This window comes from Lycium ferocissimum, chromosome 5 (assembly GCF_029784015.1).
Source record: "Lycium ferocissimum isolate CSIRO_LF1 chromosome 5, AGI_CSIRO_Lferr_CH_V1, whole genome shotgun sequence".
Taxonomy (NCBI): Eukaryota; Viridiplantae; Streptophyta; class Magnoliopsida; order Solanales; family Solanaceae; genus Lycium; species Lycium ferocissimum.
This window is the reverse complement of record NC_081346.1, coordinates 6820346-6881540: the sequence shown is the minus strand read 5'-3', so window position 1 is coordinate 6881540 and position 61195 is coordinate 6820346. Positions and strand designations below refer to the sequence as shown.

Here is a 61195-nt window from a genome sequence, read left to right as displayed (position 1 = left end):
GAGCATTATATTCATCAACCATGGCGGCTTTCAATTGTGGTCATTTAGAGCGTGTGATTTCGCGGAGAGGCGAGATGGGAGAGATAGGAAGTATTTAAGTTGAAAGGTTGTTTGGGTTTGAAAATCCGCGTTGGCCTCTGTAACCATGCGGGAGGGCTGGCAGGCGCGATGACCGTGGGGGGTGGTAGGGCTTTCGGCGAACACGGAGTGGGGCGGTGGGGGGAGGGACGGTGGGCGCGTGTCCCCGGTGGCCCCGCGATCACGGGCGGGGAAAACGATGGGGGAGGGGGCTGTGGGCCGTGTCCGGTGCGGGAGCGGTGGAAGGGTGGGCCAGGAACGACAGGGAGGAGCGGTGGAGATAGAAAATGCAAGGTATATGGGGAAATGCCATGGTCGGGTTAATTCATAGGACGTTGGGGAGGGGGAGTGCAATTTGGAGAAGGGAAATTGAGTTTCGTCAAAGGGACATGCGGAAGTGAGATAATGATTTTGTTGGTGGACAAATCCTAACACTTATATCCTCATGATTCAACGGATAGCCCTAAAAAACACACGGGGTGGATCTTGCTTGTAACTTATGAATAGACGTAGATGGGAAAAGTGGATGCATAGACACCCAAAACCCGGAGATGAGAATAGGAGGGGGTTCGTTGATAGAGAACTTGGGTTGGTGATTTATGCTTTAAGGACTTTAGTGGGAAGTATATTGAGGAGGTAGGTGGCCATTTTGGAGAGCATGATGCCAAAAGGGGGGGGACGGAGGAGTGGACAAGAAGAGTGCGCACTATGTTGTTAATGGATTTAATTTTTCGTTCCGCTTTGCCATTTTGAGGGGATGTATGGGGGCAAGAAAACCGAAAATTTATACCATTGGAGGCGCAAAAAGATTGAAATTGCCCATTTGCGAATTCCGCCCATTGTCACATTGAATGTTTTTAATGTCTCTTCAATTGAGTCCGTATTAATGCCTTAAAAGATAGAAAGATAGAATACACTTGGGACTTGTTAGAGATAGGAAAAGTCCAAAGAAAATTACTATAATCATTAAGAAAGAAAACATAATAGCGGTGCCCGTTAGAACTTAAAACGAGGAGATGTCCATAAATCGCTATGAATAATGTCAAACGGCATAGTAGTAAACGACAACGAATCGAGAAAATGGCAATTTAACATGTTTCCCCAAGGATAAGAGGTGCGAAAAAAGTACGGCCCTATTACATTCAATTAAGGCATTACTACGAAGAGAACTAAGGATAGCTTTTCCGGATGGCCAGGCGGGAATGCCACAAGCTAGGTGATGCGGCAAGGAAGGTGGATGGTGGAGTGGACCATGCAGTGGCATTGAGAGGATCCAATTCCCCGGTCTCTCACATCTCGTTAGGCGGCTCCCGATGGGTAAATCTTCGCGAAAACAAGAGGATCAAACTCGACGAAACATTATTATCCTTAGTGAATTTACGTACGGAAACAAGGTTTTTGATGAGTTTTGGAGCATCAAGACATTTCGGAGACGTAATTGAGCATTAGGTGGGGGAAGGGATGTATGACCATAGCCTCGAGTGGAATAGTGCTACCATTACCAACAATGATTTGTAATTATTGCTCAAATTAAAATAAGACGTGAGAGTACACGAGTTGGCGATGTGAGAAGTCGCCCGTGTCCATGTACAAGTGTCATCAGGTTGATGCAAGGATAGAGTATGCATTTCATTGCGCCCGCGTCTGTCGGAGTGTACCCCGAGTTGGGAGGAACGTGCATGGAATAGGCCTGAGGCCGAGGACGAGGACCCGCGCCAAGAATGCCCAGGCCGCGACGTGGCGGGTCGGCTAGCGCCTTGTCTCGTCGGGTACGGGCGAGCGATGTGGCCTTTAGGCGGGGGCGGCCGGCCCGGTAGTAGCCCCTGGCCGTGGGCTGTCCGTCGGCCACCGGCCACCACCGGGCGATCCCCTGCCCGCGGCCTTGCTTCCCGGTTGGCGTTGTTGTTGTTATTTTTGCCTTTGTTCCCGGTTAGAATTTCACCACGATTATTATCACGCCGGTTAGCGGAATTATTGTGACCGCCGGTGGTGGAGAGGAGTATCATTATCAACAAAAGAGAGCCGCGGGGGTTGGAATCGCGGGCACGTTCCCTTAAACGCATCCGCAAGCTTCGAGTGCGGAGCACTTCGAGAAAAGAAGGCAAGACATCTTTGTTGAATGGTGGTGACAAAGTGTGCATACGTCTCCGTAAGCCGGCCGAGAAGTCGCAAGACCGACGTTGATCGGACAGCGACCCGACGTTGGCAAGCTGATCCGCGAGAGACTTGAGCCTATTGTAATAGGCCATAGCGAGCCGAAGTCGGCCATTTTTTGTGGTGGTGAATTCGGTTTCAAGGTACGCGCCCGTGAGTGTTTGTTATCTTGGAAAAGTTGAGCAACGCGATTCCAGCCTTCTCGGCAACATCATCGTACGAGAATAGGGTAAGAATATCATGGGAGACGGTGGCGTATATCCATTGAAGGACCACCGCATCTAGGCGTTTCCGGAGCGGAAGGTTAGCGCCTTTGTTGCGTCATACGCGGTGAGTTCAGCGGTGTCAGTGGGTGGTATGATGTGCTCGAGTACGGAGTGAACGCGGGCTAGGACTTTGAATAGGGTTGCCCATTCGTGATAATGGCCGGTTTCCATGTCTAGAGTGATTGGGATTAAGGATTTCACATTCGTGACGGTTAAACGGAATGGAAATTTTGTTGTCAGCCATGGGAGGGAGAAGAGGAAGGAGGAAAGGGGACGGCTAGGGTTAGGGTTGAAAGAGAAAGAGAGGTGGACGGCTAGGGTTTTGGAAGGAAACCTAGTCTGATACCATGTAGGAAATCAATCCGTGCCTTGTATTGATGTATCAAGGTTATTATATACAAAGTAGGTATCCCTAATTAGAATGATACTAGCCTAAATTACAGGACCTGATTACAATACATAAGGAAGGGAATATTTACAATATTTATACTATTACATAGTCTATCAGAAATATATCATTATTTTTTAGACAGACTAAAAATGAAAGTGTATCACATAAATTGAGGTAGAGGAAGTACAAGTCATGGGGCTAAATCTTTTTACTCCGAACTGCTCAGCTAGTCCTCAATTAGGCTCTTCGTAAAGTTGAACGAGAAATGTTTTACTTGCTCCCTCATCCTAATTAATAACAATGAAAATATAGTAACATGTCTTGATGATCATCAAAAAACAGATGCTTATTTCCAAAATAGTTTATACTTGTCTCTACACTCAATTGATTTAATTTTGCCAAAGTCACGTGCATATTATTGTGAACATTCCCATTTCGAACCTAAAAAAAAGCATGATCCAATTTTAAAAAACCTGAGAAATTAGGTTGCGACACAATTTTGTATTGGGCTAAAACAACTCAAAACATATTCTTAATATGATGTGGTATTGTTAGCTTTCGATCAAATCCACATAGTGTTGTCAAAATGTCTCGCATCATTAAGAGTATTTTTCATCTTATAAATATCTTACTTTTCTATTCAGCTATCAATGTGAAACTTTGTTTACGGAACCCAACATTTTGCATCCAATCGAAACCGAGCGGTGCTGGTAAAGATTTTGTCTTTCACTTTATTCTAGACGTAGCAAAATATTAATCCATGAAAACTTTATTGCTCAACCCTTCAAGTTTGACCTGTTCCTTTATTAATTTAACACATTTTGGTTTGTCCAAATTTGTCTTATGTAAAACTTGGGTTAATTTAAGTTAAATATTTAGCTCAAATTAATGCATGAGAAACATTATCAAAATATTTAAATGAACTTTTATTTTGTGTTTGATATGTAATATATTTTTATAAGAAAGAAAAATTATAATTAGTTGTGTATCGAAAATTAAACAAATTATAAAAAATAAAAAAATAAAAAACCTTAGTAACAATTAGGTGAATTAAACTATGACTATTGTTTAATTCATTTTAATTCAATTCAACGAATCAGTAACCTGTCCATTTAAAACCCCTCCTTCTTTTTAAGAGGAAAAGTCCTCTCTTCTGAAAACCAAAAAAAAAAATTAAAAAAAATGCAATAACATACTTAAGTGTAATCTCATAAGTGGAGTATGAAGAGGGTAGGATGTATATACATCTTAACCCTATCTTTGTGAAGTAGAGAATTTATTTAGGATAGACCCTTGCTCACTTCACTAAGACAATATATATAAACAACGGAAAAGGGCTAAATATACCCCTGTACTATGAGAAAAGGGTCAAAAATACCCCTCGTTATACTTTGGGGCCAAATATACCCCTGCCGTTATACTTTGGGGCTAAATATACCCCTCATCTGTTAAAGTTGTCCAATGTGGATGTCCGATCCTATGTGGCTACCACACATTTGATGAGGTGGATGCCACATGGCATGCCACCTCAACGCCCCTAACCCATTTTACCCTTCCCTCTATTTGTTCTTCCACCGCTAAAATTTCCTTCCCCTCCACCACCATTGCTACCTTTACTCACCACAAAATCTAATGTTGCTCCGGTAATCCAATTGTCGTTGTTCCTATATGCATTGGATAAAGAAACTCCCTCAGTTAGTGCAAGTGATGATATTGCCTGATGCCTATGCTGCTGCTATACTGGAATTTAATTCCCCGTTCGTTCCTCTTTACATTCCGCAAGATGAGGATTAATGCCCTCTTTTCTTTGAAGATTTTTATATTGTCCATGGTCATACAGCTTTGTGGAGATCGTTCACGATGATTGATACAACTTAAGTTTTACAATTTTCTTGGCCAATTATATGTTTTAATTTTATCTATCGTTGCATTTCAGTTTTCATTTATACTCACCGCCATCGTAAAGATTCTTTGCAAGTGAAAATTTGTTAATTCATTTTCTGTTGATTGTAAATATGATGCTATTCAGGTTGAATTTTCGAATTAGAGAGGGTCATTGTGGCGGTAATGGTGGGGGAGGGGAAGGAAATTTTAGCGGTGGAAGAACAAATAGAGGGGAGGGGTAAAATGGGTTAGGGTGGTTGAGGTGGCATGCCACGTGGCATCCACCTCAACAAATGTGTGGCAGCCACGTAGGATCGGACGTCCACCTTGGACAACTTTAATGGATGAGGGTATATTTAGCCCCTAAGTATAACGGCAGGGGTATATTTGGCCCCAAAGTATAACGAGGGGTATATTTGACCCTTTTCTCATAGTACAGGGGTATATTTGGCCCTTTTCCGGATAAACAAATATGTTATGGATTTTAAACTAGCAATTTCATATAAAAGTATTGATAAATTGATTGAATAACGGACACCGTAGTTGATCTGAAATAATGCTAAGAAAGTAAGATATAGCAGAGAATGTTAATGGGGAAAAAAAAAACACAGGGAGTATCTATATATTTGCAAATTGTATTAACATACTCAAACACTATCATCTGCTCCATTATTAGTTGTAGGCAACATGTATAATTGTCACGCTCCGAACCATGACCTGGGCGAAACACGGCACTCGGTGCCTTCGTGTATGTACAGAGCGAACCACATGGCTTCTTTGAATCATCATAAGGCATAACATGAGCGGAATATAACGTGAATGCATGATGAGCCTTTATAAAACGTAGTAAGTCATAATACTTAATAAAAATACTTGTTTAAACATGAGTGCGGAAATAACATGAATGAGCCAAAATGGCTATACGACTCGAATGTCGACATAACATAGCCGACTTCTCTATTCTATGAAACCTCTATCATGAGTTTGACTGGAAAACATACTTACTGGGACAAGGCCCCCAGCATACTTTAGATGTATAACTAATCATAAAACAAAAGTTGACTAAACCCCGAATGAGATGGGGCTCACCAATAAGCTGATACGAATCTTTGTCCTGCGAGTAGATGTGTCGTCGAGTATATCGGTACTGCGTCGTGAAATGCGGAGCCCGGCAATAAAAGGAGACGTGGACACTTTGAATGTCTTGGTATGTAAGGCAACTGAATGAAATAACGTGGGACATGAAATAATAATGATAGGAACTGAAACCTGGTCATGAACATGAATACATACATACATACATATATATATATATATATATAACATGGTAAAAATATCATAAGTAGGGAGAGCAATAACTTATAACCGATCCATGGTCTGGTGCTTGCGTCCCGCCAGCAGAACACTCAGTCCTTGCCGGGGAACATGAGATTTAATAAAGTATGAAAGGGTCCAGTCATTATGAGAGATCGTCGGGACATAGGTGGAGCGATCCTCGTCCTACGGTGGCTACGTAATTTCGGGCTATCGAAGCCTTCGGTAATTAAAGCAACTCCCAAAATCATGAACATGTAAAATAAGTGGCACTTGCTGCCCATGGTTTTCATGAAACATAACTTGCCTGCACATGGTTTTCATGAATCATAACTTGCTTGTACATGGATATCATAAACTATAGCTTGCTTGCATGAACTTGTAAAACATGTATAGTATTTTCTTGAAAATAACATAATATATCATAAGCTAGCATGCATAAACCCATGGAATGAGATATATGAGTTTTCATGGATTACGGACGGATTCTCAATAATCATAAAGAAATATTAAGAACTCAATGATGGAATTATAACAATTCATACATAGTATAATCATGGACATGGACCTAGGGTTATCATGAGCATGGTATAGAAACCCTAGTTTTCGTAAAGAATCATAATTTATGGATTATGAGGCGTGGGGAAGAACAATGATATTCCCACACGTAGATAGTAACTCTACATACCTGGTAATGCTCCAAACTTGAATCAAAGACTTTAACTTTGAAGAAGATTTCCAAAATCTTGAATTCTTGAACCTTGAGATGGGTTTTCTTGAAAACCCTAAGTTAGGAATGATGATTTCTTGTTTAGATTACAAGGATATATATTAGAATTAACTTGGAATGATTAGAGTAGACTTACCTTGGTGTTCTTGATGATGGGAGAGAATAGAAGGTCGTTCTAGGGCTTGAGGATGTGAAGAATGAAGTGAAAAAGCCTTAAAACGAAGTTTTATAATTGTTGTCGGACCCATTTTACGCCCTATTTTACGTCCAATAAAAGTTTCACGGACTGTATGTCTCACCGTAAATCAATTACAGTGATTTTGGGCTTTCTGGGCCAATTTTACGGTCTGAATATACGGCCCGTATAATTTTCACGGCCCGTATATTCCACCGTATATCGGCAGAACACTGTTTTAGTAAAACGGGCATAACTTTTTGTACAGATGTCTGTTTGACCTCCATAATATACCGTTGGAAAGGTATTTCAAAGATCTACAACTTTCAAGAAGGAAATTTTCCCAAATTCCTTACAGATTTTTCCGTATACTCATTTTAATTGAGACGTGGTGTAAACTCACTTAAAAACACGCTCCGTAGGGTAGCTTCCGACTTTATTTTGCTCAAGGACTCCTCCCATGTCTTGGTTGGGTTTCAAACACCATTTATACACTACTCAAATTGGGTTCATTATACCCCCGTTTTACGAATCAAATCTTAGCCCAAATGCACGAGGTGTTACAATAATACTCCCCAAAAGGACCAAATCTCGAGTCCATGTAAATTAAGTGGGGATGGGCAAAACCAGCAGTTCCAAAACCATGAGCAAACTCTTCCGAAGACCTCATGATATTCTGTGGACCCAATAACAATATATACAATTGTTCGCAATAAATTTTGCTAGCAAAAAATAAATAACTGCAATCATAAAACAAATATGAGAAAAAATTATTTTTTTGATTATTTTGTGAGTACAACTCCAGATATATCCCTTGATTGTAATCTCTATGTTGTTCGCCTTGATTCGAGGGCCTATGTAGCATCTTTCTCGAATGAAGGATGGACTTCTGTTGATGTGTTGAATCTTGGAAGAACTTTGAGCAGCAATTTGGATTGTTCTTGAGGGAAGACGTCTCTCAAACTCTCCTTCTTGTTGAAGACCTTTGGAGATGTCATTGCTCTCCTTTGCCTCAATTTAAGATGCTATGCAACTTTCAAGATCTCAAGGTCTCTTCAAAATCGATATGTGACCCCTTTATATAGGTGTGAGCTAGAGCTTGGGAGTATTTTGGTCTCCAAGTAATTATAGCGGGCCTTGGGCTTGAAGATCATATATTGGACTTCTCTTGTCAATTTGATGGACCAACCCAAATGTAACTTGGATTTCATTCAAGTCATGTATTTTTTACTTAAATAATTAATCCGGCTTTATTAACCAAAATTCGACTTGGTCAACGTGTCAATAACTTAGAATTTAATTCAAATTTTGTATGGATTAATTCAATTAAAATTTTGATGTCTACAAATAACAAATATATCCACAATATCCATGTATGAGAAGTGAAATTCAAACACTGCTATACATGCCTCATGCACTGTATAATTTATGTAATGGACCTCTTGAGCTGTCGTACCCATAACTTTTCCGCCATACTTGTTCTTCATTTAAAATATCTTCCTTTGTCCTAAGGAATCAAAGCTACCACACAAGTTTTATGCTTGTGCTATATATCACCTATGGATAAATAGATAACAGATGCATGTATCTGGACTTCTTTTGACATATGCCCCTAACTTGATTGTCTTTGCGGATGTTAAATGAGTGGATAGTGTCAAATTTATCCCTGTCCAAGGTATATTCCGATCAAATATGGATTAAGTAGCAGGTCATAGGTCAATCTGTTGAACTCAAGACCACTTCTCAAATCATTACTTGTAACCATTCACCCAAAAATTTCATGAACTCTTTTAGCTAGTTAAAAACTACTTAACATAGATAATTTCAACACATTGGGGGGTTGAATCCATCTGTTGGCTTGCATCTTTTTAGCTGAAAATACTTTGTCATTTTAGGACTAAGCCGTTACGAGTTATGACATACTCGTTGTTCAACCCGTCAAAATCTGGATTCTTAAGTGAAATTTGGGCTAATTTTGACTCATACAAGAATATGTCAACTAATGATGTAAGATTTTGACTACATTTTGGTCTTGTTATTATTCATCAAATTATAAGGACGACACTAAGCTCAAAGCACACGTTAGCAGTAATTAATTGATCGGGGAACCAAGAAATTAATGTCTTGATTCAGCGTCAGTCGAATCCCCTATTTATGCCCTTCTTCGTACCGTCAGACCTCTCTATAACAACATCCGCATATAACAGCACCTTCCCATAACAACTAAGTTTTTCCGAATCTGATTTTTTATGTTATATTTTACTTTTCTATAACAATATTTTACCTATAACAATAACAACCAACTTTGTAATAATACGCTCTTTGTAAAATTACCCACGATATGAAATCTATCTCTTTTTTTTTGGTAATATAATAATTATCATCTTTATAAAAATAGAATATTTGTGATTACCAATAATAAGTGTAGAGCGTTTGACCAAATATTTAATTTGATACTTTAATAAACTATATTTATGACAGAATATTATATATGAATACATATTTGTAATCTAACAATATCATTGTCTTCTATTTTTATTTGGACTGAGATGGAAGATTCAACGGTTCAACTCTTAGATTCCCTTCAAGGGGAAGCAATTGGATACCCGTTTGTTGAAAGTCTGGACGCAAATCTTCGTCAATTCAAGCGTTATATCACCATTAAGAGATTAAAATCTACGAAATAAGCTACAACTATAAATTTCTTCCATCAATCTTGAAAGGATCTAATTTTCATTTAAAATGTGTGTCTGAGAGCTTAAAACTTTGTACATTCAGTTATGAATTTATTGAAATTATATTAACTTTCTTTCACGTTTAGTTAGTTAAGTATGCATATCTTTGAGATTTAAAAATTAAATAATTTTGTTATTTTTAATAACATTAAAAATTAGATTTTATATATTTTTTTGCCTATAACAGCTAACTATTATTTATTTAAATATTAAATGTTGGTATAGGTGTATAACAACCATTCTATATAACAATCAAAAAAATTTGGACCCAACGATGTTTTTGTATAGAGATTTGATTGTACATGTATTTGAACGTTAAAATAGTATTTGCCGGTCACTTTTAGTTCTTTCTTGAAAAAATAACTATTATTGTTGAGTTTCAAATTATCCTGTAATTTTATCAGTAAGATTTGAGAATTCATAACAATAACTATTTTCAAAAACCATTGCAAAAAGTGGTTATTTGTGAATTTTACCCCATATCAACATAAGGGATTGGAAAGTCCGTTAGCACAAAACACAAGAATTATCAAGTTAATTATTTGGATAATCCTTGTCCTAGTTGACTTCACCATTTAGAAGATTTAAACTCATGAAGTTCGTTATCATATAAAGCCTTCATCAATTTGTTTAATTAATTAATTTGCTCATCCTAAAATTATGGCCACTAGGGGGTGTACAAAGTAAACCGACAAACCGCACCAAACCGATAAATCGAGTCAAACCGAGAAAAAAACCCGACTAGTGGTTTGGTTTGACTTGGTTTGGTGTTCAAACAAAAAACCCGATTATAATTGGTTTGGTTTGGTTTTAACTAAAAAAAGTCAAACCGAACCAAACCAACCCGACATTACATGTATTCAATTTTTAAAATATTTTATAGATAAAAATATTTATTTGTAATGTAATTTATAAATATTTCTTAAATTTTTTCGTAGTTCTTTAACTATTATCATATTATTCAAACTTGAACTTAGAATTTTGAATGTCAATAAGTTTTGTATCCTATGGATGTTTGTAACTCTAATAAAGTCCAAACCAAAACCAACTCAACACTAATGTTAACAAAATAAATTCAATTTACCGCTAGGAATGACAATAATGTTGGATATCTATTCTTTAGTTTTGCATAATTTATTTAGAGAGTGAAAAAACATAACTTAAGTTGATTTCTTTGTCATGTAATTAATACTTATTAGCCGTACTCATTTTAGCATGACTTAGTATTTTTAGGCTATGGTCATTTTCTTTATGGCTTGTTAATTAGCAATATTTATTTTGACCGATTTTATTAGCTTTTGTTGAATGTTTTAATACAATGTCATCACTCTTCTCACATTTTGTGTTATTTTCTTAAGAAACACCTTAATTATATAGTTGCATCTTACTAGGACTAAAGAAATATTTGAAGTAAAAGTTATATGTTTTTGTATCAAGACTATTTCGAAAAAAAACCCGAAAAACCTGAGAAAACCGAATAATCCGAGAAAACCCAACCCAAGGTTGAAAAACCTGAATTTTATTGGTTTAGTTTGGTGTATAAATTTAAAAACCCGACGCAATTGGTTTGGTTTGGTGTTTAAAAAATTCGAACCAACCCGGTCTATGTACACCCCTAATGGCCACATTCAGTTTTAATGGAATACAAATTTACCACGTTTATCAGTTCACGCCATTTTAATGCACACCACACAAATACATTCCTTGTTTTTTTCTTCTTATTTTCCCTCCGTGTTGCTTCTTGAAGCTACCTCTTTTGTTTTCTTGTCTGTGAATTATTTGAATCGGAAAATAAACGAGTTATAAAATACATCCATGGTCAAAGGGAATGAGAGGTAATAACAATTTGAGTTTGAATGGTGTATTTCCTATTGTCCATTCTTTTTCCCCATGATCTCAAAAGAGTTGTTGCCACTCCTTGTAAGGTCGTTTGATGTATTAATGACAATATTACCTAAATTAAAGCATACCAACAAGAGAATTAAATAGTCATAAAAGACAATTCTTGAAACGTTAAATTTGTGTGAAAGAATTTGAGTTAAAACAGTACTTCATGATGCATGTAAAGCCTCATAAATTGATAAGGGGTTACATTTATTTGAAAACATTTAGTAAACGGAACATTAACGAGCAAAATTCTTAAAATATAACGGCAGTTTCTCATAAATGAGTCTATTTTCTAGCCAATATATCATCACGACTCAAAATCGCTTAGTCGTGCAGGTACCTACCATTTCCATCTTGGTAGGCGAACCCTTCCCTCACCCGACGTACAAACTATAAATGCGGAAGAACAATGTAAATAATAATAAATCTCAATATCAATTAAAAGAGAATAAGTGCGGAATACATCTTCTACCCAAGGCATCTGGTCTAAGTCAGCACGCAGCTACTAATAAACACTTAGGTCTGAATATATAACAAGAACTATCTGAATGTTGCCATACAAGGCTCATAACATCGAAAGGAATACTGTCTGAAAATAGATGACAAGTATATGAAGAATGGAAACTCGGGCTGCAGATCTGGCAGTAGCTCACCCTAAGTCTCCAACAACACCGTCTCGGGATACTCTCGAGCATCAGAAATAGAACCTACCACACACTCTACACCCCGAAAAGAAGTGTAGCAAGGTAGCATCAGTACAAACAACACCTACTGAGTAGGCATCATAGGCCGACAAGAGTTAGCTAACATATATAAAGGAAGAGATTGAAGAATAGACATGCTCACATTCAAGTATAGACACAACACAGTCCAAGAATGAGAACTCAAGTACAGAAGGATCAAATAGCCTAATCATAGCCTATAGTGAAGCACCTAAACGCAAGTCGGCCAAATTTCCCACGATTCCTCAGAATAACCACAAACACCAGTACAACCAACAATAGATTTTCGTAACCTCAAGTCATAGCCTAGGAGAAAGCCTCTAATCCTCGAGTCCATCAATCCCCAAGTATGTATTAATCAGGCACACGATAACTCAAGTCAATAATCAACCAAGGAAATCAATGCAGAAACGCACCATGCAATATAATAAGACCAACAACAAAATCAGAGATGTGGATGCATGTAATATGAATGCACATGCGATGCGATGCAATGCAATGATACGTATATGAATCGGGCGGATTACCTCCACGGCTCGACAGTCATGACCTATGGGGGACCCGCGAAGTCCATGTACCTCGCGACACACGTACCGATTCAATATATATATATATATATATATATATATATATATATATATATATATATATATATATATAGTTACGGAATGTGCAGCCCGGTCCAATATATGTATGTATATATTGCGGCGCGCAACCCGATCCAAGTATATGAATGTGAATGCATGAATGATATTAATGACAATGAGAATATATCAATACCAATAGTGCCACACATGGACACATATCACAATATCACGAATAAATCATAATAAGGCAATAAGCCACAATCAAACAACAATACCAAGCCCAGCTCATATCAGAGTATCATGAAAAATGAGAATGAGTACACTACATAATATCAATGAATAATGACAACATATCAAATCAATCGTGCCACACATAGACACATCTCTCGATATCAGTAATAAGTCAAGTTCTTTCCTTTATCCAAGATAATACCCAATAAATGAGGGATAACAATTTCACAATCATGATAAGATGACTAAGTATCAAGTCTAATATCACACACGTGGCAACAAGCCAATAGATCACATAAGGCGACAAGCCCACAATCAAATAACAGTACCAACTTAGGTAATCCATCCCAACTTCATACCCGAAGGCATAACATGCTTTCTCCGACAATCACTAACTCTACATATGCTTTGCTAACCAAAGTCTAACCATAAGGTAAGTCGTAACCTACCTGGCAGCCGAGCAGGAACCACGAACAATCAAACCTTCGCCTTGCCTTTCCGGAGAGCCTCCAAGTACTCAAAGTCTATCCATCATCGATTCTAAGTTAGAAATAAGAAACAACGATACCCATATTGCTAAACTTCGCTCAAATCTAAATCAACTACGGCAAAGGGAAAAAATGGGTCTGCAAGGGTAAAATGGATATTTCAAGGGTGAAATTAGTAACCCAACGTTCTAGAAGTTCAATTCTACACTTCAATTGCTAAATTAACTCAATAATAGATCAATTTCACCATTCAAGTCAAAACCCCCAATTTGGGTATAAACCTTAACTTTCAATCTTTCAACTCATCAACACAAATGGAATATTCAAGCCTATTAGACACAAATTCATTCAATTCCATGCTTAGATTATTCAAATCCTCCAACAAATCTCATTTAGAAAGACTAAAACTCAAATAATGAAAGGAACATCAAAACCCATCTTCCTTCTTAAGTTCTATAGATTTTCCATCAAGGATTCATGCTTAAGGAAAGTAAATGAATGAAATCTAAGTTAGAGAACTTACCCTCAAGAGAAATCTGGTTGAAACCTCCTCAAATCGCCTCAAAGATGCTTGGAAACAATAAATGAAGGGATAGGAAATGAAGGGTTTTAACTAGGCAATAAATAGGATTCTGGTCTACGTCATCCGCTGCAGCGATCAGGCTTTTGACCAAGGCAGGAAAGAGAGATTAGATTGACTTCCTAGATCATGGAACCAGCTAGGACCGGAATGACTATCGACCAAGCTTAAGTTAGCTCCTTAAGTTCGTGCTCTCCCCGAGATTCACTCACTTTCAGACAAACTCGGAAGAGGGCGTAGCTTTGATTGCTCAAGTTGCCCTCTCATGGTTGAATGTGAAAAAGAATTGCTTTTGTTTAGTAACAGTCTTATAAGGATGATGTTTCCCCTGTGCCTTATCAATAATACGAGTCCGCTATAGCAGGCTCGCACCAGCGGTTAGCCAACGACCACAGCGGACTACCAACCGCTGTGGCGACTCACCACAATTCCCTCCCCTTTTCCATACGACTGTGTCCTCGCGTGGAACATACGCGCATCTACGGCCGCCACAACGGACAACACCCAATTTCCTAGTTTTTCACTAGCTCAATCCCGAAATCTGACAATCACTCGAGACCTCACAGATATAAACCAGACATGCATTCACACATAAAAACACGCTACGGACTCACTCGCGCTCTCAAAATTTCCAACGGAGGTCTGTTTGACCGGGTTAACACTCAATGGCCAAAGATCAACTTTTCAACCAATAACCCAAAACGCTCCCGAGTGCCTCGGGAACCGAACTAAACATCCCACCAAGTCATAATCGACCATCCGCACCTCTCGAAATAGACAGATTTTCGAAAAAGGTCTGTTTACCCAAAAGTCAACTATTGGTCAAATGTTTTTCACTTTAAGGCTCTATTTCGCATAAGACGTCATAAATCTCGCCCGATCACCTCGGGAATCGTACCAATCATCCCCATGGTTCAAAATCATACTAACAAGGCTCGGGGAAGGGTTAACGAGCTGTTCCACATTAGTTGTTCTATTTTATTTTTTGACACTCAAGTTGACTAATCTTCGGAGCTAAATTGGATTAGAATAATTGAATGTTTTAAGATTATAATTTAAATATTTAAAAACTACACGGAAAGGAGTATAAGTTGCAATTCTTCTCATATTAATATAATAAAAAAAATATCTCAAAATATTGGTCAGTATTTAAAAAGTTTGACTTCTAAAAAAAGAAAATGGACAAATAATACGGGACAAAGGAGTAAGATGTAGCAAGATTGTCAATGGGAAAAAATAAAACAACAGGCAGGGGTATCTATTACAGTGCAAAATCGTATTACTAAAACATATACATATACAAACATTATCATTTACACTATATTTATTAGTTGTAGGCACTAGGCAACATATATAATACTCCCCAAAAGGACCAAATCTGGAGTCCAAGTAATTATGTAGAAGAATCAGACAACTCGGGATGGGCAAACCAGCAGTTCCAAAACCATGGGCCAACTCCTTCGAAGACCTCGTGATTCACTGTGGACCCAATATTAATCCAAATATCCACAAAATACCATGTATGAGAAGTAAAAATCCAAACAAGGGATCACCTATTGTGCATGCCTCATGCAGCGGCGTATCCAGCATGTAAAATGGGGGTTCAATTGAAACACACACTTTTGACGCCGAGCACAAATTTATGTGCAAAAAATTATTAAAATTGTAATAAATAGTAGATATAAATCCATAACTTTAAAAATATAATTAGTCTAATGCTAAAAATCTTAGGATTGAACCTATAGAGTTTAAATCCTGGATCCGCCTCTGGCCTTATGCACTCTATAATTTATGTAAATGTAATGGACCTCTTATTTGTGTCCTCCCATAACTTTTCCGCCATACATGTTCTTCATACAAAATATCTTTGTTTGTTCCAAAGAACCAAACCTACGTACCACACAAGTTTTATGCTTGTGCTATCACCTTTGGATAAATAGATAATGGTTGTGGTACGTGAAACTGGACTTCTTTTGACATATGCCCCTAACGTGATTGTCTATTTTGCGGATGATAAATGTGCGGATTGTGTCAAATTTATCCCTATCCAACGTATATTTGGATCAAATATGGATTAAGTAGCAGGTCATAGGTCAATTTGTTTAACTCAAGACCACTTGTCAAATAATTACTTGTAACCATTTATCCAATTTTTTCATTAACTTTTTTTGCTAGTTAAAAATAAAAAGTAACTAATAGACTATTTCAACCCATTAGAGGGGCGGGGGGTTTAGAATCGATCGTTGGCTTGCATCTTTATAGCTGAAAATACTCTCTTTAGAAATAACCCGTTACGAGTTATGACATATTCATTGTTCAACCAGTCAAAATTTGGATTCTTAAGAGCAATTTTGGCTAATATTGACTCATACAAGAATTTGTCAACTATAAATGTAAAATTTTGACTACATTTTGGTCTTCTTATTATTCATTAAATTATAAAGACGATAATAAGCTCAAAACACACATTAGCAATAATTAATTGACTTGGGAACCAAGAAATTAACGCCTTGATTCAGCGTCAGTCAGGAATCTCATATTTTATGCACTTCTTCATACATGTATTTGAATGACAAAATAATGTTTACCGGTCACTTTTTAGTTCTTTCTTAGAAAAATAGCTAATATTATGGAGTTTCAAATTATCCTGCAATTTTTATCTGTAAGATTTGAAACTCCATAACGATGACTATTTTCAAAAACCATAGCAAAAAGTGGCTATTTGTGAATTTTACCCCATCTCAACATCTGGGATTGGAATCCATAAGCACAAAACACAAGAACTCTACCAAGTTAATTTTTTGGATAATCCTTGTCCTAGTTGACTTCACCATTAAAGGATTTAAACTCATGAAGTTCCTTATCACATAAAGCCTTTATCAATTTGTTGAATTAATTAATTTGCTCATCCTAAAATTACGTCCACACTCAGGTTTAGTGGAATACAAATTTACCACGTTCATCAGTCATGCCATTTTAATGCATACCACACATATACATTCCTTGTTTAATTTTTCTTCTTATTTTCCCTCTGTATTGCTTCTTGAAGCTACCTCTTTTGTTTTCTTGTCTGTGCATTATTTGAATCGGCAAAAAAAACGAGTTGCAAAATATATCCACGAGGGAATGAGAGATTATTAAATTTTAGTTTTGAATGGTGTATTTTCTAATGTCTATTTCTTTCCATGATCTCAAAAATGCTGTTGCCGCTCCTTGTGAGTTCTTTTGATTTATCAAAGATAATATTAGCTAAATTGAAGCATACTAATAAGAGAATTAAATAGTCATAAAAGATAATTCATGAAACGTTAAAATTTTGTGAAAGAATGTGAGATAAAACGTTACTCCATGATGCATGTAAAGCCTCATAAATTTAATAAGGGGTTACATTAATTTGAAACTACTTAGTAAAAGGAGCATTAAAAAACAAAATTCTCAAAATATAACGGCAGTTTCTCATAAATGAGTCTATTGTCTAGACAATATATAAAAGTGTGTGAAATTTTATACGATGGTGAAAAAAACAAACATAAGCATTCTGAAGTTGGTTTATACCGTGACACTTTTTATTTCTTTTATTATCGCAATAGGTTTGTAACTCTTTCTCACTATCTCTCTAATTCTCATAGATCATGGATAAAATAACTAACGATCCAGTATAATTTTCATTTCCCTTATGTTTTTCTAACTTTTATGAACAGAAAACTAATAATTTCCTACTATTTATTGAATTTTGTATACAAGGGATAAAGGATTTATCCATTGTTTTAGTTCTCTAATCTATATCTATATATAATTAAAAAGAGGATAGTTTGCAATAGCATTGTGACAAGTGGCAGCGTAACAGAATGCCATGTGTTACAATTAGTTTAGAAAATAGTTAATTAGTTATTAAGTAGTTATTAGTTAGTATTATTTAATAATTAATTATTTAATGTGGATTTAAAAAAAAAATAACGTGGATTTTAAAAAAAAATAATAGGGACAAAAACATTCCAGATGGTGTGGATACAACTTCCACATTTCAATTTTAAAAATTGGCAATTAATTTTCTATTAAATTCTAATGGGAAAAGGAAAAGGAAAAGGGGGAAATCAGAAAGAAAAAAAAAAAGCCTACTCCCAAAGTAACCCACACTACTCCACGTTCCCATTTCTCATCTCCTGCACAAAATACCTTTCTCCATGAACCCTAAAATTAGGGATACCACGATCTTTAGTGTTTTCACAATGGAGCAGTTTACAAAGGGCAATAAATCACGATGCAGCGGTTTGTCAACACTCATAATTCTTGACAGGAATCTTGAGTGTTTGCACTAACAGGTTCTAACGTAAGTAATCCAAGATTGGAAAAGGAAAAAGAAAAAGGTAACAAAAAAATTCATACTTTCAATTGTGAATTTTTCGATTGCAAGAAGCTTCCAGAAAGCCTAATTTCCTTTACATTATAACAATATGTATTCTCATTTTCTTTTGTTAAAATTGTCTTCGTTTTCAAATAAAATTGTTCAAAATTTCAAATCTTTGAATTGATCAAATAGTTTGTTTGTGGGGTTGTACTTAAAAGTTATAAAAGTAATAAATCAACCATAGTTCCTATTCCAGTTTTCCATTCACGTTTAAAAAATTCAGGAGACTAGCTAGCTGTCTGCAATTCAAAAGATTAGAAGGTCGTTGTATACTTCCCATTCAAATGTTTTATTGTTTTCATTTTTTTCTCAGGAATAGTATTAGTATTCTCTGTGAGTTTTTCTATTCATTTGCTACAACTAATTGATTCTGGTTAGGCTTTCTATACATGTTTCAGTTGTGTTGTATTCGCTCAAAATAACAGTATCGTTTTTTTTCCTCTTTTCCCCTTTTCCTGCACTCTATAGTAGCATTCCGTATGTACTGATTCCATATTCACTGTGCCTTACACAATGTGTGCAATCTTTAACTACAATTATGTTATCAAAGCTTTTGATCCCGTCAACTCCATCAAATTCAAAATAATATTTGAAGTCGACCTTACTAGCATCCGGAGTTGAAAGTGTCTTCAAAGATTAACAATAACCAATTTTTCTTCAATTGTTGAAGGTGCAGAGAACCAGTTTTGAAGAGCTCCAAAGAGGTGGTAAAAGGCATGTTTGAATCGAAGAAAACAAAGAGGAAGAGAAGTGCAAAAAGACCAATAGTGGTAAGTAACAATGTTAATTATGTGATAGATTCTTAGATTCTTGTGGTTACTCTATTCATAGCATCATGATTTCCCTCCTCGGCAGTGGAGCAATGTAGAATACACAGTGAATCAAGCAACGTTAAATTTGAATTGTTAATGTTGCACTTCAAAATAATGTGATTTCCCTGGGAATTATGGGACATACTAAAAGTAGAGATCTACAAAAAAACTTAAAGAAGTTTCTCTTTCAATTTTGAATGGCTAATTTATTATTGGGCAGCCTGAGCTTAAAACTGAACCATGAGAGGACTCTTGAAATTAGTTTTCTCACTCAATGGACATGTAAGTATCTACATATGCTATGAAATGTGCATTACTTAATTTAGCCGTGCAACTAAGATGACATAATTAGGGTACTGCTAATTCTGTTGGATTGGTAGTGTATAAAGTTTAATAAATTTCTTTGATGACGTGGGATCGGGGTGCAACAAAAATGATCAAAAAGTTAGCAAATGTTTTAAAGGATGTTGTATTTGAGGTATACTACAAACTCTTTAGCAAAATAAGACCACCGACGTGTAAAATGTTATCATTAGCTCACTTATAGGACTGAAGGCATGTTTAAAGAATAGTCAATCGTCATGATCTAATCGATGTTTCGTACTTTTAGTGTCTTATTTAAGTATTTGTTGTAATATTTGTGTAGTTGGCCGTGGGGAGTGCTTTGGAGACGGCGTGCGTACATCGATTGGTGATGGGCAAATACATATACTTGGGGTTTACACAAGTGTTTCAATCGCTCCTCGTTGGGATACTACGCACGATATTAGTGCGGCGTGAAGAAATCATCAGGCCATTCTTTTCACAAACATCAAGGACTTACAACGAGCCATTGCTGACCTTACTTGGCTTCTCGAAATAACCATGCTTCGTACGTTGTTCGACTGTAATATCGGTGTTGCTTTTATTCTATTTTTACTATTTCTATTGTTGAAAGTGCCTTCGTCGTTTTGTATTTCTTATTGTGATGCTTGTGGAAAATATTTTTGCGGTTGTTGCTATTGGAGGTGGATGGCAAGGTTTAGTGGCTTATATCAAATTGGGATCTTACTATGTTTCGGTATTCCTCTAGGATATACTCTTGCTTATATGGCTAACTGGGAGTCGTGGTAAATAAATTCTCGTTACGAAAGTTACATATGTATTAAGTATATCAAAGTGTAATCTCGATGCATTTGTAAGCATCTTTTATGGGAAACTACGATGTTGACTAGGAAACACTTTGTCACTTTGTACTTTTGCATCTCATAACTTTTTTCAACCAAAAAGAATTATGAGAGAAATTTAATTTATTCCAATTTTGGATTTTATCTTGCAGGGTCTATGGGGAGGAAAGATCCACAAGCTGACAAGTTGGTAGTAAGAAAATTGGTTTATTGCGGCGATTCACGTCTTTTGGAATTTCATATCTCAAAATGATGGCTTCTCATTTCTCTCTCTCCTTCATAGGTACGACCGTCTCTATTCTTGTTCATGTCTAATAAAGGTCCTTACAGTTTATTGCTTTTCTGAGACTCTTACTGGTATTTTTTTTTTCTATGCTTTAGTAGTGACAATGGCCGTAGTTGTTGTTTTTGTTATTATATATGTATTTAATTTGCTAATTGTTATTCATGATCTAAATCTTGGGTGATCTATGGAAAGATCATTAGGCTAAATCATGTCATGTTTACCTGCAAATATTAACCAGTTATGGCTAAATCATGTCATGTTTACCTTAATTTGCATTATATTTTTCATCGTATAGAATTCATATTGTAGTACATTTTAACAACTTGGTCTTCGAATGCGAGAGGTAGTGCATTGCGCTACGTAATCCAAAATTCTCGATCTTTGGGTGAAGAAATCTTATATTTGTTAAACCTTTTTGCTTGAGATTTGTTTATTTTCTTATGTTTCTTTCTGTAGTTTTTATAATAAAGAAAACTATGTGGAAGAACACTATTTTCTGCGGTTATAAGGGACCTTGCTCTTCACTTCAGAATATGTGGAACTGAGAGCATCATTTTTAAGGCATCTAAGTATATTTGATGTAATTGCCATAGGTCCTATACAAGCCCAAAGACGAAACGTTACTGTAAGGCACCATGAAGCATCTCGGCGGCCTATGGACGTAAATGTAAAAAAGACGATTGTGCGCCTCTTTATTTACTCGCAAAGCTTTAGACTTTCTCTTTTTTTCTTCAAATGATGAGGCTATAATTTAGATGAAATTTTATTGAACACGGATGAAATAACATAAATACAGTTGGATGACCTCTCAGATGAAGGGAATATTAGAGGTGAAAACTTCAAAATTTATGAGTTCTATTGGCATAATCTCTCTAAATTAAATGAAAGCATCAGGGAGTTAAAAAGTTCCCACTGACTTTGAGTACTTTATATATGAATCCACCTTTATCTTTTTGATACTCACAACTTCACAGGCACGGGGAGGTCAACTCAGTACTATACGAGAAAACTGAAAAATAATAAGATGGATCATGAAGAACATAAGCGCTAATTAAAAAGTTTAATCTTTTCCTCCAATCTGTTTGTGTTTACAAAGAAGCATGTTGTGCCTGATGAAGTCTTGAAAGAGGCAGCAGATTTGGTAATGGATTTGATAAGAAGTTGTCAATTTTTAATTTGTTATCATGTTTCCTTTACGTGTTGCATTGGTTTCAAGAGAGTTGTCATGATGTTCTTTTGTGTATGTATGTGTGTGTGATGATTACAGGGAATCATAACCTTCGAAAATTTTACGGGAATATGAGATGTACGGAGGAAGGGTATCACTTCTACTATCGAAGAAGCTTGGCCAATTTTGAGTTGAACAAACTAAGAGGAGAAGGTCTTGGTTACTTAAAAATACAATTTTGATGTAATTTTTTGTTGCTAAACTTACAATCTCCTGTTTCAACTACTATTTGTCAAAGGAATTTAAAGATCAGTGTGGTGCAATTTTGGCAACTTTACGATGGATAATTCAATATATTTATTTCTTACAAGACCTTTATATTATTTTATTCATGAAAATTAGCTAACCATCATTTGAAATAAGACTGATCCAGAAAAATGAGAGTATAAAATTTGTACAGTATGTCACACATGGTTCATATACATTCATTTCTATTATCTCTCTCCGCTCTTTTTGTTCAAAACAATCTGCGCATCGCGCGGGTACGTATACTAGTGTTCACTAATGTAAATCATCCTTCCTCGGCGCCTCCTTTTCAGCAGTTTGTCATATAAAATGAGTAATTAATTTGTAAATTTATGAGGAAAAAACAACCATAGTAGTAAGATATTAGAGTTAAAAGTTAAATTACCAATATATATCATATCTAATCAGCACTAAGTAATAAATAAGTGTATAATCATGCAATTGATTCTTAATACCCAACTTTATTACTTTTGACCGCAGAAAGCGCGAGTAAATCCACTGATTTTAAAATAAAAATGATCAAAAGTAACGGACTTGAGTATTTAGAATCAAATACTCTCTTTGTCTTAATTTATGTGTCATCTCTTTTGTTTGTTTTTTTTTTTTTTTTGAGAGGCGTTGCGACTTTGGGTATTGTAGGAGTATAAAGGTGAAGGAGGTTAAGGGTGTTGTTCACAGGATGCACAGGGGAAGAGCTACCAGTCCTGACGAGATCCCTAGGGAGTTTTGAAAGAGTGCGGACAGGGCAGGTTTGGAGTGGTTGACTGGATTGTTTAATGTTATTTTTAAGACGGCGAAGATGCCTGAGGAATGGAGGTAGAGTATGATGGTTCCTTTGTATAAGAACAAAGGTGATATTCAAAGTTGCAACAACTATAGAGGATCGAAATTTGCTAAGCCACGCGCTATGAAAGTGTGGGAAAGGGTAGTGGAGATGAGGGTGAGAAGAGGCGTGTCCATTTCAGAGAACCAGTTCGGATTCATGTCGGGGCGCTCGACTACAGAAGCCATCCATCTTGTGAGGAGACTGGTGGAGCAGTATAGGAAAGGAAGAAGGACCTGCACATGGTTTTCATCGACCTAGAAAAGGCTTACGACAAAGTGTCGAGAGAGTTTTATGCGGAGATGCTTTGGAGGCCGAGAGGTGTACATGTAGCGTACATTAGGCGATCGGGGACATGTATGAGGGAGCCAAGACCGGGATAAGGACGGTGGGAGGAGACTCGGAGCACTTTCCAGTGGAGATGGGGTTGCACCAGGGATCAGCTTTTAGCCCATTTCTATTTGCTCTAGTGATGGATTGTCTGACGCAGCGAATTCAAGGTGAAGTGCCATGGTGTATGTTATTTGCGGATGACATAGTCTTGATCGACGAGACACGCAGCGGAGTGAACGCTAAGCTAGAGGTTTGGAGACAAACTCTGGAGTCTAAATGGTTTAAGTTGGGTAGGACCAAGACAGAGTACATGGAGTGCAAGTTCAATGACGTAACACATGAGCCTGGCGTGGAAGTGAGGCTTGGTACCCAGGCCATCCCAAAGAAAAGAAGTTTTCAAATATCTTGGGTCTATTATACAAGAAAATGGGGATATTGACGATGATGTCTAACATCGTATTGGCGCATGGTGGATGAAATGGAGGCTTGCTTCAGGAGTGATGTGTGATAAGAAGGTGCCACCAAAACTTCAAGGCAGGTTCTACAAAGTAGTTGTGAGACCGACCTTGTTGTACGGGGCAGAGTATTGGGCAGTTAAGAGCTCTCACATCCAAAAGACGAATGTTGCGGAAATGAGAATGTTGTGATGGATGTGTGGGCACACCAGGCGAGATGGGATTAGGAATGAAGATATCCGGGATAAGGTTGGAGTAGCGTCGATTGGAGGACGAGATGAGGAAAACGGGCCGATATGGTTTGGGCGTGTGAGGGGAGGAGAGACACGAGATGCCCCCGTGCGGAGGTGTGAGAGGTTAGCTATGGATGGTTTCGAAGGGTAGGGGTAAGTAGAAAAGTATTGGGGAGAGGCTTCGAGACGGGACATGGCGCGAGTTCGGCCTTACCGAGAACATGACCAGATAGGAGGTTTTTGGAGGACTCGGTTAGGATAGAAGGTAGTAGGTAGTCGTTGTTTCGATCCATAGTCTATTGTCCTTGTTTTCGCTACTATAAGTTGTTTTGTACTTCGATTATCTTATTTATCCGTGGTAGCCATCGCTCCCTTTTTTCGCATTACTCTATTTTGACTTATTCGCTTTCGTTAGTTTCATTTGCATTTTTCTTTCGAACCGGCTTGTGCTTATCCAACCTTTCTCGTTGTGTTTCTTTTGAGTAGGGTCCTTCGGAAACGCCCCTCCTATCTTCCGAGATAGGGGTATGGTCTGCGTACACTTTACCCTCCGCAGACCCCACATTGTGGGATTTCACTGGGTATGTTGTTGTCATTGTTGTTGTTGTTGTTGTTGTATCTCTTTCATTTTTTTGAGATTCAAATTACGTAAATTTTTACTAGCATTTCATAATATAATTTTCATTATATTGGTATAAAAAAAAATTCAACTTATAATACTTTTCAGATAGATTTTTAAAATCTAAATTTTACTTTTAAAATATTAAGTTGATCAAATTTAATTAACTTATAAAGCTTAATCAAATTTAGTCACATAAGTTAGACGGAGGGAGTAGTATTATATAATAAGTACTAGTTTCACAAGGCCCGTGCTAAGCCCGGGCCCAAACTCATAATATAAAATAGATATTTTAATTTAAAAATGATTTATATTACACCTTTTTACTGTATAATAATTAAAATTTCAGATAAGAGTATTTTCAATATATAAAAACAAAACATATTTTCAATATATAAAAACAAAACATTCTGTTCACTCCTTTAACATTTTAACTTTTATTTTTAATGAAATTATTTACTTCAAATTAGATGCGAAGCCAATACTAAGTTTATGGATCCTGAATTCTAACTTTTTTAAGTTACTTTTTCTAAATTAATAATATATACATACTGAATGAACTCTTAAGACAAATAAAGAGTTTGAACCAAAACACTACCGAACCCGATAAACATGTAACCGACACTTAATTTTGCCATGCTTCAAACTCATTTTGTGTTTAGCTTGAACTCATTTAAGATTTAATGATTTATTCTATTTTCATCCGTATTAGACACTCATATTTCATTTTCTAGAATCATCTAACGCAACAATTTGTTTTCAGAAACTCTAAATTTATACTACAATATATAACCTTAATTTTGAGTTTTTACACAGATTAACCTAATTAATGATCTCACAAAAATATCAATAAATAATAATAAAAATACATTAATAAATTAAAAGATTGTAAAATTATACAAATCTTTATAAGCACATATAAGCTCACTAAAGAAGTAAAATATTGGAGGTTTAATAAAAGATATAGTATGACCTGATAAATGCTCCAGTTGTAAAAGAAAATTTGGCTCTAAAATTGCATAAATTTTATCATAATGTATAAGCACAAATAATATATTCCCTCCATCCCAAAACATTTGTCACGTTTTCGAAAGACAATTTGACTAATCTTTAGAACTAAATTGGATTAGATTAATTAAATATTTTAAAATTAAATATTTTAAATATTTAAAAACTATATGAAAAATTCTGTAAATTGCAATTCTCCTATTAATATAGTGAAATTTTTGGGAAAATATTGATTACTCCCACTGTCCCAATTTAAATGTCTTACTTTCCATTCCGATCTGTCCCAAAAAGAGTGCCTCTTTCTATATATAGTAAGTTTTCCAATTTCAAAATTCTACATGGCAAGTTTCAGACCACAAGATTTAAAGGACTACACACATCTTAAATTTAAGACTAAAAGATTAAAATGTCTCTTTATTTCTTAAACTCCGGGTCCAGTCAAACTAAGATACTTAAATTGAAACTGAAGGAGTAATATTTATTTAGTTTAACCCTCTAGAAGTGAAATTTGACAAATATTTTGAGATAAAGGACTAAAAATAATTTAATAAGGAGAAAAAAGAGATTTATAAAATATTACTAGGATATTAATAAAAATTATAGGCCCATGTGAAATTGCTTTCAGAAAGAGAAATTTGTAACCTTAAAAAAAAAAAAAAAAAAAAAAAAAATTGTAAGCAAAAAGTAATAGCAACTACGCTTGTGTATTATTTACCCAACAACTACCCTGTGTATTACTCAGAAAGAAAAGAAAAAAAAAAAAAAAAAAAAACTACCCCTGTGGGTCCCTTTGAGCTGTGAGGACTACGAATTTTGTGGAGTAGTATGAGTAGTGCATTTTTTTTTTTTATGGAATTATGAGCACCCACATAATACGAAATTGTCGGCACATGATTTCAGTTGTAGATACTGAATTGGTGGGGTCTTATCCAAAATATACCGACCTGGCAGTGGACACAGTCATCTACGCGGTGAAAATGCAAATGGCTAATTGCCAAATAATGCTAAAACCGATAATATAGCAATTAACCAGCTCATCCAGATGCCCATTTTTTGGATTATTTTTTCCACCTAAAAACAATCATCTAAATCCAATTATTCAAAATTTCAAAACATGACAAAAAAACAAAATAGAAAATGCCGATGCAAATACACGCAAGCAAGACAATAAATAATCCTTAATCCTCTCGATTAACCCAAATCAGATCAGACAGATAGCAGCCTGCATTATCAATTATTACTCCCTCAGTTCACTTTTATTTATCCAGTATTTCAAAAATAAATTTTCACTTTTACTTATCACTTTTAGTGTATCAAGATAAGATAATTTATTTTTTTATATTTTATTCATAATATTAATTACTCACTTCAAATTATTTTTGAAATCTAATAAAAATATGCATCAATTAATATGAATATATTGATAAATTATGTATTTTATTTATTATTTCTTAAATAGCATGAAAAGATCAACGTGGAAGTAAAAGTGAACGGAAGAAGTATATGATTATAATATTTTTTGGTTCTTTTTCACCTAAAAACAAGGAGAAAAGGTCAAAATTATCCATCGAAAAAAGGTTAAAAATATCTTCCGTTATAAATTTAAGTAAAAAATATCTTTTTCGTTATTAAAGTTTTTAAATATATTCTTATATTAACGGAAACCCCCAAACCTCCAAAATAATTCGATTTCATTTTAAACCCGCTCCATTTAAACCCGGCTCAACTACATAAGAAGCCCATATGTGACTAACTTGTTCCCGAGTCCTACATTTGGAGCCGCTAGACACAGGAGCGAATAACCCATATGAGTTTTTTATTTAGTTGGATCGGATTTAAATAGAGCAGGTTTAAAAATAAAATTGGGTTATTTTGAAAATTTTCGCTAAGGTAAGGATATATTTGAAAATTTTACTGACAAGTGGGAAAATTTTAATGACAGGTGGGGTATATTTGATTCAAATTTGTAATGAAAGATATTTTAGCCATTTTTTCAGAATAGAGAGGTATTTTTGACCCGTTTCCCTGAAAATAATCATCTAAATCCAATTATTCAAAATTTCAAAACATGACAAAAAAAAAAAAAAAAAAAGAATGCCGACGCAAATACACGCAAGCAAGACAATAAATAATCCTTAATCCTCTCGATTAACCCAAATCAGATCAGACACATAGTAGCCTGCATTATCAATTACAGTACTTATATCCAAAACCAGAAATTTAGGATTTGTTAAGGAAAAATAAAGTGAAAAGAAAAAAATGAAATTTGTTTATGGATAAAGCTCACAGTTTTATCTGAGTCATTGACCCCACCTAATCCTTCTTTTTGGCCTTTTTCAGTTTTTTAACCTTTAATAATTCCTTTTCCCCACCATTCTTTTCTTCTTCACTTCTTTTTTAAAGTTTCACAGAGAACACAAAAGCCACAATATATTTTGGCCTTTTTTCTTTCCCAACCACCAATACAAATACTGGTCCAAAAGAAGACATTTTTTGGTTCAAATCCTTCCTTTTACTATTGAAAAACTTAAGTATTTTGTTCTTGCATTCTTGTTTTATTTGAAGAAATTAGTTCTTGATCCAAAAGGGTAGGTGGGAATTTGTTGTTGGATGCTATATCCTTGATTAGTCCTTGCAATTTTGGGAGGAAAAAAAAAATGGCTTGTTCATTGAAAACTGGTTTATCTCTTTTTGGGTCATGTGAGGGCATTTTAGACACTACAAACAAAGGTTCTTCGATTGGTGCTTTGCAAGTTACAGCTTTAACACCCAAAGAATTTCTAGGCAAATCTTTGGATGTATCAAATCAGATTGGTATGAACCACTGGAATGTTAAACCTCCAAGACCTATTTCCATTAATGTATGTAAAGCTTTTTTTAACTTTCTTTTTTGTGTTTTTTTAAGCCTTTTTGGGTTCAAAGACTGAATCTTTTTGTTGTGTTATTGATTTTAGGCACAAGCATCAATATGTATAAGCAAAGCTCAAAGATGGTGGGAAAAGACCCTTAAACCCAACATGGTAGAAATCCATTCTGCAAAAGAATTAAAGGATTCATTGTTAAATGCTGGGGACAGATTGGTCATTATTGACTTTTATTCACCTGGCTGTGGAGGTTGTAGGGCTTTACATCCCAAGGTATGTTTAATTTTTACCTAGAATGGATTGTAATTTTTTTTTTTTCTCCATTTTGTTTGTGTTTTAAAATCTGACCCTTTTTTTTCTCAATATTTTGCAGATATGTCAACTGGCTGATTCAAACCCTGATGCAATTTTTCTAAAAGTAAACTATGAAGAACTCAAAGCCATGTGCCATGCTCTAAGGATACATGTCTTACCTTTTTTCAGATTTTATAGGGGTGCAGAAGGCAAAGTTTGTAGCTTTAGCTGTACTAATGCAACTGTAAGTTTTAAGAATTTTAGTTTCCTTTAGTCAAAAAAAATTAGTACTAATGTTTAGTTTCTCATGGCAATTTTTTTTTTAATTGTTTTGCAGATCAAGAAATTTAAAGATGCATTAGGAAGGTATGGGACAGATAGGTGTAGTCTTGGTCCAGCAAAAGGTCTTGATGAATCTGAGTTATTAGCTTTGGCCTCAATTGGTCAATTATCAAGAAATGAATTATCAATGGATTATCCAGTGAAGAATGGATTTGAAGAATTTGTGCTATCAGGGTTGGATCTGTCTGATAATAATTTAGGGCTAAAAGAAAGCACTGAGTTGTTGATGGCCTAACATGAAGGATCTGAGTAAAAGATTTTAGCAAATTTTTTTTGGAGCAAATTTGCTTTGAGATTTGTAATTTGTAAATATTTAGATGGGTTTTCCGTAAGCAGGGCTGGGTGTTTTTTTGGATAAGCCCTGACATATTTGGTCAATCTTGTCATTGGATTAAAAATAGTGATTATGGTGTGCAGATTAATTGCATTGTGCCTGACATATTTGGTCAATCTTGTCATTGGATTAAAAATAGTGATTATGGTGTGCAGATTAATTGCATTGTGCCTATCTTTTCGATTACTGTTCCATTCGATATCCTTTGTAGAATGCAATTTAAAAATCTTCTTGTCTTGTTAATAGGTGATTCAAGCAATTCAATTAAATCTTTTAACCAATTTCAAAACTTGTAGCTTGAATAGCAAATCTTATGAAAAATAAACTACGAAAAGGAGAACATCCACGTAGACATTATTCAAAAAAGTTAAAACCAAATATCTAAAGCCAAAGCTTCTGGATAGAGAATTGGAAAGGCTATTATAATAGACTAGTAACAAGTTTGAATTCAGAAACCATCAGCGCTGGTCCATGATAGCGTTGAACATAAATTTGTTGATAGTTAAGTGTCACAAATGTCATTGTTAGCCTTAATAAAATACGTTGGTGTTTGATTACATGTTTGAAAGCTTTGAGAAGACAAATTTGTTGCTCTTTCATCGTTTGACAAAGTCTAGATACCATGTGTTCAACGCTGGCAAGAGCATACAACTCTAAGAATTTAATTTTCTCCAAGTCACTTAGGATTAATTTTAGTTTCAACTTACTCACTCCGTTCCCCGGTAATTTTTAATGGTTTGGCACACCAATTACAATTGTTGTTTAAAGTATTAACTACATAATACGTGGGTTATTTTACTGAAAGACCCTTTAATATATGCTTAGAAAATTGTAAAGAAATTTTAAAAGACTTCTTAGAAATCTGTTCTAACACTCATTAAACAAAAGTATTTTTGAATAAAAATTGATATCTTTTTGTCTCCTACAAAAATTACTTATTATGGAACAAATTAAAAAATCTAGAAAAAGTTAAAAGGAAATGGGATGAGTAATGCTTGTGCCCTTCTGGACTTGTTGCTATATGTGGACTTGGAATCAATATAATTGTTGGAGACTTAAAACCCAAAATTGAGTTCTCCATAACTTTTTCTCAATGTCCTCAATCTTTTATTTGTAAACAATTTTACTAAAGGCGACCTCTTCCCCTTTCGTCTCGTTTTCAAACATGTAGTTCTCCATAACTTTTGCTGAATATCACGTTTTAATATTTTTTTGAAGAATAATGTAATTGTGGTCCTACCAAATTGGGGCGTAACCCATGACATAACACTAGAGCGGGCACAGTTAGAAATAGGGAGTTCTTTCACATTTTTTTCTGTCCATCTTCTTCTCACTGATTCTATGCCAATTCAGGATTTAAAGTTTATCCTTTTTGGCCACTCCTTGCTTGCTGGATATTCCACAACCCATTTATGTCAGGTTCGTTGTTTATTATATGTACATATTTAGTGGATTCCTCAATAGTCAATACATATATAGAATTTGAGTCGAAACTAATAGTTTCTACATATATAATTTGAAGTAAAACTAATAGTTTCTATTGAATCTGTACCTTATACTATGTATCCACCTCTAATTCTACTTGGGAATTTAGACTTGCCCAAACATCTTAACATTATGAAAGCTTGCTTCTTCTATTTGAGCGTTCATGGAGTCAACTAAATTCCTGTGTATATTGAATTTGATTTCCACTGTAATAGTCTAACAAAACATAGTTTTTTTTTTTTTTTTTTTTTGCTCTCCACATGAAACTTGAAAAGGGTTTTTTTAGTTTTTAGCCATTCATCCTACTAACTCAATATGACAGTTGGAGTCGTGCCTAGAATTTTTTTCATGCTACAAGAATGACTATATCTATTTACAAAATAATGCATGTGTTTAAAATTAAATTATAAACATATAGTAATGTGTATCGTTCTCTCGTAAAGCTAGAACAAATGGTTGTCGTTTGATAAATCATTGCTCTCAATTGTTCTGACCAAAAAAGAGGTTCAAAGTTGAGGTTTGTACTAAAATATTTCAAATCAGATAGACAGCTTAAAAAGGACCCATTTAGTTTTGATAAATTACAAGAGAAAAATTAAGGGAAACGTGGACCATTTAAAAACACTACTAGTGGTGAATCAAACATAAAAATGGAGGTTTTCGTGGTGTCAAGAAAGTCTAATGGTGCCGTTGTTTCACGGAAAGAAATGGGGCCGACATTACCCACAGAAAAGAGTACCAATTTGGTGGGTAGCCGTGGAGCTGACGAGGATAACAATTTAATGTGAAATGTGGGAATCTCATAGATTTTCGAATTTAGATTGGGATGTGTATGTGCTACTGACAATTCAATTACTCACTCTTCACCACTTGTTTCAATAACAATACTTCCCTCATTATCTAATGCACTTTATTTACGGGGAAGTTACGCATTTAACCGTTCCGCTAAGATACACAGGCGCCCTCCCTCCATTTTTATTTGTCCACTATTAAAAATATATATTCACTTTTATACGTTTATATCTATTTTATCTTTATAAATGCTTTAATTACATCAAATTCATGACTTAGAATAATTAGAGGTAATATAGTAAAAAATAATCATTTTATTTATTATTTCTTAAAGGGTGTGTAAGTCAAATATGGATAAGTAAACATGAGCATAGGGAGTATTATATATATGCAGGGCGGAGCCAAGCTCTACTTAGGGGGTTCAGAACCCCCTTCGGCAGAAAATTACAATATTTATACATGGTTAAAATTATTTTTTATGTATATATAGTGAATGTCGAACCCCCTTAAGCTTCTTCGTGTGTTTACTTTTTCGTATTTTGAACACCCTTACTGAAAATCATGACTTCGCCACTGTATAGATGTCCCTTATTTTTTTAAACGGATGGCTATATAAAGTGTAATTGGTTTGTCTGGAAATATACGTACCGATATTTTTCCACCGGGACGTGCATTTCATGTCAATGCTCGTCAGCCTGCTTCTATTTGTCTATATGTAATCCAAGCAGGTTCAAGTGCCTGAAGAACATATTTACCGAAAGAAATATGATTACGTGATTTAAACTTTAATTGGATCAATTTTTTAAGACTTTAATATTTAACTCATTTGACAATGAGCTTTATGAATTTAAACATTAATATTTATTGAAATATTAAAAGTTTTCACAAACTCACTCAAATATAAGCTTCTCATAAAAAAATGTGTGATTCAATTAAAAGAATTTGAAATACAAAGTGTTAAAACGGTATAATTTATGTGTAATGTGTGAATTTGAGTTTATTTTTCAGGTTTTTCCAATACATAAAATTTACGTATTTTAGAATTATGTTACTTATAAGTCTGCAAAGTTAACAAGTTAAAAGATTTATAAAGAAATCGACAAACTTATTGTCATAAACAAAATTGTTCGACTGTTTAAATAATAATAGTGTGACGTAAAATAAGAGGGGATATATTTTGTATTGTTCAAAATCGAGTCCCATTGAATGGGGTAGTCCGAGAACACAATACGTTTAAGAACCAGACAAGGACCAGAAGACGATCAAGAATACAAAAGTTTCATTACATTTACATTTCTAATTGAAATTTTTGCTTTTTCCAATTGTTTCAGATTAATGTTTTAAGTCTTTTATAGAAATTAAACCATACCAATACAAAAGTATCATTACACTCACAATTACTATTTAAGTCTATTTTAAGATTAAGAAAAATGTTACATCTTCCGTTAGTTTATGTTAAAGAAATATCTCAAACAAGTAATATTGACATGTTTGTCGCGCACTTACTCTTGAACAAAGCATATCATGTGGCAATTGATAACTCACTCACCATCTTATGCAGCATGTTCATGATCTTGTTATGTCAAATCACTCTATGACACTTAGTATTGCTTATGAAACACTAGAATAGACATAAGAGCTATAAAGAGCTTGATTGCTTGTTTGATGAGTTACAAATGAAAATAACTATTCTACAACAGAATTCTCTCAATATATTCAAATAAGGCCTTTTTAAAATTCTCTACATGCCTAAAAAATTTCAATGCCTTCAAAGAGAGTCTTCCTAGCAAATTTAAATCTAGAGCCTTCTCAAAGAATTCTCGGTAGCTCTAAAATATTCCACCAAGAGCTAATCGCCTACGACCTACACGTGTAAACCTCCTGAATGGCAAAAATATGTGCAAAATAGACCTAAATGGGTCACCACACGTTGGTGAAAACATGATACTCCCTCCGAATAAAAAAGAGTGTCCATTTAACCCCTTTTTTTGCGTCAAAAAGAGTGCCACTTGTTAAATTAAAAAAGAATTGACATTATTTTTTCAGATTTGCTCTTATTAAGTGTTGTGTGATCAAAATACAATACTTATTTAATGAGAGACATTTTCGTCAAATTACATATTTTTATCTAAAAGTTAATATTTTCTTAAGGAATGTGCAAATGGCTAAATGAATCTTTCTTTTTGATCCGGAGGGAGTAGTTTATTTTTCCCGTATTGTTTGGATGAAAATAAAAGAGCCAATCAGCATTATAACAAAGTTTATCTGGTGTGAAAGCAATCAAAAGTTTCAAGATAGTTCAGTTTTAACACTATTTTATCATTTTTTACTTATACATAACTTTTTCTCTGTTTTTGAAGATACAGTATCTCTCTCATACTGTTCTTCCAACTCTAGTGAAATGCTTTTCTATGATATTGCTATATATCTTCCGCATTATCACTTGCTCTGTTTTCTCAATATTGGAGTCATTCTATTTAGTACTCCTATTCAGTTTCGAAATCTTCCTTTTGACAGAGTATGTAATACCTTTGATTACCTATTTCTTCACCTTGTTCTTTTGTTTCTTCCAAATTGAAGGTTCTCGCACCACTAGATTAATATGTATAGTGTAATTCATATTACCGCCAGGCAGTAATTTCTTGCTAGTTAATTTAAACTTCTTGTAGTACTTTATGGTTGCATTAAGGAGTATTGTTCTTATTCTTACTGTTAAAAGAACACACTAACCACGGGATAATTTTATGGAGGATGCCTTGAATGTTTACTTTATTATACCAAAAAATTAATATAGTGACTTTCATCAAAGCTCATAGTGCAACATCAATTGTTGCTCCCATGTACTTGAATCTTCTAATAAAAGAAGAGACTAAATCGTATGAAGCTCCATATCCACATATGTTGTATTCATTTCATTACGAGTAAATGAATTAAAACTAGTATAGGAAATGTAAGAAGTTCGGTAAGCAGATATGTCGACTGTAGAACAACAACCGGCCAGTAAACTTCTCAAATTAAATTCATGTAGCTACAGCCACATTGGCAATCAAGATGTTGGGTACTGAATTTCACCCATCTCTTGGTACAATGTAGCTTTGGATCCAGTCATATTTTTGGAAGAATAGACAGTTTTAATATGAGCCCCGCACTTTTCTAACCCAAAAAAAAAAAACTTTAGAACCAAACTAATCCATTAAAAAAAAAAAGAACCAAACTAGGCGTCACGCGAGAATGCTGTGCGTGAAGTTTGATTTTTTTTTTTTTTTAATGGGTTAGTTTGATTCCAAAGTTTTTTTTGGGTTAGAAAAGTGCGGGGCTCTTCTAATATAGCATGTTCTGAATCCTCAACAGCAGTATTTAAGAAGTGGCAAATACAGGGTCCTAGACTACAAGAAACTTCTATATTTGGGAGCAAAAGAAGCCTGTTGAATGAAATTTAGTACTTGAAACATGTGATCAGTCCTATTATTCGAAGATATGGTTCACATGTGGAAATTTTGTTAGATTTCTCTCTTTTCAGGTGAACAAGCTAAACACTATAGAGTGAAGATATAAAACAGCAGATAAAGATTGAACACAACAAAATAAATGATTTATTACCAACATGAGTGAATATATAAAACAAAGAACACCAAATAAATCATTCTAAAGAGAAACAAAGAACCAAATGTAAGATGGAATTGATTGCTTGCCTCAGAGGTAGTGACAATTGCAGATCATCATACTTGTCTCTGATAATACGTGCAAATATGAATACATCATTGGCAAACAAGAAAAAAATCCAACAGGAATTTATTTTTATTTTTTTGAAAAAGGGAAAACTCTTTTAAAATCAACAAAAAACCCAAAACAATTAATCAGCCTCAGTTACTGAGGTGATTTAAAATGCTCTATCACCCTTTTTTCTGATACTATATGCAAATATGAACACATCACTTGCAAAAGTCCAGGAGAATGCAGGCCAAAATGAAACTAAGTAAAGAGCACTTCAAAATCTCAACGTGAAAACAAAAAAGAAAACATCAATATAGCCTCAGCTGCGATGATTCGTTGACATGATCATGAAGAATCACAAGTCTTTTTTGGTAACATCATCGGCAAATATGATACAAATTGGTTTTACAAAAACATCAATTCCAGGTTTTATTACTTAATAAAAGGTAAAGCTGCCAAGAAACAAATTTGAAATTAAAAAGGACTAGTACATCAGAGAGATTCCCATCGACAAATCATCATAACCTGTAGGTTCTGATGTCCCTGTCTGTTTTATCATCACTTGCACAGGCCATAATGAAATACTTAATGAAATAAAACAGAAACAATAATGGGAAAAGATGAGTTTTTAGCAAAAAGTGCACATGTAGTTGATTTTGAATGCACATGCCTCACTACAAATCAACAGAATAAAAACAAATAATGTTTCACTGTAAAGTATGAATCTTTGATATGTTCAAGCCATACAATATAAGCTAAATTGCATCAGAGAGATTCCCATTAGACTAGTCATCTTTTCCCCCTATAATGGAGTTCTGATGTCCCTGTCTGTTTTATCATCACTTGCAAATTAACAAAATACACATTGATATGATCATCTAATTTACTAAAGAGAAAAACAAGATCTATCCCATTTTAATACAAAAAGAGTTTGGAGAAAAGAGAATAGAGCCTCTAGCCTCAGCTTTAAGTTATTTTCATGCTAAATAATCAAAGTATATTTAATGCCATCATAGGCAGAGGCACACAAATATAAACAAACTAATAAAAGAGAAATATAAAGCAATTGAAAGGGAAAAACGAAAACAGAAGAAAACGCATCAGAGATTCTGATTTCCAATGTAAATAAAATTTCATCTTTCTCCACAAGGGAGTATGGTGTGTTAACTATCATCACTTGCGCTTTGCTTTGCTATACCAATAAGTGGGGTATTGAAAACCAAGAAACAAAAAAACCTAAACCAGAGAAAAACACAGTTAAACAAATGGATATGATTTGTCAAAAAGCATCAGTAAAATGGATCTTTTAAAGTAATTCTAGACTCTTAATACACCACAAATTTCATACAACAAAAGGCAAACAAAAACAAAAAATCGAGAAATGTTATACTGCTAGGGTTTAAGATGTGGGAGGAAGAAGCTATGTAGTTGTATTTATATATACATGGATGACATGCTCTAGACGGCTCGAAAACTAGGGTTTTACAGAGAGAGAATGCATTTGCACTTGTAGCCCTACAAGTTTGGTTTTTCTTCTATTTAGTTCTTCTTTTTCTCGTTTTTCTGTCTCTTTGTTTCTCGTTGTCTTTGTTTTTTTTTTTTTTTTTTTTTTGACTTAATACATAGGTAGCCCCTAAAACTTGCCAAAATATTCCATTTAATCCCTAAGTCGTGTTATAATTGAACACCTCGACTTCTAATAAAATGTTTCAATTAAACATTTTTGGTTCAAAATTTGGCAAAAAAAATAAAATTAAGTGTGCTTTCATTCGTTAATAAGGTAGTTAAGTTAATCACATATAATATGTTATCTCATTTAATTATAGGCATTCGTCACAATAAACTGTAAAACTCAAGGCATTTTCTACTTGAAGTTGATGAGTATAGTTAAAGGAGATGATATATTTTATGTTATTAACTTAACTACCTAATTGACGAATGAAAACACACTTAAAAAAAATTCAAATTTTGAACCGAAATGTTATTGAAACACCATATTAGGAGTTCAGATTTTCAATTAGGACATGACTTAGTTTCAGTGTTTAAATGAATATTCTGACAAATTTAAGGGACTGACTATGTGTTTAAAAAAAAAAAAATCTTGTAAAGAATTATTGGTTATTTTGCTTTCCTTAAATGTTATTGTCCTATATTCTCTAATATAATTCCTAAGAGCAAGTAGAACTTAAATAAATAAATTGTATCTAGGATTTTGAATCTAGTCTGACCTTTGTAGAGCTTTCTCCATGTTAAGAAACATGAATATATGTTGACCTAATTGTAAATTGGAGTAATACCTTAGATATTTTCTTCCATCTAGATAAGAAGCGTACGGAGCATATTTCACTACATTGCATTTCATTATTCACTTCTTAATTGATTGTCTGATTGATCGTTAATCTGATTAGTAGGTTGTTTATTCTTTTAAAACTAAGATGTCTCACTATGGTTATACAAGAGGTGTTTCGCCTGGGCCTTTGGGGGTATTAGTTAGGAAAACAATTGAAGTGCAAGAATTTATATGAGTTCATCATGGATTTGGTTGACATTTTTGCTTTAGTTATAAACAATAGGTACTTTATATAACTATAATAGTTCATGTATTATTATTTTATGTTGTAATACAATATGGGATTTTTGTGGATTAAAACTTAGGGAAATAACTCATATATCTTTGTCCACCAATCTAGTTTGCAATCGATATAGTCCACTGTATCATTTGTGTATATATAGTGTATCAGTTCTGTATAGCTATATATACACATTAATATACTTTGTGTATATATATAATGTATATGCTTTGTATAAACACATGAAACCAACTCAAATTACAATGTATAGATAATGTATTAGTTATGTATAGCTATATATAAATATTACATATACTGCAGTGCCAAATATGAATTATTGGAATATGACAATGAAATATGACAGTGAATGAACATGACAATAAAATATCCTTCACGAAGATAAAGAATTCATTCAGACACTTAAACAAGCAACTTACGGGCAATCGTTTTTCTGCCCAAAATTGGGCATTCTTATCAGCAAGTAGCAACAAAATCAACCCCAGCGCAAAGATTCAGAAAGAACCAATTCAATGTCATCACCAGACATATCTGGAAGAATAGTTAAAATACGAACCGCCGAAGTTGAATCTTTCCAGCAAAATCTAAACTTTCATGGCTTGTTAGCCAAAACAGAGAGAGGGGTAAAGGACGAAGCTCGGGGTGAGCTTGTGCTATTCCGTTGAATGTCGACCCTAGTGAGGGTTTTTCCGGCATCGGAGGGCATTGACTATGCACAGTTGTGGCCGAATGGAAAAATAGGGATAGATGGGTAATGAATTAATAATTGGTTAGTTAGATGTGTGGGCGGTATCAACCAAGTAATTATTCCTAAAAAAATATTATTTTTGCGCGGATTGTCCCCAAAGGCGTTGATCTTTAATTTTTGCCCTTCGCCTAAACAAGTGGCCGAAAATATTTCGATATTCTGGGTCGAACTCCAGCTCAGTAAAAAAAAAAAAAAAAAAATTGCAAGGCAAGGTTTCGCCAAAGTTGTGCCATAAGGGAGAATTTAGGTATGCCTCAAGGCAAATTATGCCTCATAAAGCAGCACTTAGTTATCCAATTTGATGGACAAAAATTAAAGGCCACCCCAAAATAGGGGCAAGCGTGCGAATTGACCTTCAAATGCGATGGTCTTTAATTTTTGACCCTCAAATTGCTAGTATTTAATTTTTTCCCTTCACCTAAAAAAGTGGCCGAAAATACCCCAATGTTCTGGGTTCGAACCTTGGCTCAGTAAAAAAAAAAAAAAAATCGCAAGGCAAAATTTCGCGAAAGTTAGGCCTTATAAGACCTTAAGGCCTAACTTTTGCCCGAATATGCCTAATTTGCTACGAAATTCTGCCTTGCGATTTTTTCTTTTATACTCTGCTGGGGTTCGAACCCTGAATCTCAGGGGTATTTTCGGCCATTTAAAGTGACAAAGAGGAAAAAATAAAGACTAGCAATTTGAGGGGCAAAAATTAAAGACCATCCCCGAACAAGGACATTTGTGAGAATGACCCAAACTTTTTTTTTTTTCCCCACAAAAAGAAGGCCTCTTAGCTCTGACCCAACTCGCTACAAAAGGCCCATACAAATGGCCTAGATCATGCATTTGTTTGTTAGGCCCAATAATTATTACTGAGCGGGGGCAATGGGCTACTGGGACTACGCACTATGGGTCACAACTTTGGCCCCAAGAGGCCCAGACGAAAAGAAAAGAAGAAAACAAGTGGAAGGAAAAGCAATGGTTGCTTTGAACCACTAGTCTTATCATGAAAAGTGCTAGTCAAAATAAAATATATAATTTACAAGATGCTAGCCAAGGGGAAAATTGATTGGTAAGATGGTAGACAATTGAGCCATTCGTGAATTGGATACTGTTTCCACTCTCCTCAATTCTAATACTAGTGAATCTATCCACTTACAGATGGGGTAAAATGGGGGACCAAAAAGTGAGATTTTAAAATCCGAGTTCAAAAACAAAAAAATTGTGGCGTTCAGATTTAAAACTGCATGCGCATGCAATACCAATGTTGACTGGAATATTGCAAATTTCAGGTTAAATATTGGAGTAGTACGCTACAGGCCTGGAATTATTATTATTAGCTGTGAGCTGTTGGAATATATAAGGCGCACCTTGATGATATCATATGGCACGAAGAGAATGTAAGAGGAATATACACATTAAACTCACTTCATAATATACTAAAACTCTAGTCTTCCATAATAACATAACAAGGGGTTTTCTATAGGTGTTAAATGATGATTCTAGACATAAAGCTACTATAAACTTGTCATATTAAAATCATCAAATTCATGCATCTAGATTTCCTAATATTCATAATGGTAACACCAAACATATGAACCTAGACATTTAACATTTAAGTTTACTATTTTCAATATGACCCCACAAGCATACTATCTTTAGGAGTTACTAGGATTGTGCATGAAAATGGGTGCAGAGTCAAATTGAAAATTCGAAAGAGACTCATCAACAAGAGAGATATTTGAGATTTGTCACTGCATGCGTTTGTTCTATTGTCATCTAGGGACTTGATATTTTCCTGCTCTTTTTGCAGGCCCCGTCTCTATATGTAATTCCATGCAGAAAACAAGTTGCTGCAATTTTCGTCAATACAATTTTTCCTTCAGTTCTCTTTATCACGATTGTTTGGAAATCCCCTGCTTCCATTTTGCTTCATTTTTCATTTCGGTTAATATATCTTTTTTACTTTTTCAATTGGTTTTAGAGGAAATGAAAATATACACATAATGTTGCCGTCAAAAGTATATAAGCGCCCACAGAATAAAGATGTATGTGTAAAGTAAATATGAAAACGTCAACCACAAGTAAAAAGAGAGTAAGCTATTGTTGAAGCATGTTGTTATTATCCTTAAAGCTGGACACTTTTACCGAAAGAAAACATTATCTCTGCATCGATGCCTCCAAAAGTGATGATATACAAGATCACCGTATGAGGAGAAATATCTTAAATTTCTAGAGGGAACTTATAATGACGTTGGCTCTTTTATTCTTTTTTCTAATAGTTTTCTACTCGTATCCGTTCGGGACCCTCTCGTTTTTGGAGTAAAACTTTTCCTACTAAAGGTACCTCCAATCCTAAAGCTTAAATTCGAGATCTGTAATTAAGTATGAGGAGTATTTAACGCACCCACCCCCCTCCCTCGCCCCACACACAACTAAAACCTTTGACTCTGATTTTGACTCTAATGCTCTCTTTTTATGCTTGTTATTGTGTATATGCATTTCGTTTTTCCTTTTACTATTAAAAGAGATAAAAAAAAACTTTTTTCTTTTCATAATGTGTGGCGATAGAATTTGTATCATTATCATGTGTTAGCTGGATCTTGATGAAGTGCTATTTCTGCATCTCCCTGACCAAATCCGTCTACATTAGAATTACTCGTTAATGGTTGATCAAATTTGATAGATTCGCTCTCAGGACTATTCGATAAAATTGGAACGATATAGAGAAGACACTACAAGAAAGTATAGAAATGGCAACAAAAAATTTAATATTTGGCAACAACTTAGTTTTATTGTTGGCAAAGAACTTTTTTGCTGCTAAAGAATTTAATTTTGTTGCCATAGTATTGATTATTGTTGCAAAAAGTACTTTTGACAACCAAAAAAAAATTGTTGCACATTGTTGCAATAACAGCAGTTGGGAAAAGTCTATGAAACAAAAAAATAATTTTGTTGCTAAAAGTACTTTTTGCAACAATAATCAATCTATGGCAACAAAAATAATTTTGTTGCCATATATATTTTTTCCTGTAGTGAGATTAGTACGATACACATAAATCGTGAAATGGTTCAAATTGGAAAAATATCATCATCATAAAATATACACTTGAGCAACAAGAAAACTAGTTGCTTAAAAGTACTAGTCAATTAGGAAAGGAAATAAGAATGGCAATAAAGGAAAGCACACCCTAGATTAAAAGGATAGTAAAATTCAAGTTGAAGCCTCAAGGGTATGGCGTCTGAAAGGGCGGCGATTTAATTGCATTTTCTGGTAGATGTGTGACCACACACCCGCTGCAGCGCTCTTTCTTTTTCACTCAGATTTGGTATTCATTGTTCATATCTCAAAATCCCATGCACCACCATACCATAATCTATTTTTTCTGCTTTTTTGGAATTCTTCTTATTCCATAGCTAGGTCCATGTTGTTTGATTGTTCCGAGGCAGGAATAGCAACTAGCAACCAATTGATCAAGCAGCCTTTTTCTTCCATAAACCCGATTCTTGTCCAAGTTGCACTCATTAGGAATTAACTCCGCTAACCCTAAATCACTCTGAGCACGTCAAAAGTTTAAAAAAAACATATTCTATGACAAATATTTAACACGATACTTAGCTTGAGCAACGTCTTGAGAGATTTTTTGGCTAAAGAAATGTTATAGTAGTAAATTTATATACGTAATAGTCAGACAAAATTAAGTGATTTTTTCTTAAACTCTCCATTTCGGTCGATCTTTATTTCCATAGTATTAAATTTCCAAATTAAAACACGCACAAGTTATGTTTAGACATTGTTTTAAAGGACAAATTGTTTGTTATCAAACTTAAGTTGCAAAAGTTGTTAATTGAAAGAAGAAAGTAATTTAACACCTCTCACAAGTTGCGTTCCCTAAAGCTAGATAGGGCAGGACGGAAAACGGGAAAACTACTGCTCGATTGGTCCCCTCTCAACTTGTTTCCTCTTTATGATCAATTTTTAGAAACAATACACTACTACCACCATTTTCTTTTAATTGAAGAATAAAAAGAAACAGAAATAGAATAGAAGTCAAATTTTCTTGCAGCTAGCGGTCTAGAGTCTTACACACCGAAAAATACCGGTTTTTGCTAAAGCAACCCAAAAGAATAAAAAATAATATTTGCCCTCTTTAACTTTTTCCCCGTCGTAACATCTATTTATTCCCCACCTCAGACCCTGCCTTTTCTCATTGTAAATTAAACTCACTCCTCCTTCAACAAGGAAAACATCTCAAGAAAACCCTCAAATTTTTTTCCAAAATTCCAAAAAAGATCCTAAGATTTCTCACGTTACAGGAAAAATGTCAATCATGTGGTTTTCTATTGTTGGTCTCTTTTGTATATTTAATTGCGTCCAAGCCAATGAAGAAGGATGGATTGAAGCTCATGCAACTTTCTATGGAGGTGGTGATGCTTCCGGAACAATGGGTATATTACTCTCTTCATATGCCTTTGCCTTTTCCATTTTGTACTAAACAATGTTATGTTTTGGCATTAATAAATTTATGTTCTTGTAATCTAGGTGGAGCATGCGGTTATGGGAATTTGTACAGCCAAGGATATGGTACAAACACAGCAGCATTGAGTACAGCAATGTTCAACAATGGATTGAGTTGTGGAGCTTGCTTTGAGATTAAGTGCGTAGGTGATTCAAGGTCATGCCTTCCAGGTTCCATAGTGGTCACTGCAACCAATTTTTGCCCACCAAATTACGCGCTACCGAACAATGCTGGAGGTTGGTGCAATCCTCCCCTGCACCATTTTGACCTTGCTCAGCCTGTTTTTCAACAAATGGCTCAGTACAGAGCTGGGATTGTACCTGTTGCTTACAAAAGGTAAGAGCCTCTGTTGAATCTAAATATACCTCCTTTACCTTCTTGTTTTTTCACTTTTATTCTCGTATTGGTTGAAATATTTCAACTTGTGAAAAATTGGATTGAGAAATGTGATTGATTTTTGAATAGTTCTAGTGGTGTAGGTAGAGTTCGATACACTATTACTTGTTCACATTATTAAAAATATATATCTCAAATTACTTTTCAATTTATAAATCAAGATAGAATTAATTAAATCTTTTCCGTTCTACACTTAATATTAAGTGTTTTTTAAAATAATCAAGGGGTTATAGTGCATTTATTGGAGAGAGATAAGGGTAAAGTAGTAAAAATATACTTTTTATTTATGATTTCTTAAGGGCGTATAAAGAGGAAAGTAGACAAACATTATGAGACTAAAGGAGTATATACTAAAATCCGCAAAACAAAAAACAAGATAACCCATCTTATGCCGGGATAGACCTTGCTTAAAAGTTAAGGGTTCACATGAACTCAATAGTTTTTCCTTAAATCTTGTGTATTTGCTTGTGAACGAAATTGTTATTGTATATTATTAGTTTGAGGTCACATTAATAATCCATAAACTTCAAATCCTACGTCTCTTCCAATCCAATGTAGTACACAATTTGGTCGTCAAACTCTTTTATGCTATACCCAGTCAATTTTCAAGGATAAAAGATAAGTGTAAACATTACATTTTAACTTTAAAATTGAAAAGTAGGTCCTAGTCCTTAATACATTGAGTTCTCACACTCCTTAAAATAATGCAAAATTTCAACAGAATATTGACTTGTCGGGAAAAAATTTCGATAGACTTTTCATCGAAAATCTGACAATGTTTAGACGAAAATATCTATTGAAAATTCACACGTCTCGTGAATTGCTAGTAGTTGGTTTTGGCTCTGCACGAGCACCCTGCTGATTGCCTCTCGTGACAGAGATTGGACCCCTACTTATATTTATATCTGTGGTTGGTGACATTTGCTTAATTCCCCAAAAAAAAAAAGCAGAAAGGGTCAAATTTTCTGAACAAAAATGCTAACCCAATTACAAGATGTAGCATCACAAGTATCAACATGTCGATGTTGGCATATTAATGAGTGAATATTATGACGTTATTAATGCAGGGTACCATGCCAGAAAAGGGGAGGCATCAGATTCACAATGAATGGCCACTCATACTTTAATTTGGTGCTAGTGACCAACGTGGGAGGTTCAGGAGATGTTAATGCAGTTTCTGTTAAAGGCTCTAGAACAGGCTGGATAACTATGTCACGCAATTGGGGTCAAAATTGGCAGAGCAATTCATTTCTTGATGGTCAAATACTCTCCTTTAAGATCACTACTGGTGATGGCCGCACTGTAATCTGCAACAACGCTGTACCTGCTGGATGGTCCTTTGGTCAAACTTACACCGGCGCCCAGTTCAACTAATTAATAATTGGTGGTCTTGCTACAAAAAATAAATTTATTGCAAGTGTGACAAATTAGGATTACTAATTAGTGGTATTGGGAAGGGCTTATTTTAAAGTGGCTCCGAAGTCCGAACCATTTTTTCTTGTTTGCTTTTCTGAAAGTAATTAAGATGTGAAGTCATAAGTTTCTGCCTCTGGTCATTTTAGGAGGAGGATAGAAATTGGGGCAGAGGTGGTGGATTTTATTGTCACCACCCGCCACAGAACTTCATAGTAGGGGAATACTATTATTTTAGTGATAAAACCATTTTAGTTTTTGTTCTTTGTTTTGGTATGCGTATCAATTGAACGGTGGAAGTTAGAATTATGACATGGAAAACAGCTAAGTCTGTTGGTTTTAACTTTCTGTGGCGGATGTAGCTCATTAGCTACTACAGTTCAATTGAACCTACTATTTCGACTTGAAGGATTGATATAAATTTGGAAGGCCATTAAAATTAATAAATACTATCTTCTGAATTTATAATTTCAAAAGTTAATTTAAATTCTGCTTATATTTTCTTATTCCTTAGCGGGGACCCGCAAAAGCCATGAAGAGCGTGGGTGAACCCAGAAGTGTGTCCTTTTCTTGTCCTTGATGTGAGTGTGATTTCAGATTATAAAATCTTGATGTTGTCTGTTTTTCTCAACAACATAGGGGAAAAAATCAATAAAATTCACTATGGCCAGTGGTGAAAAGAAGTAATCCTCTCGAATTTAACCTAGGAAAAATAACCTTCCAATATTTTCTCACCACCTTAGCTTTTTTTATTTCAATTTTGTTCACCGTCCTTTCCGTTCATATAAAGCTTTACATGTTACTCTCACTTTAAACATGGGACAAAAGACAAAATGTATTTGAATGGGCTATCATCAGAAAGCTGCAAGGTCCAACACGAAGTAGAACACTATTTAGCCCATTAACGGGTAATTAAGGAGCTAATAATCTTTTTTTTTTTTTTTTTTGCGCGGATTGTCCTTCATTTGGGTGGTCTTTAATTTTTGTCCTTCAAATTGGTTTAAGTTTTGCCCCTCAAATTGGTGGTCTTTAACTTTTGCCTCCTGCATTTAAGGCAGAATTTTGCAAATCATAAGGCAGAATTTGCATGGACAGATTTGCAAAATTCTGCCTTAAGGCAAAATTTGAGCCTTAAGGCAAAATTTGCATGGGCAGAATTCAGCCTTCTGGGCAGAATTTGCAAAGACAGAGGACAAAATTACAGAGCACCAATTTGAGGGACAAAAATTAAAGACCACCCCCAGCGAAGGACAATCCTACAAATTGCCAGCTAATAATTGGACTAGGCCTGAAGTGAAGTGACCGAATTCCTGAAATTGGAAAATAACCACTTTTGGACGGATAATCAAGTTTTAGGGAAAGTCACACAAATACATTTTTTGAAATGGTAATTAAAAAGATTACTACTACTTTCAAAATTATATAAATACGACTTATTCAAAATATTAACTTTTTAATTACAAAAATACAGCTTTTTACATTCCTAAAATATCAATAATACTTAATTTTAGAAGTTACTATCATTAATACATATCTAATTTTTACTTTCTTCCCCCCCCCCCCCCCCCCCACACACACACACACACACACAACCAAAAAAAAAAAAAAAAATCTAGGAAAAGGGCATGAGAGAGAATGTAATATTTCAAATAAACAAAACAAAATCAACTTCAAATCCCATATTCCATATAACGTTTCAAAAATAAATTTTTCTTTCGTTTCCTCCTCTTTATTCTTTTTTTAAATTTTTTTTATTTTCACTTGATAACTGATGCAATTATTTTTTGTGAGTAAAAAAAATTATTTGAATATATTAATATTAAGAAAAATACATAAAAAGATATGGTATGTGGTATAAGAGAAGTACATGAAAATATACCTAAAAAAGTATATGGTATATCCAAATTGGCAAATCTAACTGAAAAGATGATAATAAAATATTTGTGGATATAATAGTAGAAATCAGTATATTAAAGTTTGTATTATACATAACATATAATATAATGATACCTTTTGTGTATGTAGTATATAATATTACAATATACCTAATATATGAATAAAAGATGATAATAAAATATTTGTGGATATAATAGTAGAAATTAGTATATTAAAGTTTGTATTATACATAATATATAATATAATGATACCTTTTGTGTATGTAGTATATAATATTACAATATACCTAATATATGAATAGATTACTAAACGTGCCAACAAATTCAACTCTACAATAACATATATAGTATACAATATACAATATATAGATAGAATAATATATATACTTGTTCAAAAGATTATAATATATATATATCCACACACACATACTCTCTCTCTCTTTTATTCATGAATTAACTTTTTTTTTTTTTTGGGTTAAAATTCATGAATTAGCTTGTTAGTAGAATGTGCTGGAGCTTTTTAGGTAAGCAATTATTGTGTTTTTATATGCATTTAATTATGTTATCACTAATATAAGGTATCTCCTTATTTTTAGTTTTTTATTCATAACAAAAAGTAATCTCCTTGTTTTTAGCTTTAAGTTGCACAATTTGTAATATCTAAATTAGTTGTATATTAAATAATTAACTCTTATATATCTTGTATTTATGAAAGTTCCCCCAAGTTAAACCAGTATATCAAAATTATTTAACATTCAACATTAGCCACTTTTAGTGCGAACAAAATCTTTGGACAACAATATCCTTACCTAAAATATGGGAAACTCTGATATTGTTTGCTGGATTTTGAAACTTTTATAAGTGAAACTCCATCACACTAAGCTGGAGTTCGAAATTTCCCTATAGGTGAAATTCCAACATACTATGCTAGAGTTCCAACGGAACTTTTAAAACAAAATTTCCTACGGCAATTTATAGCAACACTTATTCGAATACCAAACATATAGCCTGTTTGGCCAAACTTCTAAAATCAGCTTATTTTAAAAAGTTCTTTTCAAAAAAGCACTTTTAGTGAAAAGCCATTTGTGTTTACCAATTAATTTAAAAATCTTTTGAAAGAATTAGTGTTTGCCAAGCTTTTAAAAAGTCTTCTATTTGTATTTTCTCAAAAGTACTTTTCAAAAAAGTGCTTTTGGGCAATAGCTGTTTTTTTTAGCTTCTGAAAAACTGCTTCTGCTACTCCCCAAAAACACTTATTTTCTCCTAAAAGCTTGGCCAAACACCTCACTTTTTTTCAAATAAACACTTATTAAAAAAATAAGTACTTTTGGGGGAAAAAAAAGCTTGGTCAAATAGGCTAATAATCATGGAGTTTCAACTTGTAGAGACTATTACTCTCACATTATTTCACTCGTGGTACATATTTCAAAACTTATATAGATTTTATCATTATTTTACTCGTGATAGTTATTTTAAAATTCATTATTTCACTCACTGAAACAAATTTGATGAGAAATTTTTGGAGTTTAAACCTTTATAAGTTCAAATCCCGTGATTTGTTTATGGAGTTTCAAAGTCCATAAACTTTTTAAACTCCCACTTATCGAAATTTCAAATTCTGACACCATGTGTTGGATTTATTCTGTGTTTTAGCTGGGTGTATTTTGTCGATATATTCTTTTCGTACTAAAACATGTTAGCTTTCTATTTACATTTGAAACGAGAGCTAAAGTGTAATTAACGACTCAAAAGCTAGCCATTTAACCTCTATGTTCTCAATCAAGTCCGAATAGTGAAAACCACCAAACTCTCTTGGTTAGATATCTTTTGCCAGGACGAACTTTGAGTCAACCAATTGTCACATCCTCATTGGATTGAAACATTCCACATGGCAAAGATCTTTCCACTAATAGATTTCCCAATTTCCATTCCCATTTTCATTTCCCTTCTTTAAAAATCCTCCTATCTATGTGGCAATTTTCGGGTCCCTCATCATCTTCTAAAACCAACAGAAATAAAGAAACAGATTTAAGGATATGGAAGGAGAGATAAGGATAAGATCCATTTCTTCTCATTGGCTACTATCAAATTCACAACCCAATCCAGCCGTTCAATTCCTAAAATCTTGTAGTCCCACTTGTCACTCTTCAAGACTGAACCAGAGCCACAATTCTACCTTTGAAATGGCAATACAAATGCATTTACAAAAGATACAGAGTCTAACTCACCTTAACTCCATTGCCATTTCTCTTGATACCTCCCAACATCACCTTGACTCTTAAAGTCTGAGAAATGGCAACCGTCACAACACAAGCTTCAGCAGCCATTTTCCGGCCATGTGCCTCAAAAACCAGGTTCCTCAGTGGATCATCTGGTAAATTAAACAGAGAGGTCTCTCTTAGACCCTCGACTTCTTCATCTTACAACTCATTCAAGGTTGAAGCTAAGAAAGGTCAATGGCTTCCAGGCTTAGCCTCTCCTACTTATCTTGATGGCAGGTACATACAGTCAACATCGCAAGTTCTTTTCCCTTTATAAAACTGAGTTTTTTAGTGGTTTCTAACTGCCTATTTCATCCAAAAGCTTAAACGTTTAGAGATAATGCACACTTTTTAATTATTATATCACAACACGCCTCTTATGTGTAGACCTGATTCTTTTTATGAGCTAAACATGTGAAAAAATATTTACGGACCTTTTGTTTGCTCTAATATCAGGTTAAATTATGTGACTCATCTAAAAGCTTACCTGAGTGGAATAGCGCACATTTAATTACTTAATTGTATTATGTCTCAATACTAACCTTGCTCTAATACCGGAATGGTTGCTTGTCTCAGTCTGCCAGGAGACAATGGTTTTGATCCATTGGGACTTGCTGAGGACCCAGAGAACCTGAAATGGTTCGTCCAGGCTGAGCTGGTGAACGGTCGTTGGGCTATGTTGGGTGTAGCTGGCATGCTGCTGCCTGAGGTTTTCACTAGCATCGGAATCCTTAACGTACCCAAATGGTATGATGCTGGAAAACAAGAATACTTTGCATCTTCATCGACCCTATTTGTGATCGAGTTCATCTTGTTCCACTACGTCGAGATCAGAAGGTGGCAAGACATCAAGAACCCAGGAAGTGTCAACCAAGACCCTATCTTCAAGAACTACAGCTTGCCTCCTAATGAAGTTGGATACCCTGGTGGTATTTTCAACCCACTCAACTTTGCACCAACTGCAGAGGCCAAGGAGAAGGAACTTGCTAATGGTAAGTCTTAAAGTCCTATAACTACCACAAGAATGTTTACTTTCTAAATGACTATATACTGGAATCAGGCTAATTTTCAACTGGATAATTTGCAGGGAGATTGGCAATGTTGGCATTTTTGGGATTCGTAGTGCAGCACAATGTGACTGGAAAGGGACCTTTTGACAACCTTCTGCAGCACCTCTCTGACCCATGGCACAACACCATTGTCCAAACATTCAGCAACTAGAAAACCTCATGGAAACTGGATTGAATATATTGTGGTACCTTGTAACCATGTTATGGTTTTTGATAAAGAATAGAGCTTTGTGGTAAACAAGGAACCTTTAATGTACAGCGTTTCTTATCCGTGTTATTCCCACTAGATCATCAAAAGAATGTGATTTGCACTCTTGTTGGCATGTAAAATGAAAGAACAGCCTCCTTTAGCTAGTTCTAGATGCTCATTGAGATTTGGATCTGGTAAAGGGAAAAAACGTTCTTTTAGTAGCTCAAGTTGCATCTCAATTGCAAAACAAATCCCAGTAATTTATTGAAGCAAAGTGAAATTGGTCTTTTACTCAGATCGAATACATGAGCAAGCTCTTATTCTAGTTTCACCGTGTGTGGTGACAGGGTTTGCCTTCAAAACACCTATACACGTTCGAATATAATTACCTATCAACAACCTTTGCGCCTGCAAATGTGACCTCACTTGCGATCACAGATTATTCTACACAAGTAGGGCGACTTATCTCGACTGTCAATCACTGCGAACAGTTTCCTTGCTGCAGGAAATAAATCACAAAAAATAAAAAATAAAAATAAAAAAAAATAAAAGACCGAGTAAGAAATGTTGGACCAGACAGGATCATTTACATGACAGTATACTTGGAGATGGTGGTTTGTTTAATGGACTAATATAAGACTTGCATTCAGCATGTTCAACTATCAAAGAGAACAAGGAAACATGCATGGAGCAGATAAAGTCCATTTGTAAGATGGACGAATAATTCGTTTCTCCAATAATTAACTGTCACAGAGTTGAGAAATTAACTGCCAATGGAAAGAGGTAAAAATACCTGTGCATATGATTTTTCATCAAAACCCCGAACAGCAATGGTATCAGCTGCACTATTATTGACTGAATCTACAGACCTAGGCAGGTCAAAATTACTTTGAATTTCATAATCCACCAGATATCCTTTGAAATTGACCTCACTCTCAGGATCCCATCGTTTACTTCCCAGCAGATTAAGATTATCATAGGGATTGCATGAATATTGCTCACTTAGTTGATGCCTCAAGTATGCTATACTATTTAGATCATCCAACACACTGTCATCTAGTATTGCAGTTGTGGCCTGTCTTGCTTGATCAAGCTGTAGTTCTTCTCCAGGGTCCATAACATGAGAAGATTCTTCAACGGATGTATCTCCAGAGTACCCTATATTTCTAAAGAGAAACAACAGTCATCAATTTGATTGTAAGATTATTTCCTAGAGCTGTTTCACGCAAGGTTGGCGATTACCAAAATCCAGTAACTTCAAGCATGAAATAATAAGATTGTAAAAGGGGAATAGCATAAAGGTGCTGAATAAATATGTTCTAATACTCACTCCTGGGGTAGAATGTTTGGTGCCTCAGGGAATGGCATGTGCTGGATTTTATTTGCTGGATGCCACTGAGAGGTTTGCCCATCTTGTTCATTACTCATAGGAAGAGGCAAATGCATCGTGTTCTGGAGCTGTTATACGACATTGAAGAGCAAAATCATTCAGCTATTTACACATGGTATATTGTTTTTCCTGGACAACAAAAGCAAGAGAGTACTTGTTCCCAAAAAAAAAAAAAAAACAAGAGAGTAAAACAGAAACAGAAGAATTGATTAAAATTAGGTGCAGCTAAGGGATTTGACACCTGGCTAGTGCAATCTAAAGGAAACAATAGGGGTCTTCCTACAATTTCCTGCTCAGATGAACAGATAAGTCAACAATATAGTTTAACCTTGATCACCATGACCTAATCATTCTTATAAAGGAGGGTGAACAGTTAGAGGAACCGACAAAGGATACATAAAAAATCAAAGTAGTTCAGAGCAGCCTTAAGTCTCCCAAAATCCATATTGATGTAAAAGTATATAGTCCATCAATATTATGAGTTCTCCAAAAATTGTTTCTGCACTAGGATCACTAAGTATCACCAAAACCAAATAGTAGCATTAATCCAGTTTTTGGAAAGATTTCATATGTTACCTTCTGAACATGAACTGCATTAAGTGACTCCCTTAGTGCAGACTCCATCAGCTCGAGATCTTCTACCTTATTTATCTTATCAGGATTACTCCACCAACTACAACGATGCAGAGGAGTAAGGTCAATACAAGATGAATAATGACATGAGTCATTTAGCCAATATGATCTAGTTACAACTGCATTAGCTCAATCATGGAAGCAGCATATGATTAAAGCAACTGGTGGGCCTATAATAATCACACAAAGTATTGTTAATTGGGCCTATAATCAAGCAGGATGCTATTAATTGCATATGGATGTCCAAATGAGAGAATTAATCAGATTTTCCTCAAAAGAGCTTTCAAATACATTCAAAAAACAAATGTTATCTGCCCAGAGAACTTAATAAGATTAAAAAATATATATATATACAACTTATTTTGTTGATAGTTCCACATGGTCACAACTTTTAAAGTGATCTGAATCACAACTAGGGACATGTTGTAGTTGCAAAAAATTGGCTTTCTATCACTGGAAAAGCTAATTCCAGTTCAGCTCTGAACTAGAAACTTCGGAAGAACATATATACAGGGAATGAGGGAAGGTTCTAAAGTTAGAAAATGTTTGCTACTGTCTGACTTTAAAAAATATATCATCAGCAGTTGATAAAGAGGTCAATTTATGGAACCATTTGGACACTAGAAATAGAAAAGGAATGCTAAATTATATCTGAGTCTACTTTCTATATTAGTAAACCGAGATTGCAAGACATTCACTTGGTTCAGCAATTCCTGTCAGCACCAATTATATAAAAGAAAATTATCCACAAGATTTAAGTTTTACAACCGTAGCCAAAATGGTGTTGAGAGAGTAAAAGAAAGCATACCTCAAATGATGGAGCACTGCAACAAAAGAGAAAAGGGAGAAAAGACAAGGTAAACGGTTAACATAATGCTTTATAAATGTGAAGAAAGAACCATTGTTTTCAATAGGAACATATTTGAAGGAAAAGATCCTCAAATTGATTAATAAAAGTATATACCTAGCATCGAGAAAATCTTGCACACCTATATCATGGTCAAGCTTCTTAAAAGTCTTCCTCAATGTCTGTAGTGTAACCATTAGCATTGTTATTACTTTCAACTGGATTAAGAAATTAAAAACAAACCATAGAAAGAGGAAAAAGCAGATTGATGATGAATATCAGACTTACTTCAAGGCTCTCCAACTTCCTGTTTTAAGTTCAAGATTATCAGAAACTGGTCATTTAGACTCTTATGTACTATTTGATGAGACTAATCCAAATAGGCAAGATTATTTTTGTACCTTTTTGCCCTTGCTTGAGGAGTCAATCGAGCAAAGTTTGCAATTATTTCATCAAAATTGCTGAAGACATGCAACAGAAATGAGGGATTGAATAATCCTATAGCAGTATAGTTCAGCATATATGATGAAGAACCTGTATAGTTTTTTTTGTGAACTGGAAGGACCTGCATATTTATTGTCAGACCAATAAGAAGACAAGGACCAAATCACCACTCAAGACTAACTGTGATCAAATCCTAGCAGTAAAAAATAGCAGGTAAAGCTTTGAAAATAGATGTAACTCTGTTACATGTATTTACAGTATCATCTTCTAGAGGAGTAAAAACTCTTCATACCAGGAAAACTCTTCATACCAGGTACTTTGACCTTTACATGCCCTGTGCGCGATGCTAGAAGTTTCAGGAACTTGCCGAAGATAGATAACAGTCACCAACAAAGTAAACTGCTTTTTCACATACTCCCTATGAATAGATCAATGATGCTATATAACAATTCTACCCTCATAAATCATTAGTCAATGAAATGCAAAATTACATGAAATTAGAACCAAAGTACAAGTACAAATCTAAACCAGCAACTGTGAGGTAATGAACTTTGGCAGTGAGATTGGCAAGATCATATAAGGAGACCAATTACCTCACCTCATCATCTGGAGCGTAGACAATATAACATGTATAGGGGCCCAACATGGGGCCTAACTCAAGTCCAAAGTTAGCGAGGTGAAAATGACCCAAGACCATATACGGAGATCAATGACCTCATCCACACCGATGTGGGACTCTAACACGATCGTCTTTGTTTAAATTGATAACAGAGTGATGCTGTGCTAGGCTGTTGCTCACGTGACAATGGACTCCGATCATGACATGCTAGTTTATCAAAAAAACAGGAAAGAAACTAGAGCATTAATTACTTGTTAGATGGTAGGGAAGTACCTTCGTTCTCCTTGAAATAGCGTTGGCTTTCCAGAGGGGGAAAGCATAAGAAGGAGAATGTCGATATCACATAACACTGAAATTTCCTGGGCTTTCTTCAACATTCCAGTCCTTCGTTTGAAATAAGTGACCTGACGGTTACTACTGCTCTCCAATCGCTTCATGCTCAGCCTTACCCTTCCCATCCTATAAACAAACAAAACACAACATTCTTATATGTAGTGTAGTATCCTCATCAGGTGTCAACATTTTGCTATTAAACTCAAAAAGGAAAAAGAGACACTTGACTACCAAAAGGGAGCACATAGAGACTGAACGAAACGGAAAGGGAGAAAACTCACGAAAATTGAAAGAGTTGTTCGCCTGCTTGTCTCAATCAGAAATGCAGTCGTCGGAGGGAAAGAGATTTTACAGGAAAAATGTCATTCCATATATATACATAGCGAGAGTAGAGGTAACACAGGAATTTTTAGATTAACGGCTGTAACTTTCAAAGAGATATGGATGCACTTTGGAACTTGGGATTACTTGTCCTTGAGTCATCCTGTGAACTGATTCCGTCCCTGCCAAACTTGCCATCTATGGAGTTTCGTCACCGTCCAAAATATAACACGTACAATTCCAAAATTATAGTGTTGCAATTGTGTTAGAAGATTGTTGTAAATAAACTAAAAGGGTAGATTAGTCATTTCAGCTTTATAGTTAGTTAAGTAATTTAGTCGATTAACTATAAATAGGACATCACATTGTATTGGGAACACAACTTTGATTCTATGAACTAACGGCTACTTCTTCTTCCCCCTTTCTCTCTTCTTCTTCATCATGATCTTAACCTAATCTTATTGGATTCACACATTATTTCATGGTATCAGAGCAAGTCATTGAAATCATTCATGATTCCGAGTCTTAAAATCAAATTCGATTGCTAAATTTCAATCGCAGCTGAGGTCTCAAGATTGTTCAAATTTTCGATCAAATTAGGTTAAATTCAAGCTTTCACATCAACTTCAATGGCGATTACTGGAATTGAAACTGCAAATAACAATTCGTCAGGATCTAGTGATTCTCAGACTCAAACATTGGATTACAACCATCCGCTATATCTTCAGTCCACCGATGTAAGTGGAATAGCGATAATTTCATTTTAATTGAAAGGTAATGAAAATTACACTGTGTGGAGTAAATCTATGAAACTTGCATTGTTAGGAAGAAATCAGATAGGGTTTTGTGAATGGAAAATGTAAGAAAGAAAACTATCCTAAAAGTTTGTGGGATCAGTGGGAACGTGTAAATGCAATAGTCCTCTCTTGACTTATGAATGTTGTAGATATCAATCTAATAGGTGGAAATGTATATGCTACGGATAAACAAGCTTTGTGGGATGATCTGAAAGAAAGATTTAAGAAAATATATGATTCAAGATCTTTTAACACACATAAAGAAATTGCTACTGCAGTTCAAGGAACTCAGCCTCTGTCTGTTTATTACTCTCGTTTGAAAGAATTGTGGAATGAATTTGAATCTATGGTTCCTGTCCCTGGTTGTAACTGTGACAAATCGAAGGAATTTGTTCTGTATGTGCAAAGACGGAAACTATATCGATTTCTCATGGGACTTAGAGCCTGTTTGGCCTAGCGGTTTTGAGGCCAAAAGTGTTTTTTTTTGTTTGTTTGTGAAAAAGCACTTTTTTTTGGATGCATGAGGTGTTTGGCCAATTAGAAAAACTGCTTTTAAGTAGAAGCAGAAGCAGTTTTCTGCGGTTGGGGAGAAGCAGAAAATTTCTGCTTCTTAAAAAAGTAGAAAATTATTTTTTTCAAGACAAAAATATCCCTCCCATTAATACGTATTAACCAGGTATACCCCTCACTAATCCATTTATTTCTAATTAATAATTCTTTATTCGATTTTACAAAACGGATCTTCTACTATTATGGAGACATTGCGTGATAAAATTAGGGATGAAATCATTGAGAATCTTTGTGATGTATGAATGATTCTACTTATTTTTGTGTTGAATTTTAATTTATGGAATAATTTTGAATATTATTTTGGTTGTAATTTTTTTGTATATTTAAATCATCGTGTTGATATTATATCAATATTTAATATTTTTATGTGTTATTGAAAATTTTAATATGAATTTTTAAATTTTAATTAAATAAAAGTAATAACTAAATAATAACTAAATTAAACTCTTTCATAATAGATGTTTATAATAATTTCTCTCTGTAAAATAATTTTGATAGTAAGGTTCATTGATACATGTCCATTTTTGTAATTTGACAATCAAAAGCACTTTTTTGAAAGGAATAACCAAACACAATCTGCTTATTAAAAGTAGTCAAAAGCACTTTTCAAATGAATTAACCAAACACAAACTGCTTCTCACCAAAAGTGCAAGAGCATTTTTGAAAAAAACACTTCTCAAAATAAGCAGTTTTCAATCGCTAGGCCAAACAGGCTCTTAATGAGTCCTACTCTCAAGCAAGAAGTCACATATTGTTGCAGAATCCTTTACCAAGTGTGAATTAGGCTTACTCTCTGATAATAAGTGATGAAAATCAAAGGGATATAGCTAGTTCAAGCAACTCTACTGGTTTACCTGGATCAAGTTCTGGTAAGAATTTGGGAATGAGTGAAAGCAAAGCTGTAGCAGTGTATTCTAGAGATGGAAATCAAGGTCAGACGTTCAAAAAAGAGATACAATCCCAACTATAATTCCAATGCTTTTTGTGATCACTGCAAATTTAAGAGTCGCTACAAAGTAGACTGTTACAAACTAGTGGGATATCCTCTAGACCATCCTAAATCTAATCAAGGAGATGGGAGATTTAACCAAGGGGAAAATAAATTTCATCAGCCTGATAATAAGTTCAGAACAAAATTTGGTAGGGGAGGAGGACAATGTACAACCACAGCTCACAATGCAGTGTCTGAACAGTGGAGTCAAAATATGAATCCTCCAAATGTGAACACTATGAATCAGAGGATGATGAACTCCAACGCTAACTACAACCACTATCAAACAAATGTTCCTCTACAACGACAACTTTCTCAGTTTCAAAGAACTGAAGGCTTAGCACTCACACCATCTGAGTATGCTGAAATTTGTAAAATGATGGAACAAAGTCATCTTGCTGCTCAACCATCTCAATTCAACAATCTCACTCACTCTGCAAACATGACATGTTCATGTAGTGCCCTGCTAGTCTCAAATAATCCAAAAGAATGGATCATAGACTCAGGGGCTACATATCATATGACTTCAAATTTAGAACTGCAAGATAAATCTACCTTAACTAAACGTAAATTGATAAGAAAGTAGTATTTCCTAATGGTGAAGTTACTCATGTTAAGCATACTGGTACAAGTGCTATATCATCTAGAAACAACATTCTAAATGTGTTTTACATACTTGAGTTTAAATTTATTCTACTATTAGTGTCAAAGTTAACTAGACAAGTAAATTGCTCAGTTAAGTTTTATCCTGATTTTTGTGTTTTTCAGGATCTCTTCACTGGGAAAGTGAAGGAGATTGGTAAGGAAGATGATGGTCTCTACTATCTCATAAGATCAAAACTCAGACTTACTAAAGAACAAATCTTTGGTTATGGATTGTCTTCTCCAAGTGAAACTGTTAATGATGAAGATCTTAGTCTTTGACATAAAAGAATGGGTCATGTCTCAGCTAAAAATTTACAAAAATTGTTTCCTATTACAATGTCTAGTATTACAGCTTTACTAAATAAGTGCACATTATGTCCTTGTGCCAGGCAAACTAGGTTGCCATTTCCTAAGAGTACCACTGTTAGTTCTAGGCCATTAAAGCTTATACATATAGATGTATGGGGACCATATAAGATCAAGCTACTTTTGATGGTTATAAATCATTCTTAACTGTTGTAGATGATTTCTCAAGATTCACTTAGATTTTTCTGTTAATATTAAAGTCTAATGTTTTTCTGCTTATCAAAAATTTCCTGTCTCTTATCAGGAATCAGTATGACGTAATGGTTAAAACTATAAGAACTAACAATGGCACAGAATTTGTCAATTTTGTATGTATTGAACTGTTTACCAATTTAGGAATCATTCATCAAAATCATGTCTTTATACTCCACAACAAAATGGAGTAGCAGAAAGAAAACATAGACATATTTTAGAACTTAGTAGAGCTATTAGATTTAAGGCTCATATTCCAATAAGGTTTTGGGGACATTGTGTTCAAGCTGCAATATATATAATCAATAGGTTACCCTCTCAAGTTATTAGTAATTACTCACCATATGAGAAGTTGAATAATAGAAAACCTTCATTGATACATTTGAGAATTTTGGGTTGTTTATTCTTTGCAAAGATCCTTCAACAAATAAATAAGTTACAGTCAAGATCAAGAAACGCAATTCATATGGGCTACTCTGAAAGTCAAAAATGGTACATATTGTATGATATTGAGAATAAGAACTTCTTTGTACACAGAGATGTCAATTTTAAAGAAGAAATATTTCCTTTTTTAAATTCACAAATAGTGCTACAATCTTCTTACTTCCTATTCCTGTACCGGAGAATAATAACAGGTGCTAATAATCTTGATATGAATTTAGTATGAATACCAGGTGAAAGTACAGGTGTAACAAGTACCAGACAGGAGGAGATGATCATACAAGATACTGTAAGTCAATCAGGAGAAGCACCACCACAACGAGAAGCACTACTTCAAGTTCAACCTGCAGAAAATCCAGACCAAAGACAAGTCATAAACATACATAATGCAGCACAAGGGCAACCCTAGCAACATCAGCAAGTACAACCAACTAGAAAATCCAGCAGAGGCAAACATCCACCATGTTGGATGAAAGAGTTTGTATCATTGAATTATCATAATGACATTCCCTATGCACTATCTAACTACTTATCTTATGATCAACTTTCATTTAAATACAAAGCTTTTGTGTCATCTGTTTCAAGTATAACTGAACCGACTACTTATGCAGAAGCAATTAAAGATCCCAGATGGTTTGAGGATATGCAGGCAGAGGTAGATGCTCTTCAACAGAATAATACTTGGCAAATAGTTGAATTACCAAAGGAAAGGTTCCAATTGGTTGTAAACGGATCTTCAAGATCAAATATAAGGCCAGTGGTGAAATAGAAAGATTTAAAGCAAGATTGGTGGCAAAAGGATATAGTCAACAAGAGGGTATAAACTACCAAGAAACATTCAGTCTAGTGGTAATAGTTAGAACAGTTTTGGCAATAGCAACTGCTAGGAAGTGGCACATACATCAAATGGATGTGTATAATGCCTTCCTTCATGGGGACTTACATGATGAAATATACATGGATCTACCACAAGAATTTAAGAGTCAGGGGGACAACATACAAGTATGCAGACTCACTAAATCCTTTTATGAACTCAAACAGGCACCAAGGCAATGGAATGTAAAGTTACAAGAAGCCTTAATCAGATTCAAGTTTGTTCAAAGTCAGTTTGATAATTCATTATACACCAAGAAGACAGAAACAAGAATCATGACTATATTAGTCTATGTTGATAACATGTTGATCACTGGAGATATCTTGGAGTCAGCTGCTTTACAAGAAGCACTCAAGATGAATGAGTTAGGTGAGTTGAAATATTTTCTGGGAATTGAGTTTGCAAGGTCAGAAAAGAGAATTCTAATGCATCAAAGAAAGTATACATTAGAGTTAATATCAGAATTTGGACTAAGTGCGCTAAACCTGCAAACACACCTATAGACACAAATGTGAAGTTTATCACTAGAGAGTATGCAGCATATCAAGGAAATCAACAATCAAGAAGGTGAAGGACATGGAAAAGAATCAAACTACAAAGAAGATGAACTGCTTAAAGATCAAGGAAGTTACCAGAGATTGATGGGAAAATTATACCTAACAGTCACAAGACCTGATATTGCTTACAGTGTACAGATTCTAAGTCAGTTCTTACAACAACCAAAAAGATCACATATGGAAGCTCTATTAAGAATAGTAAGATATATCAAAACTCAACATGGACAAGGAATTCTAATGTCAAGTACCAGAAAAGACATAGTTACAGCATTTTGTGATGCTGATTGGGCTGCCTGCTCATTCTCAAGGAAATCAGTGATAGGATTCATAATAAAGCTGGGAGAATCATTTGTTTCATGGAAGTCCAAGAAGCAAACAACTATTTCAAGAAGCTCAACTGAAGCTGAGTACAGAAGTATTGCAACTATAGTGTCAGAATTAACAT

General features: G+C 34.7%; 4 protein-coding genes and 5 non-coding genes across 9 annotated transcripts; 3 read left to right on the top strand and 6 right to left on the bottom strand.

Moving 5' to 3' along the window:
* The first annotated feature begins 28262 nt into the window (after window positions 1–28262).
* Window positions 28263–29761, top strand: LOC132055688 (thioredoxin-like 1-2, chloroplastic). Its single transcript, XM_059447638.1, has 4 exons — window positions 28263–28700; window positions 28794–28976; window positions 29077–29241; window positions 29335–29761. The coding sequence occupies exons 1-4, from the start codon at window positions 28497–28499 to the stop codon at window positions 29572–29574; spliced, it is 792 nt and encodes a 263-aa protein (XP_059303621.1). The 5' UTR covers window positions 28263–28496; the 3' UTR covers window positions 29575–29761.
* A 5135-nt stretch (window positions 29762–34896) lies between these two features.
* On the bottom strand, window positions 34897–34987 carry LOC132058680 (small nucleolar RNA snoR109). The gene has a single exon (XR_009415397.1). It is a non-coding gene; the product is annotated as a small nucleolar RNA snoR109 (small nucleolar RNA).
* A 652-nt stretch (window positions 34988–35639) lies between these two features.
* On the bottom strand, window positions 35640–35717 carry LOC132058693 (small nucleolar RNA snoR122). The gene has a single exon (XR_009415409.1). It is a non-coding gene; the product is annotated as a small nucleolar RNA snoR122 (small nucleolar RNA).
* A 433-nt stretch (window positions 35718–36150) lies between these two features.
* Window positions 36151–36233, bottom strand: LOC132058675 (small nucleolar RNA R44/J54/Z268 family). The gene has a single exon (XR_009415394.1). It is a non-coding gene; the product is annotated as a small nucleolar RNA R44/J54/Z268 family (small nucleolar RNA).
* A 190-nt stretch (window positions 36234–36423) lies between these two features.
* On the bottom strand, window positions 36424–36514 carry LOC132058674 (small nucleolar RNA R44/J54/Z268 family). Its single transcript, XR_009415393.1, has one exon. It is a non-coding gene; the product is annotated as a small nucleolar RNA R44/J54/Z268 family (small nucleolar RNA).
* Window positions 36515–36621: 107 nt separating this feature from the next.
* LOC132058673 (small nucleolar RNA Z267) lies at window positions 36622–36682 on the bottom strand. The gene has a single exon (XR_009415392.1). It is a non-coding gene; the product is annotated as a small nucleolar RNA Z267 (small nucleolar RNA).
* A 6500-nt stretch (window positions 36683–43182) lies between these two features.
* Window positions 43183–45580, top strand: LOC132055687 (expansin-A1-like). The gene is made up of 3 exons (XM_059447637.1): window positions 43183–43434; window positions 43529–43841; window positions 44969–45580. The coding sequence occupies exons 1-3, from the start codon at window positions 43308–43310 to the stop codon at window positions 45273–45275; spliced, it is 747 nt and encodes a 248-aa protein (XP_059303620.1). The 5' UTR covers window positions 43183–43307; the 3' UTR covers window positions 45276–45580.
* Window positions 45581–49422: 3842 nt separating this feature from the next.
* Window positions 49423–50951, top strand: LOC132055685 (chlorophyll a-b binding protein 4, chloroplastic). The gene is made up of 3 exons (XM_059447634.1): window positions 49423–49707; window positions 50047–50462; window positions 50558–50951. The coding sequence occupies exons 1-3, from the start codon at window positions 49502–49504 to the stop codon at window positions 50689–50691; spliced, it is 756 nt and encodes a 251-aa protein (XP_059303617.1). The 5' UTR covers window positions 49423–49501; the 3' UTR covers window positions 50692–50951.
* Window positions 50572–55678, bottom strand: LOC132055686 (agamous-like MADS-box protein AGL65). The gene is made up of 10 exons (XM_059447635.1): window positions 55278–55678; window positions 54937–55122; window positions 54002–54061; window positions 53889–53907; window positions 53718–53782; window positions 53562–53577; window positions 53408–53466; window positions 52697–52796; window positions 52061–52188; window positions 50572–51896 (listed from the first exon to the last, which is right to left on the bottom strand). The coding sequence occupies exons 2-10, from the start codon at window positions 55119–55121 to the stop codon at window positions 51494–51496; spliced, it is 1035 nt and encodes a 344-aa protein (XP_059303618.1). The 5' UTR covers window position 55122; window positions 55278–55678; the 3' UTR covers window positions 50572–51493.
* Between the last annotated feature and the right edge of the window lie 5517 nt (window positions 55679–61195).

Bases quoted from the DNA above. Each gene is read 5' to 3' on its own strand.
- LOC132055686 (XM_059447635.1), bottom strand. From the start codon at position 55,121: ATGGGAAGGGTAAGGCTGAGCATGAAGCGATTGGAGAGCAGTAGTAAC. The intron at 52,189-52,696 runs GTAACATATGAA...GTCGTATAACAG, and splicing joins ATGCAGTTCATGTTCAGAAG to CTCCAGAACACGATGCATTT. The intron at 51,897-52,060 runs GTGAGTATTAGA...GTTTCTCTTTAG, and splicing joins CCAAACATTCTACCCCAGGA to AAATATAGGGTACTCTGGAG.
- LOC132055685 (XM_059447634.1), top strand. From the start codon at position 49,502: ATGGCAACCGTCACAACACAAGCTTCAGCAGCCATTTTCCGGCCATGT. The intron at 49,708-50,046 runs GTACATACAGTC...TGCTTGTCTCAG, and splicing joins CCTACTTATCTTGATGGCAG to TCTGCCAGGAGACAATGGTT. The intron at 50,463-50,557 runs GTAAGTCTTAAA...GATAATTTGCAG, and splicing joins GGAGAAGGAACTTGCTAATG to GGAGATTGGCAATGTTGGCA.
- LOC132055687 (XM_059447637.1), top strand. From the start codon at position 43,308: ATGTCAATCATGTGGTTTTCTATTGTTGGTCTCTTTTGTATATTTAAT. The intron at 43,435-43,528 runs GTATATTACTCT...CTTGTAATCTAG, and splicing joins TGATGCTTCCGGAACAATGG to GTGGAGCATGCGGTTATGGG. The intron at 43,842-44,968 runs GTAAGAGCCTCT...TTATTAATGCAG, and splicing joins GTACCTGTTGCTTACAAAAG to GGTACCATGCCAGAAAAGGG.
- LOC132055688 (XM_059447638.1), top strand. From the start codon at position 28,497: ATGGCTTGTTCATTGAAAACTGGTTTATCTCTTTTTGGGTCATGTGAG. The intron at 28,977-29,076 runs GTATGTTTAATT...AATATTTTGCAG, and splicing joins GTAGGGCTTTACATCCCAAG to ATATGTCAACTGGCTGATTC. The intron at 29,242-29,334 runs GTAAGTTTTAAG...ATTGTTTTGCAG, and splicing joins TTAGCTGTACTAATGCAACT to ATCAAGAAATTTAAAGATGC.